Here is a 72,089-nt window from a genome sequence, read left to right on the forward strand (position 1 = left end):
CAGTGCCTATATATGGAGCAAATATGAGGTAATCTGCAATGGTTTTATTATATTCTGTTTTAGAGCATATAAACTTTTCAAAACTTATGGTTGGAATGAGAAATGGGCCTTTCCCCAAGTATTCCTAGATGGGAGGTAGGTTTAAGGTAAACTGTACTGATTTCACTATCTTGCCCAAAATCTCAAATAAAAAGCTGCAGCCCTGGCTGGGTGGCTCAGCTGGTTAGAGCATCATTCCATTATGTCAAGGTTGTGGGATTGATCGCTGGTCAGGGCACATACAAGAATCAACCAATGCATGCATAAAGGAGTGGAACAACAAATAGATCTCTCTCTCTCTCTCTCTCTCTCTCTCTCTCTCTCTTTCTCCCCCTAAAATCAACTAAAAATAAAATAAAATGTAAAGCTGCTCAGGACACCTGAAGTGTGATTGAGGATTGCCAGGGCAGCTGCCCAGCCTCCTGTGGTTCTCAAGGCACTGGCTGCCCTCAAGGCACTAGGCTGCCCTGCATCCTTTTCTGGTGAGAAACACAATTTCAGGGCTTCCAATGTTTCATGAATCAGCTCCTTTGGTGGAACTGACTCACTTGGTCCTTATAAGCAGTTATCATGACCATGTACCTTCCATATAGAAATTTGCCCAAGGATAGTGAACCATGTACAGTTCACAACTATTATAACTAAAACTATTATAGCTCTGCTTGAGGATTAGCAAAATCAATGTCACCCAGCCCATTGGGAAGTAGTTCTACCACCTTTCATTTCTTTAGATCTGAATGGTTTGAAAGTGACATTTACTATGCCTTCACTGCTCAGTGCAGTCTGGGTATATGAAGTATTTTTATATTTATTTCAGTATTAACTCTCTTGCAAAATGCCCAAACACATCAATTGATAATGCATGCCCCAACTTAACTGGGTCACACAAAACAGTCTGATATCCAAATAGACTGAAAGCCAAAGGCATGTGCCCACACGTATATGGAGGCACCCCACTCCTCTCGGGTTCTTCCTGGGATCCAGTAGGCCACAAGTGAATGGCTGATGTGTAACAGGACGGACAGCAACAGTGTCAACCAGAATATTAAATATTAACAAAGGTCATTCCTATCATGCTTTTATTTTATTTATTTTTAAAATATAGTTTTTTATTTATAAAATACATATTTTATTTCAGAGAGGAAGGAAGAGGGACAGAAAGATAGAAACATCAATAATGAGAGAGAATCATTGATCAGCTGCTTCCTGCATGCCCGTCAATGGGGATCAAGCCCACAACCCAGGCATGTGCCCTGACCGGGAATTGAACCTCAACATCCTGGTTCATAGGTTGATGCTCAACCACTAAGCCATGATGGTTAGGCCCATCATGCTTCTAGATGAAACAGAAATAGAAGTTCTCCAGTGAATATCCTCATGCACCCCTAGAGTGGTATGTATCTCCAATTTGGACACTAGCACTCCCTTAAAACATAATTAAAGAGTTAGAGTTATAGAATGCTAGCCCAGTTGGTATGGCTCAGTGGTTGAGTGTTGACCTATGAACCAGGAGGTCATGGTTCAATTCCCAGTCAGGGCACATGCCCAGGTTGTAGGCTCGGTCCCCAGTAGGGGGCGTGCAGGAAACAGCCCATCAATGATGTTTTCTCATCGTTGATGTTTCTATCTCTGTCTCCCTCTCCCTTCCTCTCTCTGAAGTCAATTAAAAATATTTTTTTAAATGTTGTAGAATGCTAAAACTAGAGCTCCTTCAACCCCATCATTTAAGGATTGATGAGTATAAAGCAAGTGTCCTTGAACGTTTTTCAGAGTTGTTTTTCTCTGCCTCCCCTCAAGCTCACCCTGGAAGTTACAATTTAATGCAAGATTGCTTTTCAGCTACTGCTCTCCTCCTGCACCGTTTGGTAGCTTTGCTGCGCAAGGTTACAGAGCTGACTTATTCCATCTGAGAGTCTGTGGCATGCCCATGATGGATGGACCAATTCTAGCGTATAATAGGAATACATTTCAGTTTGCCAAATACTGTCACTGAAGTGGACCTCCAGTCCCCAGGGAGCAGTGGGATGTGTGGCCACAAAAACAATGCCATTGTGGGTCAGATCTGTTTTTATACACAAAGACCAGTCATCTCATGTCATATGTAGATATGATCTGATGGCGATATTTAGATATGATGAAGATAATTTAAAATATATTTTGCAATAAGAATAAAAACATTAAAAAATCACTGTCATGTTTATGCAAAAATTATTATTATTATTATTATTATTACTATAAGAGCTTTTCATTGTATGGCTTTAAAAACAGTGGACATTTTCTCTGAAGATGAACTATGAGAGATTTGTTGATCTGAGGACTGCACTAGAGTTATGCCAGAATTGATGAGTGGCGATCGTTCCTAACTGAAGAGAAGACGAGAAAAACGATCCATGAATACATGACATGATCGAATGTTAACTATTTCCTCAGATGTTTCTTGAGACAGATGTATATCAATAAGAATAGAGAATAAAGAGAAATTCAATTTATCCTGTTATATGGATAATGGCAACTCTAAGATGTTAAATCCTATGTGCAGCTGCATGTTGTATTTCTGGTTTCAGACTACCAATCTGATAGTTTTAAAAGTATAATTGTGGACTCATGGGCTATTTATTCATTGGCTTACAATTACAATCATTGTTTTGAGCTTCAGAGAGTCTAAAATTTGGCCATTTGAAGGCCCTTCAAATTGTGCCCTTTTTAACTTGTTTTACTTTTTATTTTGAAATCATTTCAAACTTACAGAAAAGTTGCAACAATAACACAAAGAACGTTCTCATTCTGTGCCCTAGTCATTAACATTTTACAGCATTCTCTCTCTCTCTGTGCTGTTTTTTTCTGGAGCCATTTGAGTGAATCATAGTCATGATGCCCCATTAACTATAAACACTTGAGTGTGCATTTCCCAGAAACAAGGCCTTCTCTTACGTAACCAAAGGACGGCCACCCAATCCAGAAATCAACAACAATATGGTATTGCCATGATCCCTGAAATGTTTGTCAGCTCCTCACTCAGAAAGAAATTTAGTGCCCAGCTCTTGGCGGGGAAAAGGCAGTTTATAATGTTATAATATGCAACCCAAAACTAAAATATCTGTTTGCTATGTAGAGTTTCCAGTAACTATCTCTAGAACTGGAACATTATTTCACTGAATATCCTTGGGTGATGTATGGCCTTGTGGAGAAAGATAATTGAGAGAAATCGGCCATAAATCCAGTTCATTATTTTTGTCTTTCTCTGGCAAAATACATTCTTTTTCTATATAAGGACATCAGTATCTACACATAGGTACTCTCAAGAGCAAGAGTTAAAAAGAAGACCCCTGAGCATATGTAGGGCTTTGCTGACTTTAAAATTGCTTTACCTGTACTTATTGGTCTTTAGAGGGGCAGACTCAGTTAGAACTTACAAGTTCTCAGATATTATAAGGGAGCTCCGGGTCTTGGTCTGTGCATAGCACAGCTGACTTCCCAAGACACTGGAAGTCTGGGGGTTAGAGGTCTTCGAAAAAGTCTGGCGCTCTCAGGGATTTATGAAAATAGAAATGTTGGGAAAATATAAATATTGGGGCTTGCTTTTCTCCTTTTCACGTTAATGGCATTTTAAAAAATATATATTTTATTGATTTTTTACAGAGAGGAAGGGAGAGGGACAGAGATCAGAAACATCGATGAGAGAGAAATATTAATCAGCCGCCTCCTGCACACCTCCTACTGGGGATGCGCCCACAACCAAGGTACATGCCCTTGACGGGAATCGAACCCGAGACCCTTCAGCCTGCAGGCCGACGCTCTATCCATTGAGCCAAACCGGTTAGGTCAATGGCATTTTTATTATTTTGTTTTCTACTTCCCATATGCTACTAAAAAAAAGGGGGGGGTTTATTTTCTGTTATATATGCATGTATATAAATATATATATACATGTATATATATATACACACACACACACACACACACACTTTTATTGATTTCAGCGAGGAAGAGAGAGAGAGAGAGAGAGAGAGACAGAAACATCAATGATCAGAATCATTGAACGGCTGCCTGCTGCACGCCCCCTACTGGGGCTATTTTCTCTTTATCTGAGGTGTAAGACAAGCCAAACTGCTTTTCCTTTTACAAATACTTACAAATATTTTTTGGAACACACATACACACAAAGCAAACAATACCTTTAATATAGAGTACAAATATTTTCTCAACCTATATTTACATACATATTACCTTGCCATATAGTTTATTCACACTCCAGGATTGAGAAAACCAGTTGAAATTTCTGTTTACAAAGCCTTGTTAATCCCCTCCACACCCCCTCCCCCCCACTGGAAATCCTATTCTTCGTAAGAAAAACAGGGTCCCATGCAAACAGTCTATATAAACCCTAACCAATGATCTCGAGTCATTGCTAGAGTGAAGTGACAGCTCACATCTCATGAAATGTATTTGTTTTGATAGGAGACCCTTGGGTCACATCTGTTTACAATCCTTCATTAGACGGAGAAGAGGGTGACACACAAGCAATATGGCCCAGGCAACCCAGAGGAGAATCACTCTTTCCCACATGCATGAACATGTCCCAGCCGTGCGGGCTTGCACGTAGACTAGCTTGCCCTTCTCCACTTCCAGACTAACCAATAATTATTTTTACTTATTTATGGCAGCCTATCTCCAAAAAGAATTTGAGGCAGCTTGCAAAATTGATTAATAGCCATTAGCTAAACAGACTTCAGGGCCAAAGTCGGGTTTCCTCTGGAAGAAAGTTTCACCACACTAAACATAACAGTTGATCAATGCCAGGAGTCAGCTAAAAATTGCATGGGAACACTCATGCATGCTCACTGTGTATTTTCTGTGCTCTGGAAATACAAATGCACTTCAAAAACTGCATAATATAGGTTACAGCAACCCAGACCACTAGCAATGATGGAAATGTTGTTGGCAGCTTCAAAAATAAGGGACATCTATGTAACAAACTATACAGAGCTTGTCTTTCAATAAGAGTGGCTCTTTGTTTACATAGGAAATATTTAAATTTGGTCCAGCTACAAACAAAATTTCCCTATGGAAAAAACAGTGAGATTTGTTAATTTGGTTTTTTTGTGTGTGTTGGGGCGGGGGGAGTTGCCAACCTGAAGAACTACTATGCCAGGAAGAATTTTGTTTTTGAACATGTACACGAAGAGGCAAGGGTTTCCCCAAATATGATCTAGAACTCTGAAATATTTTATTTCCCAATTTGGAATCTTTTATTACAGAAGCCTTGAGCTGTTTTGGATTTTTTCTCTTTTTCTGTTTTGGATTTTTCAAAAGAGCATATTATAAAATATTAGAGGTCCGATGCATGAAATTCGTGCAAGAATAGGCCTTCGAAGTCGCGGCTGCCTTGGCTCTCACACCCCTGGCTTCGTCTGGAAGATCTACCGGAAGTTCGTCCGGATGGTCGTTTCACTGTTTGGCCGTTCGGTCGGTTTGCATATTATGCTTTTATTATTATAGATATCCCAAATCTGGATATCCCAGTCCAGTCCCCATTATTTCTTGCTTAGACTAGTGCAGTAACCTTCCAATTGTTCTCCTCTATTCCATGCCCACTGAACTAAGGTCTATTCTCCACAAGGCAGCCTCTGAAAATGGAAAACAGATGATGAACTCCTCTCCTCAGACCCTTCAAAGGCTTCTCATCTAACTCAGGTATGTGATTTCATTATGTCCCATGACCTCCTGCTCTTACCTGCTGCTCTGATCCCATCTCTTGCTCCTTCCCTTTGCTCACTTTGTCCTATTTTTTAGTCTCTCTACTATGCTTCCAACATACGGAGCCCACTCCTACCTCAGGTCCTTTGGACTTCTTTCTACATGGAACATTTTTACCCCCAGTTATCTTTGCAGTACCTGCTTCAAAACCGCCGGAGTGGCTCAGTGTTGCACGTCAACCTATGATCCAGGAGGTCACTGTTCGATTCTTGGTCAGGGCACATGCCTGAGTTGCAGGCTCAATCCCTAGTGGGGGGCATGCAAGAGGCCGCCAAGCAATGATTTTCTCTCATCATTGATGTTTCTATCTCTCTCTCTCCCTCCCTTCCTCTCTGAAATCAATATATATATATCCTTCAGCACTGTACTCAAATGTTACCTTACCAAAGATAACGTTCTCTAACTGGTCACCTTATATGAACGAGCACACTGTTCTCTCTGACAACCTTCATCCTTGCCTTATTTTTCTCCTAATACCTTATGTGACATTACATATACATATATATTAATTTGTTTACTCTCTCCTCAGCTAGAATGCAATCTCCATACAGGCAGGACTAAGCTTTCATAGTCCCAGCATCTGAACATTGCTGGGAAAAGTGCTCACTGTTGAATGAACAATTTCTACCCACAAGCTGAGACATAACTTTTATTTGCTTTTGACTAAAATGACAACTGAGTGCAATAATACTGATAAGATTATACAGATCAAAAGTTCTGATGGGAAGCCATTTATATGAGTGCATCATTACCTTTTTTTCCCCATCATCATCCCCCAAGGAGTTCTCATAGACATATTTTTTTCCTAATCCCACCCACCATGAAATTTAATACCATAGATATATTGTATGTGTTTTACATACTGTATACATCTCTCTCCGTGTGTGTGTGTGTGTGTGTGTGTGTGTGCGCGCGCGCGCACTTTATAGCCAGCTGGTCAAAAGTTCAGGTGACTAAGCCCTTAACCTGTGGAGTCTAACACCATTTCTGAGTATTTAGTCAGGAGTGAATTGCAGAACATCCAGCTGGTGTTCATGTTAGCACAAAGAAAAGGTCAGATCACTAATGACCCTGCTACATGTTTTCCGCTACTGTTTCCAGGGTTTCCCTCCCTCCCTCCATCCCTCTCTTTCTTGTTTATTTTGCATAGCTTATTATGAAAACACCACTCGGATCATCGTTGCTCAATGTCTTTGAGATGATCACTAAAATCTATTAGGATAGAAAGGCCTTTCTTTTTCTTTGCTGTAGCCTCCCACAATTTATGAGAAGTACCTGGTAATTAAACCCCAAGATTGTTAGCTCCTCTGATTCAAACAGCCCCTCTGTTCTGTGGACAAAAAATAAAAATAAAAAAGGCCAAGGCTAACCCAGCTGTGGGCAAACTACAGCCCTCGGGCCGGATCCGGCCAGTTTGAAATGAATAAAACTAAAAAAAGAAAGACCGTACCCTTTTATGTAATGATGTTTACTTTGAATTTATATTAGTTCACACAAACACTCCATCCATGCTTTTGTTCCGGCCCTCCTGTCCAGTTTAAGAACCCATTGTGGCCCTCGAGTCAAAAAGTTTGCCCACCCCTAGGCTAATCTGACAAGCTCAATGAAGGCCTGTGTGGCAGTCTTGCAAACTTAAAGACCTAAAGTAACCACAAAGGATGGTTTGAAATTAAAACTTTAACTAAAAGCAGTTATGGTGGGTAGTCATGTCCTCGGCTGGTATTTTCCCTGAAAAGGTCAATTTTTACTTTAACTGAGCCTATTCTAATGTCCTCTTGCATCTAAGATAACATACCTATGAAATGTCAGAGTAATTTGTAACTTCCCTTTTTCCCCACCCCCTGGGGCACAACCAAATGCATCTGGGCACCAGGACAGAGACCATAAATCCCTTCGTTGTTAGTGTTACCATGTTAATTGTTGACTGTTAACTATCCTGTACCCACCTAAGTAATGTATCTGCCATTTTACTTTTTATCCAATCCCAGAGGTTCTCCCTTTGCTTTTTCCCGCCTCCCTAATCCATCACCAATGGATTTCATGTAACCCACTTACATCTCCTCCTTTGAGTTAAGGTATAAAACAAGGTGAAAAACCACCATTCTCGGGAGCATTATCCCAATCTGTTGGGATTCTGCTTCCTGGAAATTGTCGACAGTTTGGTTCAAATAAACTCACAAAAGTTCTTTACAGGTTTGAATTTTTTATGTTAACAGTTCAAACTGCAAGACAAGGCAAGTGACTCTCAACACAGTACCCTCAGCGTCCTGGATCTGTCTCTTCCTTCAACAGTGTTTGGAGGAACAGACCCAGGGATGCCCCTTTGGGTCTCCCACCACTCTCCAGGTCTTATCCAGTCACCACCTACAGAACCACCTCAGCCACCCTCAGCCTCTGAGACCAGCCAACACCGTTTTGTGTTTTGTTTTTTAACCTTAACTTCCTGTTGCTGAACAGCCATGAGCTCCCAAATTCGTCAGAATTATTCCATCAAAGCGGAGGCTGCAGTCACCCTCCTGGCCAACCTGCCTCTGCGGGCCTCCACACCTACCTCTCTCTGGGCTTCTATTTCGACCACGACTTGGCTTGTGAGGATGTGGCACTTCTTCCTCGAGTTGGCGGAAAAGAAGCCTGAGGGCGCTGAGCGTCTCTTAAGATGCAAAACCAGCTTGGTGGCCGCATTCTCTTCCAGGACGTGCTGAAGCCTCCCCAGGACAAGTGGGCAAAACTCAGGGCGCCATGGAGGCTGCCTTGGCCTTGGAGAGGGACCTGACCCAGGCCCTTTGGGAGGTGCAGGCCCTGGGTCTACCACAGACCCTCGCCTCTATGACTTCCTGCAGAACCACTTCCGGGGTGAGCAGGTGAACTCATCAAGAAGATGGGTGACACCTGACTCACCTCTGCAGGCTGCCGGCCCAGGCTGAGCTGGGCGAGTATCTCCTCAAAAGGCCCACCTCAGCCCAGCTGTGGCTCCGTGGTTGAGCTTCCACTTATGAACCACGAGGTCACGGTTCGATTCCCGGTTAGGGCACATGCTCGGGTTGTGGACTCGATCCCCAGTATGAGGAGGCAGCCGATCAGTGATTCATTCATTCATTTTCTCTCTCTCTCTCTCTCTCTCTCTCTCTCTCTCATCTCTGAAATCAATAAAAATATATTTTAAAAAAAGAAAGGCTCACCTCGACCACGACTAGCAGCCTTTCGAGCCAGAGGCCTTGGAAAGGAACCCAAGCCTCTCCTTTGGGGGCCCCTCTGCATTGCCCTGGTGTCTGGCTTTTGCCTGAGCTTCTCCCCAAAACTACTAGCCGTTCTTTTAACCACTCCGAAGCCCTCTTTCTTTTTTGTTAATCCTCACTCGAGGGTATTTTTCCATTGATTTTTTTTTTTTCGACAGTGGAAGGGAGGGAGAAAGACAGAGAGAGAAACATTGATGAACACATCAACCCGCACATGGCCCTACCAGGGCCGGGGATCAAGCCTGCAATTGAGGTACGAGGTCTGTGCCCTTGACCACAATCAAACCTGGGACCCTTCAGTCTGCAGGCCAACACTGTGTCCACAGAGCAGGTCCATGTGGGCCTCCCTGCAGTTTTAATTACTCTGGGGAAATCAGCGCCAGAGAGTTTCTAGTTAGTAGCAGGGCTCTACTCCATCCCTTTCCTGCCCAAGCCGCCCCCCTTTCGAACTCTTTGAAACTTTCGCTCTAAGACTGTTTTACAGGCTTGTGAAGTTGCTGATAAAGACACCTCCCTAGGACATCTGCCTGGACTGCCTCCTAAAAAGCAAACAAACTTTTCAAAGACATCACCCCTGATGTCGGCTCAATTTCTGCCCCCAAATCCTCTCTTCCTTGTCACCTAGCAACAGCTGCCAAGGCTTTAAAAGGGGGAGCCGCATTTTGTTTCTTGCCTCCATATTGATTAGCAATGCACTGGCCCTTGCCCTTCAGGGAAGTAAAATAAACTTCCTCTCTGCGTCTTTTCTTTTAGTTGTGAATTCTTTCACAGCCCCAGTCACCGGCCAAAACCCTAACAAGATCTATGAGACTTCACATGAGAAATCTCAAGAAACTATAGCTTTTTGCCCTTAAAGACACCTAATGGGGAAGCCTTCCCTGCTCTGGCACTCTTGCTCAAATATGGCCTGAAGCTTCTAGGGAAAAAGAAAAAGACTTCCCCTCCAACGTAGGACATGACACATCAGAATGAGCCTTCCTGACAATGAAGGACCAGCTATGCTTTTAATAACTGATCAGTGATACATTCTCATAATTGATCAGTGATGTTTTCATCAAAAGATCACAATCAAAGAGGGAAATGTTATATCCACTTTGAAATGGAGTCGGAGTTGCCATCCCAGAGGGACTGCCTGGCACATCTTATGCCTCAGATCTTTGGAATTTTAAAACAAAGTAACCTTTGGACTGGGCTTAACGCAACATTGAGTCCCAAAGAACTGTTTCTAAGGAAAAAGCACAAAGCAGATATTATGAAAATGCAAAGCATAGTTTAGAATTAGCAACACTATGTTAACTTATCTGAACCAATAAAAATGCCTTCCTTCTACTGATGTAATTGTTCCCTTTCCCGTCCTCAAAAATACCTTTTGCCCTTGTCTCCTAATCGGAACACTGGGTTTCCGCCCGAATCAGCACTTTCCAAATAGCTATTCCTTTTTAGCTCCAATAAATGCTTGTTGCCTTGCACTTTGGCTTTTTTATTTTTAGGTTGTCAATTTAACTATCTTTAGCCTCTATGATACAGTAAGATCTTTTATGAATGAATGCTCTTTTAGATGTTGAATTTCCTTCTAACATGGACTCTCAGAGGAATGTGTGACTATATGATTACAAGTAGCTGGAAGTGTTTTACTCTAAGGCAAGAAACTACCCAAGAAATGACTTGTATCTGGGTGGAAACATTTAGACTAGGGGCCCAGGGCACGAAATCGTGCACCTTGAAAGGAACTGTGGGCTGCAAGGCTGCAGTGGGCACAAGGGCAGGTCTCGGCCCATCCTCCGTTGCCCCCACCCGGCCCCTCCCACCATGACCCCCCCAATCCCCTGTCTGACAACCCACTGACAGTGGGAAGTGATTTGGGCCAGTGCCAGCAGAGGATGTGAGCAGAGCCAGCGCTGTCAGTGGGTGTGAGTGGTGGCTGCTGCCCCAATTGCCCCTCAGGAGCAGGGGGAGTGGAGAAGCCTGCAGGGGCGATCGAGCTGGCAGCTGCTGCTCGCACCCGCTGTTAAGAACCTTGACTCTTGGTTTGAATTTAGGCTCCACCTCTAATTAGCTGCACAACTTTGAAAAAGTTAGTGCATTTCCTCATTAGTAAAATGTGGATAGTAGTACCAATCTCAAAAATTCATTAAGTGAATTAAAGGAGATAATGTACTTGTGCATGGCACAAGGTAGCTAATAAATGGCAGCTAGTTTGATAATCGAGCTAATAAATGGCAGCTGGTTTGATAATAGAACACCTAGTTGCACTTGATGATATGCAAACCAGGGCTTATGGCCTTCAGAGCAGCTCTCTGAAGGCACCGCCACACCCACCACCAGAGGCAGCCACTCAACCACAGTGCTGCTTCAGTGGGTCAAAGGCCTCTTCCCTGTGACTTGCTGGCCTCATTTCCCAGGTCTCCCTTTACAGAACATGATTTTACACAGCCTGCCTGCGCCTTTATTGCCTGCCTCCTGGTGCTGGGAGGAGGAAATCATTCCTGGGGAGACGTTGTGTAGGGCCCCTGTGCCCCTGTTTGCCATAGGCAGTTGGGTGAGAACAGTGACTTGATGATACCTGCCCTCTCCTCCCTGCTTTCCCGCTCCCATCTTTCTTCCGGAGCCATAATGTCTGATGTCCTGCATGAACTTTGGGAGTTTAGCTCTTATCTTTGGTCCAGGAAACAGAGATGTTGGTCAGGCTCCTAACCCACATATACATAAATTTGTGGAAGGCCTTGTATCTTATATTTACCTGGTTTGCTTCCTGAGAAATGATGACTCCCCCCTTCTCCCAATATTGACTAATTTAGGGGCTTGCTGTGGCCATGATCAGCTGAGGCCATCTCAGATACTGTGCAACTAGCCAACCACTTGTATTTTTATGGCCAGTCTATCACAAGTGTAACCGGGCAATCAGTGGGTCCGTGCTGCCTGTCACTACTTGAGCCAATTAAGCAGAGACAGGGTTGAATCATATATGAGCGTTTATTCCAATACTGCTGGCGGTATGGGAGAGCAGCAGGTCATCCACAAAAATCTGCTCTGCAACCCCCATAAGCCAACTGCTTATACCCATATGGGGTAGGGCAAAGATTCCATGGGGAAGTAGGATTACAGGCATGGGGAAGTAGGAGGCTGGGGTGGGACTCCATTGTTTGGGCAACAAGGTTGTTATTCTTTCCATGATGGTAGGCAGTTCTTGAATGGAATGGTTCCGAGGTTGATTCCCAGGTCCTGGGGGTGTACAACTCCCAGCCAGGTCAGAATGTCCTTTCTTTAACCAACACAAGACAATCATGGTTAACAGAGCATGATGAAATTTCCCATAACCATAGCTAGTCCCCAATATTCTATTTTTGCCCCTAACACAAGGAGAGGTTATGATAAAAAGAAAATATGCAAGTAGATCGTGTTTTCTGACCATCTTGGTATTGGTGAAAAACTACCTAATTTCTAATGTGTTCTAAAATCATACAAGCTTATTTTATTCAAACACGTAGAAATTTGCTTTATTTTAACAACTATTCTATTTCAGTGGATAAAACATGTTTTAACTACCTCCTATGCATCCCACTGACCAGGGAAGGATTCCTGCCTGAAAGTTATGGGGATTGCACCTGTGACAGATGAGATTTCCAGCAGTTTGTCACAAACACTCACAACCCAGGGGAGGACAGTGCACGCCATGCAGGGCCACACAGGAATAGAGTGAACAAACATAGGCTGTGGGAGGCAGTCTTGGTAGTATCAGGAGAGTGAAGGGACATGTAGTTTCCCCGAAGGATGTGATTGGCTTGTTGGAATAATTCCACGGCTGGCAGGGAACTGAAACTCCCTCCTCCAGGCTAAGCAGGAACTGCCTGTCGTTTCCTTGATAAGGAGGGCTGTTTGGCTACGGACCTTATCCATAGGTGCAGGGTGGGGAGGGGCAATGCCGTTAGGACATTCAGGGCCCTCCACTTATCAAGGCACCAAATAATATTGGACCTTAATTTAAAAAAATACTCCTTTGTGGTGGGGCTGAGGCTGGTGTTTCTGTGGTGGGGCTGAGGCTGGTGTTTCTGTGTCCTAGTCCCCTGGAACTTCCTCCCTTTCTTCTCCCCTAGTGCTGGCAGGCTAAGGAGAAGGATGATGATCTTAGGGTTGACTTGTCCTCCCCGGCCCTATGATATTGGGTATGATTTCTGGTGGGAATTCTGTCCTTTTCCCATCTCTCCTGGACTTCAGCCTTGGGTTGGGACATGCAGTAGCTTCTGTCATGTTCACCGTGTACCTTCACTCTGCAAGGCTGAGCAAGAGGTCCTGCTCTGGTACCTATACCTGTTTCCACAGCAGGCTGGCTGGCTCTGCTCTCACTATCACTACACACATACTGCCCTCTGGGGAGGCACCAGCAGCTCCTGCTGGGAGTATGCACCTGAGGCCAGCACTGGCTCTAACTGTGCGAAGACCTCTGAGGACACCAGAGATGTACCTGCCATGGACATGCTGGCTCTGTTCCTGCTGGCCCCATGAAGGCCACTCCTGCCAGTGCTGTATTTATTATGTGCCAAGTCTGTAGATTCTGTCACCTCTGTGTCCACAGCACCTGCTGTTGTGCTGGTTATTGCCACTGCTGCCCATTTATCAGGCACTGCAGGTGTGTTAGGGGATTGTGTTTCCATGAGCACAGTTCATGCAGGAGGCGTGATCACATCCTCTGGGGAAACTAGATGTCACTTCACTCTCCTGATACTACAAAGACTGCCTCCAACAGCCTGTTTGCTCACTCTGTTCCGGTGTGGCCCTGCATGGCCTCCCCCTCAGCATAATGCCAAGAGGTGCCCCAAACACCCCAGGGACCATGAGGAGATTCTTTAATAAAACAACAACAACAACAACAATATATATACATATACATATATGTGTGTGTGTGTATATCCTATCTAATAAAAAGTAATATGCAAATTGACCATCACTCCATCACTCTGTCACAAAGATAGCAGCTGCCACAGAGCTAGAGCAAGCAGGAGGCTTGGGTTGCCCCTGGCTATGGAGGAAGCCAAGCTTCCCACCTGCCCTGGGCTCTGCTCAAGGCTACAAAGTTCAATTATAGAAGATAAGTGAATCCCAGATACCTGCTGAAAAAAAAGAAAGAGAAAAAAAGAGGGGCTGGGAGCTTGGGTTGCCGAGGGGCATGGCCAGCCTGAAAATGGTCATTAGTCCCTCACCCAGTCTGGCCAGGGACCCCAGCGGGACCCATCCACCCTGAAGGGGCTGTGGCCAGCCTGAAAATGGCCCTCAGCCCCTCACCCAGGCTGGCCAGGCACCCCAGTAGGGACCCCCACTCTGAAAGGGGTGTGGCCAGCCTGAAAACAGCCTGCAGCCCCTTGCCCAGGCTGGCCAGGCACCCCAGTGGGACCCCCACCCTGATCCGGGACACCCTCAGGGCAAAGCAGCTGGCCCCGACCCATGCACCAGGTCTCTATCCTGTATAATAAAAGAGTAATATGCAAATTGACCCTAACAGCAGAACATCTGGGAATGACTGGTCACTATGACACACACTGACCACCAGGGGGCAGATGCTCAATGCAGGACCACAGGGGGAGCTCTGCTCAGCCACAAGCCAGGCTGATGGCTGCCAGCACAGCAGTGGTGGTGGGAGACTCTCCCACCTCCTCAACAGCGCTAAGGATGTCCGACTGCAGCTTAGGCCTGCTCCCGGCTGGCAAGTGGACATCCCCCAAGGGCTCCCGGGCTGCCAGAGGGACATCTGACTGCCAGCTTAGGCCCATGCCCCCGGGGAGTGGGCCTAAGCCAACAGGTGGACATCCCCCGAGGGGTCCCAGACTGCAAGAGGGCATAGGCCCGGCTGAGGGACCCCCCCCCCAGTGCACAAATTTTTGTGCACCGGGCCTCTAGTGTGTATATATATATTGATTTCAGAGAGGGAGAGAGATAGAACATCAATGGTGAGAGAGAATCATTGCTTGGCTGCCTTCTGCACACCCCCTACTAGGGATCAATCCTGCAACTGGGACATGTGCCCTGACTGGGAATCGAACTGTGACCTCCTGGTTCATAGGTCTATGCTCAATCTCTGAGCCACACCAGCTGGGCCATGAGGAGGCTCTATGATGATAACTTGATGGTGATCCCCTTCTCCTTGGAGCTCCATGGCAACGGGGCTGTGCCTCAAACACGGGAATGTCTTTTGAGTGCTCATCTGGGATGGCCTGGGTACAGCTGTAAGCTTCCACCAGTGGTCTGGGAGCAGGGAGAGGAGGAGGAAAGGGGTGTAAACAAGATTTTCCATGAGCAAAATGATCACTTCCATCTGAAGGGGACACAGCTTTTCAGGTGGCAAGTTTTAGGAGGGACTATTGTTTCCCATGACTGTGGATGGCTATCTTTACAAACCAAGAGAAGCTGCCTGGTTAGCTCCAAGGTCTCTGTAGGCCTGCGGTCCTTCCTGGGTATCTTGGCCACAGCTGGTATACTCTCACAGCATGCAGCTGTTGGGGCCAGGAGCATAGTATCAGGTATTGCAAGGCAGGAGCTGGTGGATACAAGGCTCAAGGTCACCATGTGCACACGATGTATATACATCAGCCACTTCCCTTTTGCTGATCTAGATAAAGTCATTCTCAGTTCACTCTTGAATATAGTACACTTCCCTGTGCTGGCAGCGGCAAGAATGGCACCAGGTGTTAGAACAGTGGGGTCAGACTGGACCTGGGTTCACTAACCTTCATACTTGAGTTCTGGCTAGGAAAGAATTCAGAATCGAGACTCAAACCATAAGAACATTTATTTGGAAAATCACAGAGGTAAAATAAGTAATTTGTAGAAGTGGGCTTAGGAAACAAGTTACAGAGGTAAAAAGGAAGGGCCCTTGTAGCTTAGAAGTGAGGAAGGAAAAGGTGATGCCACTGAGGGGACAGGGAGAGGAGGGGGAAGGGAAGAGGGGGGTGCTCCAGGGAAGGAAAGCAGGCATGGCTGGGTCCTCCTCCTAAGGGTTTTAAGGGTGGAGATTTTAGGGGAGGTCCCAGGGAAAGATCTCAATAAAATACTCATCAGTTTTCCAGGAGTGTCCTTTCAGGATGGTGGTCTCCACTGAGTGATTGGCCGGCGCCAGGGCAGGGGGTACTATTCAATGCAATTGGTCCTGAGGTCAGCCTTGGTGTCGCTTACCTGGTTGCTGCTTTTCTGGGCCTGATACTGAAATACCAGGGAAGCCTAGATGTTATCTCTAGGGAGGAAAGGTCAGGGGGTCCAAACTGCAGGACCAGCAACGTGCTAGGGGAGAAAAGGTAACCCTATAGGGGCCAGGTCCCGCCCTGTCATTGTTCGTTGCTAGGTACCTGGGGCTTTCCCCCTGGTGACCTTCAGTACCTGGTGCATGTCCTTGCTCTGTCTACCACACCTGGACAGCTCTTGCTGGGTTCCCCAGGGAGGTCAACATGTTCCCCTCATCCCGCTTGCCACTGGGAATAAGGTAACATAGATTGTGTAATAAGGTAACAGATTCGCAGCTCATGGCTGCCTTTTATGACAGCTCTGGGAGGCTCCTCCACACCTGGCTCATCCACCTCATCTGCCTCCCCAGGCCTCGCTGGCTGGTGGCTGAGCTTCCATCTTCGCAGCCCCCCCCCCCCCACCCCGCCCCCCTTCCAGTTCGCTCTAAAGTACTGGGGCAGGGACAGCTAGGAAGGGATCCGGCACGGATTACCCACCACTCAGCCCGCTGGGGTCGAGCTTGGGGTGTGGATCCCGACCGGGCAAGGCGGTCCATAGGGCCGCCCCTCCCGCCCTCCACCTGGCTGAGATCCTCAGGTGCCTGCCTTCCCCTGAGCCTCCACCTAAGCCACTTTTTACCCTCTACCGCCCATGGTGAGCTAGCGCATCACTCCGCCCTTTGTCCCTGTCACCAACAGCCACCCACTCAGGGTAAGGACACCATTCAACCCCGGCCCTCCCAACACCGTGACCCCGGGGTGTGTGTGTGCGTTGGGGGGGGTGATGCCTAGACACTGAAACCATGGGGAATGGCCCACCCAGGGGGTGGGGGTGGGGGTGGGAAGCAGGGGGGGGGGGGTTAATTACAAAATTAAAGATTTCACTATGGGCCCTAACTGCTTGATTTTCCACTACAAAGTTAGCAAAAGGCAGGAATGTGTTTGTTCAGAAATTACAGCCTCTGTGAGCCGGAAGGGACTGTAGAAATTATATATTACAACCCCTTCATCATACAGAGCTGGCGATACTTGGCCCCGGAGTACAGAGAATCCAGGGGCTACCTCTGGGTATGACAGTTTGGAGCCTCATTGTAAGCAACCTAGTGTCCTTCAACTCACTCCATCCGGGCTGTGGCAACCTTTTCTTATGCATATACTAGTAAGTGGCTCTACTTTTTCAGATAGACACAAAACAAGTCTGATTTGTCCTATTAACAATTCCAAAACATTCTTTGAAGCAAGTTGTTTATGTAAACTGATACAGATAAAAGCTTAGTACACTCAGCGATTGCTGGCTACATCAGAGCTATCTAGTTTTATTTGGAGCCAGATAACTTGGCTGCAGCAAGTTCAGGGGAAACAAAAATGAAGCTGTTAAGTTACTTAAGATGCCTCTTCTGCTCAGAAAGTTTTGATCTGTATTTGGAGAAGCACTTTCTATGGGACAGGACTTCATTTCTTCAGGCCTGAGTTGATGTAATTGAGGAAAACGAGATGGTGGTACCTGGATTAACAAATCCTCCATGGCCAAAGGCACGTGTAGCAAAGTTGCCCTAGCATAAATGATCCTGTGGGAAGCTTCGGTTCCCTCCACACTGCATAAGTACTAGTATTGTCACCTAAGAAAGGAGTCAGAGGCTCAGGTCCTGAATTTTCACAAAGACCAAGGTAGGAATCAGATTAAGTTAGTTTCCAGAATCCCGGAGATTCATATGAGCTAGTGAGCCAGGTGTGAGAAGGGTCATCATAAACTGACACATGTATGTACTCCAGTATATTCCCAGGCTTCACACTTACTGAGAGTTCTTGTTGTCATCTCTGATTATCAGGCATTTCATTCAGTTATTATGTGTTTGCAATTTGGTTTCACAGGAAGTTGGTTACCGGCGAGATGAGGAGACCTCGGGTCTTGTCTTCTTCTTTTTTTAAAATGTGTATTTTTATTGATTTCAGAGAGGAAGGGAGAGGGAGAGAGAGATAGAAACATCAATGATGAGAGAGAATCATTGATTGGCTGTCTCCTGCACGCCCCCTACTGGGGATTGAGCTGAAAACCTGGGCATGTGCCCTTGACCAGAATCGAACCTGGGACCCTACAGTCCGCAGGCCCAAGGCTCTATCCACTGAGGCAAACCGGTTAGGGCTGTTCTTGTCTTCTTGAGGGAAAGAGTTCAATCAAGAGACAAAGTGTAAAAAAGCAAGCAAGAACATACTTAGTTCAGTGAGACAAGGACAGATGAATCCTGTCCCATAGAATGCGCTTTCTCCCCTGGTTACAAGTCTCATGGGGTCCCTTAAACGTAGGGGGTAGCTGCCTGCGTGGGAGGGAGAGGGGGAAGGGAATGGCACATCATGCTTCCTGGGACCTTCATTTTCCAGGGTTTTAAAGGCTGGGAATTTATCTCCCCTAAATAGGGGGAGATGGATAGAATATTCATCAGCTTTATGCTGATGCGCGAAAATGAGATTTTTTCTCTCCGTGTGTCTGTCCTTGGGTGTGGTTGGCAAATGGCACTAACTGGATTTCTGTTATCTGTCTCCCTGAGTTTGGTGATTTAAGCTATTTACCCTCTGGAGGGGAGGAGAAGTGCAAACCATTACTCGTAAGTGTCCTTGGTTTAGGGAAGATAGGATTTACTAGGTGGCTGCAAGCTGTTGTTTAACTATCTCTAGTCTTAGTTTCCCTATTCCGTTTGTCTTGGAATTTCCCTTGCCCCTTACTATGCTATAAGAAGTTGATGACATTAATTAAGTATGGGAACTAGCTTACTGGGTTAGACTCCTGGGCCATCCAACCCCGTGTTCTCTTATTGACAGAAATATCAAAGGCTGGGTCATGGGAAAGCATTGTTTTTCTTGACTAAGTTCACTAGAGTTTGACTTTCCTTAGTAGTATTTTAGTGTCCATCATTTTTACACTTGCTTAAAATGATGGGAAACTCAAAAAGTTAAACATTTTAGCCCTGGCCAGTTTGGTTCAGCGGGTAGAGTGTCAGCCCTCAGACAGAAAGGGCCCCAGGTCTGATTGTGGTCAAGGGCATGTACCTCAGTTGCAGGCTCAATCCCCTGGCCCTGGTGCAGGAGGCAACCAATTGATGTATCTCTCTCACATCGATGTTTCTCTCTCTGTCTCTCCTCCTTCCTTCCATTCTCTCTGAAAATCAATGGGAAAATATCCTCAGGTGAGGATTAACAAACAAACTAACTAACAAAGAAAAAACACAAAAACGAAACAAAAAAATGTTAAAAATTTTACCTTTAGACATATAGTTAATAGGCGTGGTAATTAATGCATATAGAAAGCTATTGTTCCAGGCACTGGAGTGTATCACTGGACTTGCCCCAACTTCAGGAGATCACAAGTAATTTGACCTTTGTGCCCCAGGGACTGCAAGGGACCAAGACAATCTCTGAGCCATTGTGCTCCAGGGAGAGAAGGATCGCATCCCAGGATGCAGATGAACACTCCTGGGTCAGCAGAGGAGGGGATGCTCAGAAAATCACCAGGCTGCAGCTTTCATCTGATTAACCTTTTCCCCTGAATTTCAAACCCCTTACCTACTTTCTTCTGAATTCCAAACCCTTTACCTACACTTTTCTTCTCGTTATAAAAAGGGTCTGGTTGAGATGAGTTGTAAGATGTTCTTTTTAGGGTACATTAAGCTGGTTGATCTGCTGATAACAGAATGAAGGGTGTAATGATAAAAACAGAGGCCCGTTTGAAGGCTATTGTGGTAATCCAGGTGAAAATGCTACTGGTGGCTTGGACCAGGGTGGTGCAGGGAGAAGTGAGATGGGGTGAGATTCTGGATATATTCTGAGGTAGAACCAAAAGCATTTTCTGGCCTCCCATATGTGAAGTGTGAAAGAAAGAGAGGAGTTGAGGATGACTCGATGATTTTTTGACTCATAGAGGCATCCCACCAAATCTCCTCAAATCTTCAAAGACTTTCTGATATTCTCAGGAGTTTAGCAAGCATTTCTATATGACAATAGTAATAATAATGTAGATTCTATCCAATTATCTATACTAATAAAAGGGTAATATGATAACTAGACGGGGTCAACTGGCCATCTTCTGGACCTCCGACTTCCTTCTGGACAAAGCCATGGTGGTGGGGGCTGAGGCAGAGGCAGTTAGGGACGATCAGCTGGCAGGGGAGGGCAGTTGGGGGTGAGATCAGGCCAGCAGGGGAGAGCAGTTAGGGGCAATCAGGCAGGCAGGCAGAGGCAGTTAGGGGTGATCAGGCAGGCAGGCAGGTAGGTGAGCAGTTAGCACCGGGCCACTAGTTGCTTTATAATTTTTTTTTTTAAATCCTCACCCTAGGATACTTTTTCCATTGATTTTTTATTTTTATGTTTTCCTCCATTGATTTTTAGAGAAAGTGGAAGGGAGAGGGATAGCCAGAGAGAAACATCAATGTGAGAGACACACATTGATTTGTTGCCTCCTGCAATGCACCCCTACCAGGCTGGGGATCAATTCTGGAATCGAGGTACATGCCCTTGACCAGAATTGAACCCGAAACACTTCAGTCCACAGGCTGAAGCTCTAGCCACTGAGGAAACTGGCTAGGGCTGCTTTATAATTTTCAAAATATGAAAACTTTATTTGCTATGTTAAACAGTTATATTTCTTTTTTCTTGGTTTATATATACAGATGTACATACATGTATATTTTGCTGAATATAACTTTATATCTATTGCCAATTGCAAAATTACTTCTCTTACCTAAAGAATGTCAAAACTGGTTGTATTATTTTTTGAGGAGAGATGCTGGTGGCTTGGGCGAGGGTGATGATGGGTATGGAGAAAACAATGAGAAGAGGTCAGATTCTAGAGATATTCTGAAGGCAGAAAAACCTGAAAGATTTTCTAGTTGACCAGATGGGCAGTATGAGAGAAAGAGGGGAGAGATTAAGAAGATAAACTGTCCTAGTGTGTTAATGGTGATATATTTTTGTCACTAACAAGAATGAAGAATATCAGGTGATACCATTAATTTGTGACTCATTCAACAATGATTATCTAGTGTCTTCTCAGGGCCCTCGGTGCTAGAGACAGATCAGTGAACAAGATGGGAAGAAATCCCAGCTCTCAAGGAGCTTACATTATAGAGGGCAGAAAATGTACACACACACACACACACACACACACACACACACACACACACAATGTCAGGTGGCAATAAGTGCTAAGGGTCGGGGCACAGGGAGGATAGAGAATACCAGGGGAATGCATATATCATCATTTCTCAGAATCCTTTATTCTGTGGGGTTTATTCCTATGTCCATTTCTTTTTAGCAGCCTGATACCGAGAAATGCACTCATTTTTTCCATTTGACTACTAATACAATACAATAGGGGTTCCATACTTAGTGTTTCTGGATTCTTCAGAGTACTAGAAAAGAAGAACTAAGCATGGTGCCCTTGGTAAGGGTAGTGCCCTTGAGCATTTTGACGGTGTTCCCCACAGGAATCACAGAGAATGTTTTAATAATGAGTAGTAGAGAACCAAGATGGCGGCGTAGGGAGCGGACCTGTGTGTGCTGCTCTCTCACAGCATCATTGAAACTATCAACTATGAAGTAAACAACCGCCACTCAGAGCTATGGGGAAGTTGACCCAGTGGGAGATCTACAACTGGAGGAAAAGAAAGAAGCGCAGTGAGACTGAGTGGGAGCTACGGAGGCACCAAAACCAGAGGTACGCAGTCACACGCCACGCGGGCTGCAAATGGATTCTCGGTTTTTTACGAACCCTCGAATCCTCTGGGCTTGCTCAGGGCGGGTCTCTGAGGCCCCAGATCCCACAGGGAGAGGCGGCCACAGCCTTGCAGTGGTCGGAGAGCGAGGGAAGCTCTGACACGCGGCTGCTCGCCGGCACTGAGGGACAAGAAGTCCTGGTGTCCCGGGGAGGCGAGGGGCGCGGAGACGCCGCCATCGCTATTTCCTCCACGCTGGCGACTCCCTGTGACCCTGCCCTACCCTCAGGGCTGTGCCAGAGGCACAAGAGGGAATGACTGTGCTTTTACAAACTCTCAAATCCACTGAGCTGGTTCAGGCGGGTCTCTGAGGCCCCAGGCCCCAAGGCGAGAGACAGCACGGCCTTCCAGCGGTCAGAAAGCGAGGGAGGCTCTGGCGCTCGGCTGCTCGCTGGCACTGGGGGACACAAAGTCCTGGAGTCCTGGATAGGCAAGGGGCCGCTGAGTCTCCGCCCCGGCGACTCCCTGTGACCCCGCCCTACGCAATTTACATTCCCATCTGGGCTGTGCCAGACTCACAAGTAGAAACGCCTTTGCTTCTGCAAACTTTCAAATCCACTGAGCTGGTTCAGGCGGGATCATGAGGCACCAGACCCTACGGGGAGAGGCAGCACGGCCTTGCAGCCATCAGAAAGCGAGGGAGACTCTGTTGCACAGCTGCTCGCCGGCACTGGGGGACACAAAGCCCTGGCAGAGATTCAAGGGGCCGCGGAGACTCAGCCAGTGCTATTTGCTCCGCCATGGCGACTCCCTGAGACTCAGCCCTAATCAATTTACATCCCCATCCAAGCTGTGCCAGGTGCACAAAAAGACCCACCTGCGCTTTTGCAGCCTATCCCAACAAATTGCAGACTTCAACTGCTCGCAGCCATGGGAGACACACTCAAGAAGCAGACCCAGGAGAACCAGGATGGCGGCATAAGGAAGAGACCTGTGCGTGCTACCTCACACAACAACATCGAAACTACCAAATATCAGACAAACACCTATCATACAGAACCATGGGAAAGTTGGCCCAGTGGAAGCTCTACAACTGGAAGGAGAGAAAGAACATTGAGACTGAGTAGGATGTGACACCAAGTACAGAGCCCAACCCAACAAACTGCAGATTTCAACTCCTCGCATAGAAAGAAGCGCATTGAGACTGAGTAGGATGTGCAGAGGCACCAAGTACAGAGCCCATCCCAGCAGGCTTCAGATTTCAGCTCCTTGCATCTGGGAGGGACGCAATCGGGGGGCAGAGTCGGGTCTGGGGCCGGCCAGGGCTGGGCCTCACTGGGCCGGCACTGTGGAACTGCTGTACCAGCAAGTCCACAAACATGCCCACTGGTCCCAGTCTCTTGTGGGGCGCTGGGGGACAGCAGACAGGCAGTCTGTGCACTTGGTGGAGGGCAGGAGTGCTGGATGTTCAACCACCAGGAACGCCTGGAGATTTTGTCTGGTGGGGAGCCGCCAGCAGGGGACAGAGGGCCAAACTTCCTGTTTCCCCGGTAAGGCTGGGATGGCCCCGGGGAGGTCGGGATGGCCCCGGTGAGGTTGAAAAGGTCCCGGTGTGGTAGGGTCAACCCCGGTCAGGTCGAAACGGCCCCGGTGTGGTAGGGACAACCCCGGTCAGGTTGAAACGGCCCCCGTGAGGTAGGGACGACCCCGGTGAGGTTGGAACGGCCCCCGTGAGGTAGGGACGACCCCGGTGAGGTTGAAACGGCCCCTGTGAGGTAGGGACGACCCCGGTGAGGTTGAAACGGCCCCCGTGAGGTAGGGACGACCCCAGTCAGGTCGTAACGGCCCCGGTGTGGTAGGGACAACCCCGGTCAGGTTGAAACAGCCCCGGTGTGGTAAGGACAACCCCGGTGAGGTTGAAACGGCCCCCGTGAGGTAGGGACGACCCTGGTGAGGTTGAAACGGCCCCGGTGTGGTAGGGACAACCCCGGTGAGGTTGAAACGGCCCCCATGAGGTAGGGACGACCCCGGTGAGGTTGAAACGGCCCCGGTGCGGTAGGGACAACCCCGGTCAGGTTGAAACAGCCCCGGTGTGGTAGGGACAACCCTGGTGAGCTTGAAACGGCCCCCGTGAGGTAGGGATGACCCCGGTGAGGTTGAAACGGCCCCTGTGAGGTAGGGACGACCCCGGTCAGGTCGAAACGGCCCCGGTGTGGTAGGGACCACCCTGGTCAGGTTGAAACGGCCCCGGTGTGGTAGGGACAACCCCGGTGAGGTTGAAACGGCCCCGGTGTGGTAGGGACAACCCCGGTCAGGTTGAAACGGCCCGGGTGTGGTAGGGACGACCCCGGTGAGGTTGAAACAGCCCCGTGAGGTAGGGACAACCCCGGTCAGTTTGAAACGGCCCCGGTGTGGTAGGGACAACCCCGGTGAGGTTGAAACGGCCCCCGTGAGGTAGGGACGACCCCGGTGAGGTTGAAACGGCCCCCGTGAGGTAGGGACGACCCCGGTGAGGTCGAAACGGCCCCCGTGAGGTAGGGACGACCCTGGTCAGGTCGAAACGGCCCCGGTGTGGTAGGGACGACCCTGGTGAGGTTGAAACGGCCCCGGTGTGGTAGGGACGACCCTGGTGAGGTTGAAACAGCCCCCGTGAGGTAGGGACGACCCCAGTCAGGTCGAAACGGCCCCGGTGTGGTAGGGACGACCCCGGTGAGGTTGAAACGGCCCCCGTGAGGTAGGGACGACCCCGGTGAGGTTGAAACGGCCCCCGTGAGGTAAGGACGGCCCCGGTGAGGTTGAAACGGCCCCCGTGAGGTAGGGAAGGCCCCGGTGAGGTTGAAACGGCCCTGGTGAGGCTCAGACGGCCCTGGTGAGGTTGAGACTACTCCAGTGAGGTTGGGACAAATAAAGGGGACCAGTATGGACTGATGAACAGGGGTAGATACAGAAGCAGAGCAACATTGAACAGAATGTTAAACTACAGTGGGAAGCCTGGGGAGGGTTGGGGGGGGGGATTAAGAGACCAACTGAAGGACTTATATGCATGCATATAAGATTAACCAATGGACACAAGACACGGGGCGGGGGGGGGGGGCAGGGGGTAGGGGCCGGGGGAATGTCAAGGGGGGGAAAAAAGGAAACATATGTAATACTCTTTGTAATACTTTAAGAAATAAAAATTATTAAAATAATAAAAAAAATATATATTATCTCTTCCAAAAAAAAAAAAAATAATGAGTAGTAAACTGTACTTGGTTACATACACAGTAGCCATTGCAAGCATTTGGGTTTAGACACCTACTCAGCATCACCTCTGTTTAACCTACTCAGGTTGTCCTCATTAGGGCTTTTCACTTAGAACACCATTATAGCAATCATATACTGTATTTTTAGCATCTTATATAAACTTCCGCACAAATGCCCAAGTTATATAACACTTCCCCCCCCCCCCCCCCCAGGCTTTCCTCCAGCTTCTCACAGACTTACAGTGGGGGTAAGGAGGTGTGTGTGTGTGTGTGTGTGTGTGTGTTGCGGGGAATCCCTGTCCAGTAAATGAACACGTTCATGTCCGAGAGATTGGTGCCCCCTCCTCTGGACAGGGCTGGGTGTGCACCAACACAGTGTGCTTCCTGATACCCTCCTCTTCTCTTCCCAGCCTTCACCTTCTGCTGTTACAGTCTCATCAGGGATCATGTTGCTGTGCTCCCAAGTCTGGGAGACTCTCTGCCTCCTCTCATTGTGTTCATACAAACCCCTAGGGCTTGGCTCCAGAGGCAGAGCACCTGAGAGTTCCAGTTCCCTCATTTTTGCTCAGGTGACTTCCCCGCAGGTATAGAGGCAGACACATCAATCCCCAGTCCCTGGATTCCCTCTCCAGCAGGACTTCTATCATTAACCCAGCAGCCTCTCTGGGCTCCGTGTTCTCAGGTATAATATAGACGAGGGGTGTGAGAGGTGGTCTCTAAAGCCCCTTCCATCTGTGCATGATGTATAGATATGCTACTGGATATGGACTGATTATATCACACTTGGGATCTTACTGTTTTCTATGCAGACTAGAATTTTACCAAATTGAATCAGGAAGAGGACAGTAATTTTGCTTGGCTCTTTAAAGCTTAAATTCAGTCTTTAAATACACGTCTTCAGCTAGTCGGTGCTCAAGGAAAGCACTATGCTACGTTACTCTTTCGTAGGAGTTTAACTCAGGAAAAGTCTCCTTCTGGCGTGGCGGTGGGGAGGGCAGGGCTACACAGGCTGTGATGGTGATAAGCATTTTCCAAATTAGGAAACAGATATGCTTTTCTTCTTACTCTCTTACATAACTGATCTATTTTAGAAGACAACACTAAAATTAAAACTGCAATGAAATACAAATCTCATGATTTTACTACTTTGTGAGAAAAGAACAAGTCAGTCACACTCGGAGGAAAACAGGGGAGAAAGAGCTCCTCACCCCAGTCCTCCTCCTGCCCTGGGGGCTGTTTCACAGGCTTCTCCCTTCTCCATGGCAGCCTGCTGAGTGACTCAGAGACCAAAGTCCGAATTTTAGAAAATGAACCGAGAGATACTCATTTTCCTCTCCTCTGGATTTAAACAGCAGTCGCATCGCCGTGCGTGTCCTCTTTGGTGGCACAGAATGACAGGAGAGTGAACTGCCATGGAACCAGTGATTGTCTTGCCCCAGACTTCCGGATTCAGAGGGAAACAGTGCAGCACACAAAGGCCACAGAGGCAGTACAGCCTCTTACATAAATAAGTTACATAAATGAGAACCAGTTATGTAAATGTATAAACCAGCAAACATGATTTATAACCATTCACAAGCACCAAGGAGAGCCCGGCAAGATTCCTCCTCTCGTCCCATTTCCCCCCTCTCCCAGGATCATGATCTGTATTTGATACAATTTTATTTCACACCAGAATCAGATGTGGTTGTCACATGTACTAGGGAAAGACACTCCAAAGGACACATTATTTTTTTTGAACCGTACCTTGGGAAATTCCTCAATAAAACCTGATGTAAACTATATTTTGATAAGAAAGATATGCATGTTCATCAGTTTATTCTTCTGGTGTAATTTGCCATGAACACGCGGAGTATTTCCTGTTGCACATTTGGCAAGTTGCTGTTAAGGACAGTAATGCATGACAAAAGTCAATGTTTTTGTGCCTATGGAGACTTGTTGTGCCAGTTACGATTTCAAGTCTCAAAGGAGTATGTGGGCGTCTGACTAAAGTCAGTCTTTCCCTTCTTGAAGCAAGGGGGTCATTTAGGGGGTTAGAATTAGACTCAAGCTTATGTTCATGAATTAATCCCACTACTCCCCACCTGAAATGATGAGGAGTTGCTCCCGTGTCTTAGCTGTAATTTGCTTCGTTTGATGTGAGTCACAAACTTGTTTGCCTCTGCACCCTGTGGGAACCAGAGCCTCAGTTGTTCCTAGTTAGCTTTCCCGGTTCCTTTTGGGGAAATACAGCTATATCCTCTCTGAAGTAAACACATATAACTCAGAGCAGTTTTGAGCACCAACAGCCTGTTCTGTATAGAGAGGGATGTGAAGCGTTAGCCAGTTTCAGACATAACATGCTCAGGCTAACATTCCATCTTAGTAGCTTCTTTTGAAAATCTCATGTAAAATATTTCTAAGATCTAACATAGGAACATAATAGTGAAACCAGAGTTAGGTGTTCTTAAGAACTTCCGTATAACATTAGCTGTGTGATTTTAAGCAAATAACTTTTCCTCTCTGGGCCATTATTTCTAACCATTTGAAAAAGAAAAGTTCCAAGTCACTTTCAGCATTAACAATCTAGTACCCTTTAATTAAGTCTATAAATATTTCAACCTAGAGCTTTAAACTCGCTGCCAGCAAGTTAAGAAAAATAACCCATTGCACAAAAATATATATTTATTTATATCTATCTTATCTATCAGCAAAACTGCAGACCCTGCTTGGGTTGCAGTGATATGGTGACAGCCATGTGGAAAGCATTGATCCTGGCGCTCTCTTTTTAAAAACCCCAAATACAGCCTTTAGCCAGCTCAGAGCAGTTAATGAGAAGCGGAGAGTACAGCTGACACCTCGGGAACCTGTGGGCTTCCTCCCTGGCAGCGGGGGTTCATTTTAAAGGGGAAAGGCAGCCATAACTGGCACCAGGGGAAACTGCCTTGGCCTCTGGAAAGAGTCACCCCAGGAACGTGGCTGGGTTGCCTTATTTCTAAGGTTGACTCTGGGCTTCAGGAGTCACGAAGTCATCGGACTGCCTTTGTGCATTCCGAGGCTCTCTGCCTCTACATGTCCATCTGTAACTTGGGCATAAACTAGTGACAGTGCAGCCTTGCACCCGACAACCGGGACACGACACTGGGAGGCCCCGCGGGCCAAAGAGGGAACGGGTCCTTACTCGGGTGGGCGGGTACGTCCGGGTAGGGATGGCGATTTGGGGCGCAGTCCCTCCCACAGGGCCGGCCACCCGGCAGACGGGCGCTCAGGAAGCCTAAGCAGGAATTCGGAGATCGGCCCGGGCGGGCGGGCGGGGGGCGCCCGGCGGGGAGGCGAGGGGGATGGAGACCCGGGCTCCTCGGAGCTTTGTTCAGTGACAAGCCAGCCCCTTCTTTCGGGAAAAGCCAATGAGATCCCGGCTGGGGCATCATCTGACCTCGCGCGCTCCGCCAGGAGGGGCTCCGCCAGGGGCGGGGCCAGCCGGTCGGCCCCGGGGGACCCGGCCCCGGGCGGTGCGGGGGAGTCCCGCGCGCACTGGCAGCGCCGGCCCCGCCCGCGCCGCAGGCCCCGCCCCTGGGGCTTCCCGGGCGCGCGCCGCCCGCCGGGTCCGCGCGCCACGCCCCCCTGCTCGCCGGCCGCGTGCGGAGCCGCGCGCCCCGCAGGCTCCGGGACGGTGGCGGCAGTTGGCGGCGGCGGCGCAGCCCTCCGCGGGCCATGTCTTTCCCGGCCGTGGCGAGGAGCTCCTCGAGAGGGAGCCGGGAGATGGCGCCCCGGCCGCGGAGCCGGGGCCGGTTCTGGGAAGGGGGCGGCGGCAGCGGGGACCGGCTGGAGCGCGCGGCCGCCGAGTCGGAGCGCTGGGAGCTGCTGCTCCGCCGGGGCGAGCTGCTGGCCCTGGGCGGCCACCTGAAGGGAGCGCTGGAGGCGTACGCGGCGGCGCTGCGGCGCGGGGCCCCGGTCCGGCCCGAGTGCCTGGGCACCCTGGTGGACTGCCTGGTGCTCAACTACCGGCTCCGCCACGGGCTGGGCTGGAGCGCCGCGCGGGCGGCGGACGCGGGCGCGGGCGGGCTGCTGAGCTGCCTGGGCTGCCGGGGCTTCCTGAGCGAGCCGGTGACCGTGCCCTGCGGCCACAGTTACTGCCGCCGCTGCCTGCGGAGGGAGCTGCGCGCCCGCTGCCGCCTCTGCCGGGACCGGCTGCCGCCCGCCGCCGCCGCCGCCGCGGATGCTGAGGGCACCCCCCCGCGGCCGCCGCCCCTGGCCGCCGCCATCGCCGCCTCGGGCTTCCGAACCAGCGTCGTCCTCAACCACCTGGCGGAGAAGTGGTTCCCGAGCCAGCAGGAGCGAGCGCGGGCGGCCGGCCGGCTCGGGGAGCTGCTGCACCAGGGGCGCCACCGGGAGGCCCTGGCCGCCGCCGGCGAGGCGCTGCGAGCAGGTGACGGCGCGGGGAGGCACGGGCCCGGCCGACTCCACCCTCCTTCCCCGACGGGCTGGCTCCCGGGAGCTCGTCTGCGCCCCGGGAGGCGCCTCGGCTTCCGCGAGGCCTCCCGGCTCCCCGGTGTCGGGTCTCGGGGTCCCCGAGGGTGTGGGAGGGGGCGGCGCCCGGAGGTGCTTTGGTCACAATGGGGATCGCCCTCGGAGCCGACTGTGACGCGGCGTGGGGAGGGGCGCACGGGCGCGGGGTTCCCTTGGCCGCGGCCCGGCGCTGGGGCGTGCGCGTCTCGGGAGAGGCGGGGGCGGGGGCCGGGGCCAGGCCGTGGGGATCGGGGTGGGGAGTGGGGCGGCCGGGCGGCCCTTCTCTTCCTGCCGCCGCGCTCTTTCCGGGAATTGGCCGCTCGGCCCCGCGGGACCCGTCGCGGGGAGACGGCGGCCGGGGCGGGGAGAGGATCCCCAGCGGAGGCCGGACGGGCAGCGTTTACCTTGGTCTCCCACAAAAGTCACCGGGGCAATGGGAAGCCGCGGGAGGGCAGAATTGCATAAGCTGGGGGGTGGCGTTGTGTAACGGGTGACGTCCGGTGGGCGTGGCGGAGCCCGGCGCCCGCACCGGCTTCGGGGGTCCGCGGGCTCCGCGCGGGTGTCCGAGCGCCCAGGGGTGTTCCGATGTGACCCGAAAATGCCTGCGGGATGGGTTTCTGGTGGCGGTTTCCACCTGCCTATTTCAGATCATCCTCATTCCTCGAACACTTTGGAACACACCTAGTTCAGGGTCAAGACAGAGGTAGTTTCCTGAAGTTCTTTGTCAGGCTCCCGTTCGCTTTTCCGCTCTGGATCGGCTGTGGGGAACGGCCTTCGGGGCTTTTGTCTGTTTCTTCTCCGAGAAGCAGCTCCGGCCTCCCAAGCTAGGTTAGCACTTTTCTTAAGGTGACTTTAGGCTGCGGAAGGGGACATTGCCTGACTGATCCGGGTGCGATATAGAGTTGTTCTGTCAATCGGTGGTTCTCCACCAGGGAGATCTTACTCGCCCCCCCCCCCCCCCCGACATTATCTGGAGACATTTTTAGTTGCCACCCCTTATGGGATTAGTGTTGATGCATCTAGCTGGGGATGCTGCTAAACATCCTACCAATCCTACCATGCACAGGACAGCCGCCCACACAGAAATCGGGCCCCAAATGTCAAGCGTGTCATTGTTAAACCTCGTGTTAAATAAGCCTATTTCAAGCTTAGCATCTGTATTTGCATGAAATAATACGCGGAGGGACAATCCCTAAGAAAATAGATGTCTAAAATAGAAACTGATGTTAGGTAATAGGCAAATTTATGAACTGCCGTTTAAAGTATTTTGTTACGGTTCTTTTACCCAAGTGCTTTGTCATTTTGAACTAGTAGCAATATCTAAAGTTATTTAATACCTTTGGAGTTCAAAGCACAAACCTGGTACATTTTCATATACTAGTACTTTCACTTTTTTAAAATTTTTTTATGGGGAGTAGGCAGTTATAAAATAGAACAGAATGGCAGATCCAGAGCAAAAGAACTGTTTGGTATTCAAAATTCTGAAAGGGACAACTCCACCTCTCTGGATGATTACAGTATGAGAGGGGGGAAGTACAGACCATCCAGGCCACATCCTGATGTTAAAAACAAGCAGACGCTAGGGCAGTGAAATGCCTTGTCCACAGTCCACAAACAGCTGACTGGTTGTAGAGGCAACAACACTATATCCTCCAGTTCTAAACGTGGGACCAGGGCTCATCTTAGATTGTAGCTCATCTAATGAAAATGTTTAATATACATTTCTAAGGAGTTTTTGTCACTAGTATAAAATAGTGGGTGAAACTTATTGTCAGTTCTATCCAGTATCATGATTTCGTGATTTGACCTCTTATATGAGGTGTTTCATAAGAATTTGGGCCCTAATCCATGGAAGAACAGTGAGACCTTTACTAATTAAGGTCTAGCTTAATGTTCTGTGACCAGTAATCTTTTAATTAAGGGTAGTAATCTTTTAATTAACCTTGAATTGAGGGCATTTTAAAAAGTTTTATTGATTTTTAGAGAAAGAGAAAGGGAGAGAGAAACATCGATTTGTTGTTCCGCTTATTTATGCATTCATTGGTTGATTCTTGTATGTGCCTTGACGGGAGATTTGAACCTGCAACTTGGTGCATAGCAGTGGTTCTCAACCTGTGGGTCACGACCCCTTTGGGGTTCGAACGACCCTTTCACAGGGGTCTCCTAAGACCATCGGAAAACACATATATAATTACATATTGTTTTTGTGATTAATCACTATGCTTTAATTATGTTCAATTTGTAACAATGAAATGGGGGGTCACCACAACATGAGGAACTGTATTAAAGGGTCGCGGCATTAGGAAGGTTGAGAACCACTGGTGTATAGGGATGATGCTCTAGTAAACGAAGCGACCCAGCCATGGCCTAGGGTAATTTTTTCTTTAACCGAAATAGACTCTGAAAGATCTACTCTTTCTTTTTTTCCAATTTGCATAGATCGCACATGGGAATTTTGCCTATTCAACTACTTAATCCTACTTTTTTGTGACTAGAACCCAAGTTTCCTGACTTTCACTTTACTAGCCTATTTTTTCCCTCATTTTTAGGTCTTTCAAAGAGCATCAATTCCTTACTTGAAAATATGTCTGAATGAGACTAAGGAGAATAACCTTTTTTAGCCTTTGAATTTTTAGTGGTAAAATATGTGTTTAACAGTTTGTGCGCATAAGTGAAAATATTTAGTAGAGTTATAAATCTATTTGTACAGTTAGGCTTTAACTTTTCTTAGAGTTGGTTAGTTAGCTAGATATGCATTTGGAATGTATTTATATAATTGTACTATAGTTACTAATGATACGGTCATTGTTGACAATGAAAAAGAGCCACTATAATTCCTCAATGTAATTCTTATAATGAAACAAGTAAATACTATTAAATAGAAAAAAATAATCCAGTCTACAGTTAGCCCACACATTGAGATTTATCTGTCAACAAGAAAAGAAAGCTTGAAAACCTTTGCCAAAATCTGAAGTTTCCCATTGAGATTACATAAGTTTCTGTTGAATTGAAATATATTTAGATAACAATCCATTGATCTTTTGATATTAACTCTCAGATGTTTCATAACTTCTGTCTTTTTAGTATTCAAGGCTATTATATAAAAAGTCTTGTCTGCATTGAATCTTTATACTTGAGTCTATTGAAATGATGCCATTTTGATATGCTTGTCTTCCTTTTAATTTTAATGAATTTTTACAGGCTTGCCTCCTCCCTTTGTATGCCCCTCTCCCCCCGCCCCCCCAAAAAAGGGAACAGAACAGTATAATTTACGGTTTGAATTGTTTAATAATAATAGTAAAGGGCAGAACACTTTATTTTAAAATACTTGGAGAAGGAAATTTTTGTCTTTAATATAGTTTCTGTTTATATAGTCCTTGACTATTAAAGTGTTTTTAGATTCTTTACAGTATCTGATCTTCACAAAGAATCTTGTAGAGTACTATTGTCCTCAGAAGGAAATTATGGCACCTCAAGCCAGAGATTCAGTGTGGGCTGGTGGTTAAAGCTGTGCATGCTGGGAGCTGACTGTCTTGGTGTGAATTCCAGGCAGCCCTCCACTTACTCTCTGACCTTGGGCCTGTGGTCTAAACACCTTGTTTTGATTCCCTTATCTGAAAAGTGAGAATAGTATCCACCTCATAGATCAGCGGTTCTCAACCAGTGGGTCGAGACCCCTTTGGGGCTCGAATGACCCTTTCACAGGGGTCGCCTAAGACCATCCTGCATATCAGATATTTACATTACGATTCATAACAGTAGCAAAATTACAGTTATGAAGTAGCAACGAAAATAATTTTATGGTTGGGGGTCAACACAACATGAAGAACTGTATTAAAGGGTCTCGGCATTAGGAAGGTTGAGAACCACTGTCATAGATAGATACCAGTAACAACAACCACCTAGGTCTGTTGTGAGAATTGAGTCAAAACCTGTAAAGCACTTTGAATGATGCTTGACAGAGTAAATACCCAGAAAACAATTAAAATATAGTATTTTCACAAATGTAAAAGTTGTGCTACAGCTACCAGATGATTTAACTAAAATGGAAATCTAAATCTTGTGATGCCAAGTCTTGTTCTTTTCTCTACCACATTAATAGATTACCAGAGTGAGGGTTAAATCCTGATTCTGGCTTGCATATGTTAATTAGTGGTAACATTTTAGCCTACATCAATAAAATATAGATACTGCAAGGCTTTAGGTAACAAAGATTAGACAAATTATCTGAATACATTTAAAGAACATGTAAAAAATTTTAATATCTTAATCAAGGAGATTAATGTGAAGAGATTTGAGTTTTTGTTCTTTGGTGTGTGTTTTTTGTTAATCCTCACCCAAGGATACTTTTTCTTTCTCCAATGCTTTTCTGAGAGAGTAGAAGGGAGGAGGGAAGGTTGGAGGGGAGGGAAAGAAGGGAGAAAAACCTTGATGTGAGAGAGCACACAAATTGTTTGCCTCCTGCACCGGCCAGGCCCGGAGATTGAACCTGCAACCCAGGTACGTGCCCTTGACTGGGAATCAAACCCGAGACCCTTCAGTGCTTGGGCCGATGCTCTAACCACTGAGAAAACCGGACAGTGCAAGATTTGAATTTAATTAGTAAACTTACACATGTTATAACGTTACAAAGGGCTTGAAACATTGTATCAAGAGCTAATCTTATTTTTCTATCAACTTTTGAAATATTTTGTAATATTAACAATCACTATTATTTATTGAGCACTTGTGTGCTAGACTGTGTCTTAACTGTTTGTTTTTTTAATCCTCACCCGAGGATATTTTTCTGTTGATTTTTAGAGAGAGTGGAAGAGAGAGGGAAAGACAGAGAAATATTGATGTGAGAGAAACACATTGATTGGTTGCCTCCTGCAGGAGCGTGACCAGGGCCTGGGCCCTGGAGGAGCCTGCAACCGAGGTATGTGCCCTTGACCAGAATTGAACCCGGGACTCTTCAGTCCGCAGGCCAAACTGGCTAGGGTGACAGTGTCTTAACTGTTTACACGCATTATCTTGTTTAGTCCTCACAGCAGTCTTAAGTTGGAGGTATCACCAGCGTTCTGTAGGTGAGGAGACTGAGGTTCTGAGAGTTAGGTAAACTTTCAGAAAGGATCTGAACACAGACCTTCTGAATCCCCTGGTTATAATCTTAATATGCCAAACTGCTATTCTTGGACTTCATTAATCAGTCACACTAATAACTTGTCAATTGATGTCTTCTGGTTTAACTGTGATAACCAAGTACTCCATACTGAACTTGATAAAGTAAAAGAAGCAAAGAAGTTTGGTATTTTGGTTTGCCATTAAACTTTGTGAAATAGCTCAATAAGTCAAAGAAAAAATGAGACAAAGAATGAGAAAAAGGATATGAACAAAGAATTTTCATACTTACACATGCAGTCTAAGGATGTGTAAATATGTAGTTTTAAAGGTCAAACTCACTGAAGAAAGAAATGCATGTTAAAATAATGCTGTTTTTCATTTGTATTTTTCTAGGAAACAAAAAACACAGTTTGTGGAAGTGTAACCTAAGTAAAGTTTTTATAAAAGGGCTAGAATATATTGAAAATTCTGTATAGCTACATAACTTTTCTACATAGTCATTCAGCTTTATAAAAACAACTAAGGAAATAAGCAGATATATAAAAAGGCATATAGATAGGTGTTTATGCTACTACTTTTTATATTAGCAAAAATTGGAAGTAAAAAATTGAAGAGCAGGGAATTTTTAAGATTGTGTAGACTACTTTGCAATCATTAAAAATCATGTTGACTTAATTACATTGACAAAAAAGCAAGCTTTAAACAGTATATGTGGTATATTTTATAAAACTACATAAAATGTAATCTATAAACACAGGAAAAGTACAGGTTCAATCTATGCCAATACTGGTTATTTCTTTGTGGTGGGATAAGTATTTTTAATTCTTAATTTTCTATATTTTTCAAATTTTATAAGTAAACAATAACATACTTTGGAAAAAAAGTTTGTTTCTTGAAAATGAGCTAAGGAAACGACATATTAGTAACCACACATATTCCTCCGATTGGAAAAAGATAGGGAATCATGACAGGAGAGCTCTGTCCTCGGCCCACGAACGCCTTGAGCAGCCTAAGACTAGTTTCCTCAGGTGTATAGCAGAATTTCAGTTCAATTTTTTTATTTGCCTAACGATTAACAATATTACTGGGTCTAGGTCAGGAGAAGAGAAAATGAGAGCATGAATTGTGGGCCGATTCTAATGAATTTCTCCTATTTTTGTAAGCATTTGGGAAAGCCAGGACTTGAGGATACAGAGTCAGGAAATGATGGAGAAAGCACAAAAATAGATTTTAAAATTAATGCTATGCACATACGGTGAAGGAACGCAGTCATAATAGAACACTTGCTGGTGCTATAGTGTGCCCTGGGCTAAGTATTAGTATGTATTATATGCTTCAGCTGGTCAGGGGCCTCAGTAAGTGCATTTGGCTCTTTTTTTAGAATTAAGAAGAGGTGGCCCTGATCTCAAAAATTACTGAATTTGAACTCAGCTGATACTTTTCTCCCTAATAGATTCACCCAATATAATCATCTAATATTTGAAGTTCTCAATAAAACATTACCTATGTAGAATTGGGGAGCAAGAGCTGTAATATCTGGCCTTCTTGTCATCTCTTAGTCTCATAGTCTGAGTGTTTTGTGTTGAAGGAAGAGGGGACAGTCTTTTTGCTTTGGTCAGAGTGGAGCAATTTGATAGGTTGACTGGATTTTCTCAAAGACGGATCTTCTCAGTCACTTCCTCCAGTGCTGTCCTGGTGACAACTGAGCAGTGGGGGCATTGACGAACGGGTGTGATATTCACTACTTCTGAATGTGCATTAAGTATGAGGCGATGGGGACTCGCTGTACAAGAAAAAAAAAAGGACATTTTAAAAAAATCCCAGTAAGGGATCCAGGAGTGGAACGGGCTGCTTGTTGGCACAGTGAAGTCCCTCTCTGGTGCTGAGCGGAGGCGGGCCTCAGGATGCCGTTGGAAGCACCCCAGCTGTGGGCGGAAAGCGCGCGTCCTGGTGCAGTCTTTCTTCCAGCTCAGGGGTTTGATGCTGGTGTATTTACTCCCCACTCTGGGACTGTTCTGGCGCACGCTGCTCTCCACTTTCTGAACTCCAGCCGGGCTTGTCAAATCAGGATTACATGACGCTGTTTCACAATAAAGTCCATTTTTCTAATTTGATAATAAGCTCCTCAAAGACAGGGATAAAGTACAATCTTTTGAACACTTACAGGGGCTAGCTTTGTGCTAGAACTTTTCATCCTTGATTAATCACAGTGAGCTATCCTTTTGTGTGCTTTTGTTCAGAGAGTGATTTCCAATTACATTGCTGTAAGAAAAAAAAAAAAGACAAGATGCCCTAGATGTCTTTTATTTAGGAAGTAAGAAATATTTTCATGAAATATAAGTTTTGTTCTTTAAAGTTTTTCATTGGTATGTATGTGAGGGAACAGTATCATTCCACTTCTCGAGCACCAGCAATTGCAAAGGCCTAATTGCTCAGTCGAGAGTTTTCTGTAATAAATGAGTAAACCATGGAGCTATGAGGAGTTTTCTGGTAGTTTATTTAAAAAATATGTTTTGCCCTAGCTGGTTTGGCTCAGTGAATAGAGCGTCCGCCTGCAGACTGAAGAGTTCCGGGTTGGATTCCGGTCAAGGCCACATGCCTGGGTTGCAGGTTCCATCCCCAGTAAGGGGCATGTAGGAGGCAGCTGATCAGTGATTCTCTCTCATTATTGATGCTTCTCTTTCTCTCTCCCTTCCTCTCCGAAGTCAATACTGGTAAAAATATATTTTCAAAAATGTTTTTATTGTCTTCAGAGAGGAAGGGAGAGTGAGAGAAACATCAGTGATGAGAGAATCATTGATCGCTGCCTCCTGCATGTCCCACACTGGGGATTGAGCCCGCCGCAACCCTGGCATGTGCCCTGACTGGGAATCAAACCCCTTCCTGGCTCATAGGTTGACACTCAACCACTGAGCCACGCTGGCTGGGCTAGACTTCTGTCATAATCTGTATACCAGTAGTCATTAATTATTGTATTGGGTAAACCAGCTAAGTGTCTGAAATTCTGATTGCCATTGGATACTAATTTGGTTTCTCCTATAGAGGCATAAAGGACAGTGAAATTTAAAAAAAAAAAAGGTTTTTTTTTTCACTCAGGAATATTTTAAATTAAATCTATTTTGGGATGGCTCAATACCATTCTTGCTAAGGCAGGGATTAAAATTTTGATCTCTTAATCATCACCCATTTTCTCCCAAATAGGGACTGTTATATACCTCATGAGATAGAGCCTTGGTCACTCTTTGTTACTATGGAAATTCCATGTGCAATAGTGACACATACAGTTGTTTATAAATAAGGATTTAGAAACTAGGGTATAAAATAATTACAATTTACCATAAAAAGGCAAATCTTCTAAACATCCAAGACGTCTTTTAAATCTGTATAGAATGCCCTATTTAAAAAAACACACAACACATTGCTTTTCTTAGAGGCGATTATTCATATTATGAAAATATTTCCAGTGTTCTTAAGAACCGTAATTTCCTCCACTCAAATAGTCTACTTACAGTGATTTCATCAAACTTCTAGATAAAATTGAACATGTGAGTAGGTTGCACCTGTACTGTGCTGGGCTCACAGCCTTTGGTTTGGTGGCTATCGACTGGCATCACTAGAGCAGTTATTAAATCTAGTATGATGCATTTTGTGGATTGTACAACAATCTTTTAAAAGCAATCAACCTTTATAAAATATTTATTTCAGAGCCCAGCAACTTGACTCTAAAAATCTACCGCGCTGAATCCTATGCTGGTCTCGGAGAGTTCAAAGCAGCCATAGAGGACCTGAATGCAGTGCTCTTTCAGCTGCCAAGTTGGCCCGAGGTAAAATGACTGTTTTACATACATTTTAAAATCTCAACTGTAAGGAACATGCATTCAGTTATGGTTATAAGTTTTAACAGGATGGTGTGGTTGACTCTAAGTAAAAATATAGAAAGTTCTCAAAATCTAAGATCAATACTTGGGATAACTATCATCTGATAGTTTTTTAAATTGTAAGAAATCTGTTTCCTAGCTAAAGAACAACTGAATTCAAGACACAGAAGAAAAGAGACTCGAGTATACAGAATTTCCTCAAAGAGAGACAACTGGCCATATTGTGAAGATGGATACAAACTGGCCATTGGTGCCTGGGGTTTATTAATGGAAAGAGAAGAGGCCCTCGAGGCTGGAGAATGGATTGGGGCATTATGATGGGAACCAGATGATTAGGGGGCCACGGAGCTGGCCTTGCCATTTTTTAAAAAGACTTGTGCATGTATACAATCCGTTTACCGGTTGTCCTTTTTATCAAGTTGCCAAGGCACATCAGTCCATCTCCCACATATGTTCTTTAAGCTAGAAGTTACTCTTGTGACTTTTTCCTCCATTCAAAACTGTGCCTTAGAAGACAGTATAGTAAGGATGCTCCAAAAATTACAAATTAATAACAAAAATTAAGCAGAATCCCCTGCTGGCATGATGGGTTAGTACAAGGCACGTATATATTAAGAATAAGAGGGGCCGAAACCGGTTTGGCTCAGTGGATGGAGCGTCGGCCTGCGGACTGAGGGGTCCCGGGTTCGATTCCGGTCGGGGGCGTGTGCCTGGGTTGCGGGCACATCCCCAGTGGGAGATGTGCGGGAGGCGGCTGATCGATGTTCCTCTCTCATCGATGTTTCTAACTCTCTCTCTCTCCCTTCCTCTCTGTAAAAAAAAATCAATGGAATATATTTAAAAAAAAAAAAAAAAAAGAATAAGAGGGAAAATGATCTGTATGGACAACTTTAAAACTGTTTAAAAAAAAGAAAGAACCCTTGGAGTTAGCACTGGAGTGATACAATTAGAAATGTGATTTGAAGTCATTTTCTCAGCCTCAGTTCCTCTGTAACTGCCTCTCCAGGGCAGTGTGACTGTACCTCTAAATGCTCTGAGCTCCTCAGACTCATTCAGAGTTCAAAATGAGCATTTCCGAGCACACCTTTACTTGATGTTGATTTTTAAAAAACAACACAACTCATCAAATAAAAGTTGTGCGTATGTGCTTTATTGAAGGTCTACTTCAGGAAGGGAAAAGTCCTCCATGATGCTGGCTTTTTAGGTGACGCCTTACAACTATTCCTGCAGTGCTTAGCCCTTGATGAAGACTTTGCACCTGCAAAGCTGGAAGTGGAAAAGGTAATTGGTTCACCAACTTTAATAGTTTAAGGCAGGGCTAAGACACAGTTCTTTTGAAAAACCCTAATTAGAAAACTGGGATAAGAACATAAGGAATCTGTAAGTCAAATTTAGTAGCAGTTGGACAGGTGGTTTTCAGGTTCATATACGTAGTGAATTGGGTTCTTACTGAAATCAGAATATTTCATTCACAGATATTTAAATGCATTCGTTTTACTTAGTTAAATTTAGATGTTCCCTAATAGTCTGTTTAATCCGAGCCAGACGAGTTATCCTTAATTAAACATTGTTGTCATGATGTTTCTGCTCAGGAATTTTTATTGGCCTGCCTTTTGCCTTTCATTTCAGGTCTAAACTTTGCTTACTCTCCACGGGTGCCAGTAGTATTGCCCTAGTCAAATTGTTTTCCTGATTTTTCTCGGCAGTCCATATTCCACTTTGAAAGTTTGTTCTGTACTGTGTTAGTAGGTGTTAATTAAAAGAAAAAGGGAAGGGGTTCTCTGATCACATGATTTTAGGAAACATTGGGTTAAACCAAGTTAAAGAGGCTTCTTCAAAACTCAGAGGTTTCCCTATACTAGCATGACAGTGGCATTCAGCTGTTGTCAGACTTATTCACAGAGCATTTGGAAAGACTAGAGTCATTGAAAATTTGGGGGGGAAATCAACCTTAATACAATTGCAATGCCTAGTCATGATTCTTTTCTCAAAACATGCTACGTTATTTAATCCCTTTGCTGTGTTTCTTAGAGAATGGCTTTTTGTCAGAATCTTGGGTGCATAGTAAACAGAAAGATTCCTGGGCCCCACCACACACCTTTGGAGTTAGAGTCTCTGCTACTGGGACATAGTTTAAGAAGCACCTCGGCAGAGTCTTATGTTTACTGTTGTGTGTTTTCTGACAAATCTATATTTGTTAGCCTTTCCTCCTGGTGAGATTGCAGTAAGGGCTTATAATTTGTATTTTCCACACTATTAGATATCCTTATATATCTGTAAATATTTCTTTGTTGGTTAATAAGGTCAGGTGAATGCAAAATAACAGATGCTTTGAAATATTTGTTTTTCCCCAATAAGCTTCTTGTAAAATTGTGTTATAATTTACATATATTGAAATGCATGGATTTTATAGTTCCATGAGTTTTGAGAAGTTACAAACTCATGTAACCGCACCCCAATCAAAATCTAGATATCTTCATCACCCTTGAAAATCACTTTGTCTTCTTTCCAGTAGATTCCCAGAGGCAATGACTGTTCAGATTTCTATCACCATAAGAGTAGTTTTGCCTGTTCTAGAACTTCATATACACAGAATCATAGTACTCTTTTGTGTCTGACTTTTTTCCCTCCAACATAGTATTTTTGAACTACATCCAGTAATTTAACAGTTTTTATTGTTCACCAGGTATTCCATTGTATGAACATACCACAATTTGTGGTGTTCACAGTTAATAGTGGTTTTCATTTGGGTTATTTCCAGTCACTGCTATGAACATTCTTGTACCAGTCATTTTGTGGACATATTTTACATCTCGTTGGTAACCAACTAGAAGTGGAGTGGCTGGGTTCTAGAGTAGTTGTGTGTTTACTACGTGTTTTTAAATCAAGGGAAATGTGAAATATACAGATTTTTAAATGTTTATTAAATGGAGTATTGCTTGAGCACCTACCAGATATGCACACTTTTATTTACATTGTATATATTTCCTCTTATTTACATTGTAATGATCATAAAAAATTCTGATTTTTGTGTATTTGAGAGCTAATACAGCTAAAAATGATCAAACCTCTAAATTTAGACTTTAAGAAATGCTCTACTGAACATATAGATACAGCTTATTTGACAAACAAAAAAATTTGAATCCCTCTCATTTCCTTGAGCCTGGTTCTTCCCCTGTCTTGACCTCCTCTGCTTCTTTGAGAGTTTTGCATGTATTCCTGATAGAAGTGCCCGGGTATTTTCATCCTGCAGCTGTAACTCCCAGCTGTTACGGGGCAGCTGCTGTTCAGTGCTCCCAGCCAAAAGCTGGCATGGTGACTGCCCAAGCAGGTTAGTTCAGCAAGAAGGTAAATTCAGTGTAAATAGATGGAATTTTAGAGTTCTGTAGTTCACATAAACACTCCAAGCCCAGCCTTAAAATATACATCAGGGTGAACTGTGAACTTTTTGACAGGACAGGATTTGCTGATCTTCAGAGGTAAATACTTTCTATGTAAGAGCTCCTCTTTTTACAGTCCTTACATTAAAAAGTCAGCCTTCAGCTATCCAGTTGAACCACACCCATGTCTTCCTTTTGAGCCATTTCTTTGAGATGATTCTTTCCCCATTGAGGCACACTTTGGTTTTGCAAGACTTTAAAAATATTTGGCAGTTCTGCTTATTACTTAATCTATTCTTCTGCTGCTCATTAAAAAATTATGTCCGCTACAAATTTTCTCAAAATTCTTAAATATTAGGTAACTTTATATTAAATTATCCTTAACCAAATATTTTATATTTTCATTACTTTTTAATATTTCTCTTACAGATTTTATTTGATTTATTATCACCTGAAAACTTAAAAGAAGGCCTGAAGGACTCTTCCTGGAGTTCATTGCCGTGTACTAAGAACAAACCTTTTGGTTTTCCGTCGGTAATGGAAGAGTCTCACTCTGCCAGTGAGCTCAGCCCAGAGCAGGTAAAGAGTGAGAAAAGATCACCATGGGTTTAGTGTATCCGCTTCTTTACAAGTTAAGATCTTCGCTTCCCTCCTTTCAGTACTAGAATCTGTTTAGGTACTTTTAAGCTACTTAATGTTGTCTTAGTACATTTTTTGTCTATAAACGTTTATTTCACACTAAAAACTTTAATGTGAAAAGACTTGTTCATTAATCACAGTTTTGGTCACCCGAATGTTAGAAATGTTTTAGTCTCTTGGAAAATGGGGAACATTGTATTTATTTTAGTTTCCTCAGAGTAGGAACAATTATCTATATATATAAAAGGCTAAGTGCACAACCATACATACATCCGACCAGCCGACCGTCCGGTACATAGGACGTGCACTGGCAACTTAAAAATAAACATTGACTTGTGAATGTCTGATACATATAAAGCTCTTGCTGGCACCAATTGCACGCGTGTGTTTCAATCTGTCATTGTTGATCATGAATTTGGTTGACACTTTTATTATAGAGAAAGGGCGAATAGCAATATTAAAATATTTCTTCTAATTAATTTCCTTTCAATGTACACGAATCCGTGCACCAGACCACTAGTATTAGCATAACTGCTTACGCCTCATTATAATACAGGTTAGCTGGATGTCTAGGGTTATATAAGTAGTGCCAAAAATAATTTGCTTGTCAGGGTTTTAGAATTAAAAGTTGGTGCTATTGGCCTGGCCAGGGTGTGGCTCAGTGGTGGAACATTGACCCATGAACCAGGCAGGAGTCATGGTTTGATTCCCAGTCAGGGCACATGCCTGGGTCATGGGCTCAATTTCCAGTAGGGGGTGTGCAGAAGGCAGCTGACCAATGATTTCTCTCTCGTCATTGATGTTTTCCATCTCTCTCTCTCCCTCTTCCTCTCTCTGAAGTCAGTAAAGAAAAACATATTTTAATAAGTTGGTGCTGTTAAATGAACAGTAAAGTGGACATTATAAATTATTGAAATTTCATTTCGGTTTGATTCTTGGTGACAGCAGTAAGGATAGTGAAGAAATACAGATACTCTTGTTATTGTATTTTTGTAGAATGAAGAAATACCTGAGACCCCGGCAGAACCTGTCAAAGGAAGCTTAAACCGTGCTCAGTCAGCACAGGCTATCAATTCCACAGAAATGCCCACGAGAGAGGATTGCTTAAAACGCGTGTCCTCAGAACCTTTGCTCTCTGTTCAAGAAAAAGGTGCTCTCCTGAAAAGAAAGCTGTCTCTCTTAGAACAGGATGTGATTGTCAATGAAGATGGAAGAAATAAGCTTAAAAAGCAAGGAGGTAAACATTTCACTGCACTCATAAAAAACATTTATTTATTTAGAATAACCTTTAAACTTTCCCACCAAAATAACCCTGTCGTTTCTTTGTTTAATAGAAACGCCCAGTGAGGTCTGTACGTTTTCATTAACTTATGGTGACATCCCAGAGGAATTAATAGACGTCTCAGATTTTGAGTGTTCTCTTTGCATGAGGTATGTAAAATTTTTTTACAAGATGAATATTTTATATTAACATAAATAAAATACAGGGTAGATAAAGATAACCTACTCTGTAATAATAGATAATGTAAGTGAACTAAATGTGCTAATTTTACTCCTAGCTGGACCTTTCATACTTTGGACAAATAACTTTAATATATGAACCTCTGGTTTCCTTATTTAGAAAGTGGGGTCAGTGTTTGCATAGCCTCTCTCACAGTGTTATAAGAATCAAATGACTTAAATATAAAAAGTACCTGGAAAATTGTGAAGTTCTATAAAGGTTGTACGTATTATTGTTAGAACTTAGAAATATCCATGATTTTATATTTGGGTAAGGATTCTAATTCTGTATTGTATGTGTCTGGCTCGTTAAAGAACCATTAGATAAGGATTTTCATTATGTGGAATGCTTAGAATTCTAAAAGACTGGTGGTTTGGAAAGAACATTTTCCACTTACATGAGTTGTGTGGCGTCAAAGGATCAGGGCCCGAAGAGTCAGGAGACCTGGAACTGGCCCCACGAGGCTGGTGGTAACTGGCTGTATTCCCAAGCAAGTCTCTAATCGGAGCCTAGGTTTCTTTCTTTATGAGGTGGGGGGATTAGACCAGACAGTTTCTGAAGTATCTATATATCTAATAATACTTCTAGGAAATTCAGATGTGTTTCAGAAAATAATCATACTGTAAGTAAAATTAGTTTTCCCATATTATCTGAGTATTGCCTTTGGTATTAAGCCTAATATTTCTTTAGGATTTAACTGTAATATTTATTGGATTATTCCTTTTAATGAATTTTATAGAGTATGCCTTTTATAAGCTTATTAAGAAAATAATTTCAAAGAGATAAAATAATCTATAGGAAGGCTGTTTAGTGATTATGAATGACATATTTTACATAAGTCTTGGAAATCTGGTGTGTATTTTACATTTGCTACGCATCTCAGTGTGGCCTGGCCACATTTCAGGTGGTCAGCGCCACGGGCGAGTGGTTGTATTGTCAGTGCAGCTCTGGGTGCTTGGCAGGGCACCTCTGTTGGTAGAGAACGTTTAAACAGTTCTTCAGGAACATTTTGTGTAATTGCATTAATCACTGCCCCCTTCCTCCTCTTCTACCCCATCAGACCTTCCTTCCTCCTCTAAATAGGGATTAGTGTTATGGTTCTATTAATAGTTTGTCCATTGTTTCTAATAAACAGTTTAATGTGAAAACTAATATGTACTTCATGCATTTTGGTTGATTTCAGGTTGTTTTTCGAGCCAGTAACAACCCCTTGTGGACACTCATTCTGTAAGAATTGTCTTGAGCGTTGTTTAGATCATACACCATATTGTCCCCTTTGCAAAGAAAGCTTAAAAGAGGTAAACATTTTATCTGTTTATTGGTCTCAAGTTTGGCAACATGGTTTTATTTCTGATCAGTCATAGAAACAGTGACTATGATGTTCAGAACGAATTACATTATATATGCTGAGTGACTGCAAAGGATGATGCCTCAGGACCACATGTTAGTGTTGGAGAAGGCGAGGTTAGAGAGGGCAGGGAAAGCAGAGAGGTCCTGGAGACCAAGCCCCCGGTACTTAATGTTCTTAGCAGAGAGGGTGTATGGTCAAGTACCAGGTCAGGAATTGGTTCAGTATTACTGATGACAGTATTGAGGAAACCCCCAATACAAGGCTGGATTTCTGGCCTTCTTCAGTCCCATTGACGTCTGGAACAGCTCTGTTCAGTAGACTGTGCATTGATGGAGATGCTCTATTTCTGTGCTATCCAACATGTCGCTACCAGCCACATGTGAATATTAAGCACTTGAAATGCGGTTAATGTGACGGAGGAATTGTATTTTTAACCCATGTGCATTTAAGCAGGCACATGTGACTGGTGGCCACCATGTTGGACAGGACAGCTCTAGAAGGAGGAGGCTGGGAAGGAGGGGAGGCACATCTTCCCCAGCGCTTCTTGTAGAGTCAGTGGTCAGCGCCAATAGCCTGTGTGAGGAAAGCAGCAGATCCCAGGTGGGAGGACAACACCTGCTCAGTCGTGCAAGGCAGCTGGAGACCCCCTCAGTGAGGCCAAAGCCTTGGAATTCTGCACTCCAGCTGTGCTGGTAGCATTGATCAGGGGAGAGCGATCCCGTCTCTGGTGGTCGGCAGGGTTGTTTAAAGAAAAAGTGTCTTCCGGATATGAATAAGAAAGTGATAAAACATTTTGCTATTGAACATACATAGCTATTTCCTATATACAAAATATAGCCCTGTGTAGGTATCATAATATTATATGTGCATTATGTTTGATATGTGTCTTATAGAACAAGCTGATATGTAAAAAACAAAACCACGTACAGAACGTTCACAAAGTCAAGAAACAAGATAAACTTATTCTTAAAGAATTTGTTAATTGCATGTTCAACTAAATACTGTTTTCAGGTGAAGTACTCTAAATATAAGCATATTTATATTTCCCAGAGTTTTTAGTACTCTGTAATATATTTTTATTTTATATTTTTATTGATTTTAGAGCAAGAAAGGGAGAGAGAGAGAGAAAGAGAGAAAGAAACATCGATTGGTTGCCTCCTGCATGTGCCCCGACCTGGGATTGAACCTGCAACCTAAGTATGTGCCCTGACTGGGAATTGAACCTGCCACCTCTCCATGTATGGGACAATGCTCCTACCAACTGAGCCACATTGGCCAGGGCTCTAATATATTTATTATGCTTTATTTTAGATTAATAATTAGGTATGTAGCTTTAAATTTAGATACCTCACCCTAAAAAAATGGCGTTTGAAAGAAAATAAGCATATTTAAAAATATAACTAGCATACTATTTAAAAATAACTTTATTTTGTGTCCTGACTTTGAAAATACCTTGTGTAACATAATTTGCATAAGCTAAATATATATTTTAAAGAATTAAATTGATATGCTCCATAGTTTTGCGTCTTTCCTACTTGTGATTTTATTTTGCTCATTTTTTCATTTGAATACATTTTATAGCAGTATAATAATATAATGCCTTGACATTTCCCTATTGTTGGATTTGTAAATTGCTTTGTTTTCTCTTTTTTTATGTATCATGTGTTATGTCTTTACTCTTTCCTTAGGGTAAATTATTAGCTTAAACATCTTATTTTTAAAAGACTCTTAAAACCAAGTGCCAAATTGTGTAGGTCCCTAGAAATGTACAAATTTAGATTCCTATCAGGCATGTAAGAGAGGCCATATTTTCCCAAATTTAATACATGAGTATTAAATTTTAAAACATCTTTATTAATTTTATAGAAAGATGGTAATAACATTGCCTTTATTAATGCCTATAATTTGATTAATTTTACAGTAAACTCATCAGTTATCTGTACCTACATTATCTGCTCAAGAGTACCACTCTTCAGTGGTTCTCAAAGTGTGTTCCCCTGACCAGCAGCATCCGATCACCTAGACCCCACTCCAGAGCCACTAAATCAGAAACTCTGGTGGGGCGCAGCAGTCTGCATTTTAACAAGCCCTGATTCATGCTAAGATTTGAAAACCACTACTACCCCTCTTCTAAATTCTCATATTTACTACTCTATTAAAATATATATATCTACACTAATAAAAGAGAAAGATGCAAATTGACCATACCTCTGTGATGCCCACCAGCCAATCAGGAGTGAGTATGCAAATTAACCCAACAAAGATGGCAGGTTAATTTGCATACACAGGCACTGAGCGACCGGGGGCAGGGCAGGATGCTTACATCGTCTCCATAGTGACGACACAGGCGTTCCACACTGCCCCAGCCACTCCGGGCCTGAGCGAAGGCAGAAAGGCAGCTCTGGCTGGAGCGAAGGCAGTGTCGGCAGCCAGGGAAAGGAAGGCCCATTCTTGCACGAATCTTCGTGCATAAGGCCTCTAGTGTGTATGTACATATGTATTTATTAATGATTTCAGAGAGAAAGGGAGAGGGAGAGAGAGAAACATCAATGATGAGAGAGAATCATTGATCGGCTGCCTTCTGCACACCCCATACTAGGGATTGAGCCCACAACTGGGCATGTGCCCTGACCGGAAATCGAACTGTGACTTCCTGATTCATAGGTTGACATTCAAGCACTGAGCCACGCCAGCCGGGCACTACTCTATTTTTTATTGGATAACGACAAAACCTTTATTTATGCTGGATCTACAGATTAAAGGATGACCTCTCTTTTTCTTACCTCCTCGTGGTCTCCTAAGAGTTTTTTCTCATTACTTTTATTAAATAAACTAGAGGCCCGGTGCACAAAAATTTGTACACTTGGAGGGGGGGTCCCTCAGCCAGGCCTGTGCCCACTTGCAGCCTGGGAGCCCTCGGGGGATGTCCACTTGCCAGTGGGGAGCAGGCCTAAGCTGCAGTCAGACATCTCAGCGCTGTTGAGGAGGCGGGAGAGGCTCCCACCACCACCACTGTACTGGCAGCCGTCAGCCTGGCTTATGGCTGAGCAGAGCTCCCCCTGTGGGAGCGCACTGACCACCAGGGGGCAGCTCCTGCATTGAGAGTCTGCCCCCTGGTGGTCAGTGTGTGACATAGTTACCAGTCATTCCCAGACGTTCTGCTGTTAGGGTCAGTTTGCATATTACCCTTTTACTATATAGGATAGAGGCCTGGTGCATGGATGGGGGCCGGCTGGTTTGCCCTGAAGGGTGTCCTGGATCAGGGTGGGGGTCCTGCTGGGGTGCCTGGCCAGCCTGGGTGAGGGGCTGATGGCTGTTTTCAGGCTGGTCACACCCCCTTTAGGTTGCCTGGCCAGTCTGGGTGAGGGGCTGAGGGCGTTTTCAGGCTGGCCAAGCCCTCAGGCGACGGAAGCTCCCAGCCTCTCCTTTTTTTCTTTTTCTTTTTATTCTGAGATTTATTTACCTTTAATTGAAACTTTGTTGCCTTCAGTGGAGCTCAGAGCCGGCCTTGCCGGCGAGAAGCTGGCTTCCTCCATCACTGGAGCAACCAAGCCTCCTGCTCGCTCCAGCTCCGTGGCTGCCGGCCGCCATCTTGGTTGGGTTAATTTGCATATAGTTGCTCTGATTGGCTGGGGGTGTGGCTTAAGGTGTAGCAAAGGTACAGTCAATTTGCATGTCTGTCTTTTATTAGATTAGATTTGTACTGGGCATTTGCTTTGCGCAAAGTTCTGTGCGTACACTCTGACCTGGTTCCTTCCCCTGTGCAGTGTTAAGTTCAGTTACAGAGACGTGATGTATTCCTGTCCATGTTATATAGTGTAGGGTGTGGTAACTGCCTTTTATATGGTTCTTGGGAGACAGAAAAATAATTAGAAAGACTTTATAAAAAAGGTAAAATTGGAGCCAGACCGTAAAAGATAGATGGACTTTTCACAGGCAAGAGATAGCTTCTAGCAGTTGGAACAATGACATCAAATGCATGAGGAGCGGTTTCTCAGAGTCTGAAGGCAGTGATAAAATGTCCCCTTTATACATACAGGGGGTCATCTGGGAAAAGCAACCTCTTGACAAGTGTCTGAGTATAGTAAGGTGACAGGGAAAGGAGAATCTGAAAGAAAAAATTTGCTGTCAACTCTGCTACTGAAATAGGGAACAAAGAAGGGTGTATGTGTAGTTTTTGCTTTTTAAAAAATAAGGCAAATGCACCATTTTCTTTATTCCTTACCTTATTTTTGTTTTTCAGTCAAAATGCTAGTTTCAGGTACCCATGAGCTGCCAGATGGAGATTGGCCCTCTGTGTGGGAGATGCAGGGGCAGGGCTGACAGCTGCTAAAGGATCTGTAATCAGAGCAAGACATGGTCCTTACATAGGGTGTGGCTCAAGCTGCCACCATGCAGCTTTATGCTCTTGAGCGAAGCCTCAGACAGGTGGCCTGTTTAGCATCATCCATTGTAAGGTTCCCCTCACTAATTCGGTAAATTCAGATAGACGGTATAAATATGTAATAAGGACTTGACTGTATCAGCTAAATTGTTTTGCCTGTTTTATACTGTAGGAAAAAAGAATTGGAATGTAAAATAATATTGTCTTTTAGTATCTAGCAGATAGGAGGTACTGTGTCACACAGCTGTTGGAAGAATTAATAGTGAAGTATCTGCCTGATGAGCTGTCTGAGAGAAAAAAAATATATGATGAAGAAACTGCTGAACTCTCACAGTAAGTTTCTTCTCATAAAAACACAATCAAATTACAAACTACCACCCTTGAAAATAGGAGAAGCCTTCTCATGGCAAGCTGGATCCCGCCTTTATTTCAACCCATATAGTCAAAGGCATATTTCAAACAAATATTGGTCCGCTTCCCCTGTCCTAAACAGAATTTTTTAAAAGTTCATTTGGTAACTTCCAGATGTTCTACTGGGAATTATTGATTCATTTAAGCAGCATTTTAGGTGGGGGAGGGTTTTCCTACAGTGACATCAGGCAGTGGAATCTGGAGTGGAGAGGTGGAGCTAGTAACAGTGGTTGCTGGAAATAGCAACCCTCAGGTATCAAGGCAGTGTAGGAGGAAGGCAGGAGACAAATGGCCAGCATTGGCAGGGGGTTTAGCCAATTGGAGGTTTGGAAGGTGGGGCGTTGAGTCCTGAAATTGGAAAAGGGTAGGGAGGTGACTTAGGGGCCAGATTCTCAATTAATGAAAATATTGACTTGAGGCAGAATCGAGTCAGTAACAGGAAAGTGAAAGCCCTGGGAGTAGCTTTGGGATCTGGTGGGAGAGACCATTATTCAGGACTTCATGGCCAACTGGGGCTGGGAGGCTGGTCCTAGTCTTGTTGCTCTTAACCTTTATTTCTTGTACTTTTCTTCACCTACATCTTTCCCTCTTTGACCAGTCATTGGAGTCTCTACATTTCTTTCATAGGTTTTTAATTTCTTAACTCTTTTCCTTTCATTTTCTTTTTAAAAAATTCTGTCTCTTTAAAAAAAAAGAAATATATATATATATATATATATATATATATATATATATATATATATATATATATATATATTTCAGAGAGGAGGGGAGCGGAAGAGAGAGATAGAAACATCAATGATGAGAGAGTCATTGATCTGCTGCCTCCTACACATGCCCTAATGGGGATCAAGCCCGCAACCCAGGCTTGTGTCCTTGACTGGAATCAAACCTGGGACCCTTCAGTCCACAGGCCAACATTCTATTCACTGAGCCAAACCAGTTAGGGCATGGACTCTTCTTTTTTAGTATGTGCCCTCCAAATGTCTTCATTGGGCCCGTGGCTGTCAATAAGAGACTTCCGATCTTTTCTTTATGGAAATTGGTATGATTTGTCTTCTCGTGGAACTGATATTTTATTGTGTGGTTCTGTGGTAGAAAATATTCTGAAGTGCAGATTATGAAGCTTTTTGATCAGCACTGCAAGAAGCTGCCTATAAGAAAGCTGCAGATATACTTTAAAATCTTAAAACGGTGCCACACCAGACCCCCCGCAGAGCAGTGCAATGGGTGAATGACCAACAGTTGTAACGGGAGGGGAGCTGAGGTGACGGAGGGAAGCTTGAGGGCACCTGCTGCTCACTGACGAGGCTGTTGTCCTTGAGGAACAGGTCCTCCTCTGGACTTACAAGTTTTGCTAATTAATGGATCTGTTGGGTTCTTTCCAAGTTCTCAGGTTCATACAGAGAGTGTACAGTGATGGTAAAACACAGTTTTAAAAGTAGAGTAACTAGCACTTGTACATTAAACATGTTTTTATTAAATATTAATTTTTGTAACTTATGATCTTTTTGAAGAGAAATTAGAAAATATGAGTAGGGGGGAAAAAGCCATAATGGGCAACCCAAAGGGAGCTTCCTTTGGCATTTTGGCATATATCCTTTTATGTTTTAATATATATAAATACATTTTAAACATAGATGGGGTCATTTTATTCATATAATTCCATAACCTCTTTCTCATTAATATAGGCATTTAAATGTATACCATGTGATGGCTATGTCATGATTTATTTGATTATCTTCTTTTTGCTTCTAAGTTGTGGCTGCTGTACAGAGTGCTACACTGAACATGCTCAGTACTTGTGGGGAAAAGTGAGCCTGTTGGTTCAAAGGATGTGGACATTTAAAAAAGCTTTTGATGTGTATTGATTGCCACATGCTCCTTCAGCGTGGCTGTCCTGTTCCAGTCTGCCCCCCGCACTGCCAGCTTCCCCAGCCCTGTCAGAGCTGGGCGCTGCCTGCATCCTCTCATTTTCTGCAAATCTGGCAATGGAAATGTATCTTTTTAATTACCTGGAAAAATGTTTTTGAATTACCTATTTTGATAGTTTGAAAATATTTTTAATGCCTAAGAATTTTTAATGATTTGCATTTTGTCTTTTCTGGGAATTCTTTTTTTCTTACTGTTATCTAAGAGTGACTAAGAGTGTTTTACGGAGAAAAGATATTAACTCTGTCATGTTACAGATATTTTAGACAGATTTTAAATATAGAATAGAATTCTCGTCCATTACTTTTTGATTCATAAAGAAACTTAGCTCTATATGATAACATGGCAGCTCGAATGCAGGTTGACTTGCTTGACTTGTGTGCATAAGAGGATCACAAACATTGTTTTAGTGCTGACGTATCCACGTGAGTGTACTGATTCTTGTTCTTGCCAAGAATAAAAGTTACCTTATTTGGGTCTGCTTTCTTTTTTTTTTTTTTGATATGAATTTATTACTGTTGCAAGTTTTACTCATTTTGGTTATAAATTCTGACATATAATAATGACACTTTTCTCTTCTTCAGCTTGACCAAGAATGTCCCAATATTTGTTTGCACTATAGCCTACCCCACTGTGCCTTGCCCTCTTCATGTATTTGAGCCAAGATATAGATTGATGATTCGAAGAAGCATACAAACTGGAACGAAACAGTTTGGGATGTGTGTCAGTGACAAGCAGAATGGGTATGCTTTTTGTGTTCTTTTAAATATTTTTATTTACCTTGGAACTTTTCCTTGAATATTGTTGAGCACGTGCGTGCTTGTTGCTTAAACTTTGATGTTAATTAGAATTTTTCTTTTAGTTTTGCAGATTATGGTTGTATGTTACAAATTAGAAATGTACATTTCTTACCTGATGGAAGGTCTGTGGTGGATACTGTTGGAGGAAAGCGGTTTAAGGTTTTAAAAAGAGGAATGAAAGATGGATATTGCACTGCAGACATTGACTATCTGGAAGATGTTAAGGTATGACACAGTGTTGTTTTCCAGCACACCTTGGTGTACTCTGTCTTGGGCATGGTATAGGCATCCGGGCAGATAAAACAGTTCTTCCTCTCAGAGACCCTCACCAATACTTACGCAAATTAGTTTTGACTTACCTTTTTCTTATCTTGTTCTTAATCATTGTGAGTTCCCAGAGAACCTGGGAGACCAGACCTAGATACTGTTTGTTTCTCCAGGCTCAGCAGCCAGCACAACACCCAGAATGTGTGTGTGTGTGTGTGTGTGTGTGTGTGTGTGTGTGTGTATTGGCAAGGCAGGCACTTAACAGGGTTGAATGTTGACCTTTTTTAAGTGTACAGTTTAGTGGCATTAAATGTATTCTCATTGTTGTGCAAAAGTAGATGCCTTTTAAACTTGTTTTGTGTTTCATTTCGGATCTCTAAAAAATAAAAAGCATGTTTGTTTTTTTGTCTCTTTTGTGCTGTAGACTCTCCTTTTATAGCTCAGAATGTTTTTAGATTTCTTTTGTTGTTTTTCTCTTGAGTCATCCTTGAGTGTGAAAGGCTGAGTCAAGCCTGGTATTTGCTGAGATGTGTTCATGTGTATGGTCTAGAGCGCTCCCTGACAGGCAGTGAGTGGGATGGAGAGAAGTGTGCATTAAGGCAGTCAGTGTGAGGTGGGTGAGTTAATGCTCCATCTTCCACCTGCATTCATGAGACCATTCGATCGCAGGCTGCAAGGCTGAGCATTGAATTTGTGCTGCCATGATCCAGCGGTCTGCAGGGTGTCCGGAGGGATGATGGAGGTGGCCACAGCCTTGGGCCTTTACAGCAGGAGACGTTCATCACTGCTTAAATTATTCTCTACCTTTTTATATGCTAAGTGATTTTCTAAAATTTTTTGTTTGTTTTTTGACCCCGTTCTGTGGTGGAAAATCCTGTTCCGCTTTCTATCCTGTCATCTGCACCTTAGTCCCCTTCCCTGTCTTTCCTTTTATTGTAGTAGCTGAACTCCTGCTCTTTTCATTCCACTGTTTTCAAAAACCACTGATCCATAAAGACAAAGAACTCCCTCACAGTCTTACCCCTCCTCCTGATTGGGGGCTGTTAGGAGGGTCCTATAGTACTATATTATGTGAGGCAGAAATATTTGATACGTATTGTATAAGAATAATACTCTTATGATCCAGCACTGAAATAGGTAGTCCCTATTTTTCGATTTTTTTCCCATGTCTGTGGGGTTGGTGATATTAGACACAGAGGTCTTACTAACTGTTGTATTTCTAGGTGGAGAATGAAGATGAGTTAGAGAGTCTCAGGCAGCTTCATAATTTGGTCTACTCTCAAGCCTGCAGCTGGTTTCAGAATTTAAGAGACAGATTTCGAAGCCAAATTCTTCAGCACTTTGGCTCAATGCCCAGGAGGGAGGAAAACCTTCAGGTAAGATGGCTTTGATGTTGTTTACAAAAGTCTCACTTTTAAAATAAACCCAAGTGAGTAGATTTTTAAGGTTTTGCTGCTGTTGTCCTGTTTACATCGCATCTCCTTTGTCCCCGTCTTTGGAACCGTGCCTGTATTCCCTGCACAGTGGTACCCGCTGCATTTGAAGTGGGAGGGGTGTGTAGGTGTCGCTGCAATGCCCGTAGGAGTGAGGGCCAGGAAAGGTCGAACCCTTAACTGAGAAATAAGACATCCAAAATGGGACGTGGTGCCATCGGGTAAATTGTGACAACTGCACCTCGAGCCAGTCAGCCGTTGTTCTGGGGCAGTTAAGAGATGTAGTGTGTCATTTTCTGTACTTTGAAAATTTTTTTCTCACCACCTTTTATTCCCAACTTTCAGCCTGGCAATTAAATTCATTTCTGTCTCTTCATGTTTAATGCTACTCTCCTTGGAAACTGCTGTCCTTATGGTCTAGCTCAGGTACTTAGGGTTTGCTTTTAAGCTTAATCTAATTAATGTGTAGCAGGCATTCTGGGCGAGCGATCTGTGCAGTAGGCACTGTGAGAGGCAAGAAAGGAGGGTCCCCAGCCTGGGAAGTCTGAGCTTAGATGCATCAAAGCACTGACTTTTAGGCACAAGCGTTTTGAATTGCATAGAAGAAAATGTTTGTGGTCAGAAGGTGATAGATTTCATAAAGGAATGACTATAAATAAATACGAAGATGGAGAGAGAACAGATCCTGCTGTGACGCAGACTGCCTCTCAGGTCAGTGCTCAGAGGTCAGTGCAAGTCTGTCTGAATCCCAGCTGAGTCCTTCACCTGAACTCGAAATTTCAGCATTAGACCATCTTGTAATTGAGCACTTACTCTGTGTCTAGCATGTTTGTTTTATCCTGTCCACCTAAATCTGATTAAATTTAATAGAAAAGCTTTTGATAAGCACAAAATTAATAAACTTTAAGTGTTAACAAACCCAACTTGCAGAGAAATTCAGCATTGCTTTCCCGTGGCCTTTACCACCCTCCCCCATTATTATCCTATCCTCCGCCTCTGCCGTCTGTTAGTCTGTACGAGGCAGGATTCAGTGAGGAAAAGAAGAGCCCCTACGTCTGCTCCTGGAATGAAGGGTTTCTTTAGGATGTAGATCTAACGCCCAGCTTGAAGAAGATCGGGGACATCATCAGTGCTCAGAGAATCTGCCGCCACAGACCTGGGCCTGCCCCGGTGTTGCTCAGTGTCAGCTGTAGCCGCAGAGCAGGTGGTTTTCAGGAGTTCTCTGGAAGCTTCTGTAAATCTCACATCTGCCCACACTTGGCAACAATCTCCTGAGGGTAGTGGCTTCCTCTTTTCCAACTTACACATCTCACACAGGAGTGCCTCTCATTGGCCAGTCTAACCTGGAACCATATGGGGAAAGGGGTTCTGGGGAATGTAGTTTTCTGATGTCTCTGATATGCAGAAGGTGGTGGTCATGGTGCTGAGTAGAGCACAGACAATACATAAATATAGAAATCTAGTTTGAGTCTAAGAGTGCATTGATACCAACACTGATATAGCTCCTTTTGTCATTCTGAACTTTTAGGTCCAATAAGAAGCAGTTCAATTGTAGTAAAGGTGGCTTAACAATTCTTTTGTATAAGTTCCTGTTTTTTCAATAGCCAGTAGTCAGCCCTTATAACATCAGGGGGATTCTAGCTTTCCCAGGAGTCCACAATTCTTTGAAGATATTTCAGAATACCAACTAACTTTAAAAAAAGTGTTTTAGCCCTAGCGGTTTGGCTCAGTGGATAGAGTGTTGGCCTGTGGGCTGAAGGGTCCCGGGTTCAATTCTGGTCAAGGGCACAGGCCTGAGTTGCGGGCTCCATCCCCATTAGGGGGCGTGCAAGAGGCGGCCAATCAGTGATTCTCTCCCATCATTGATTTTTCAATCTCTCTCTCTTCCTTCCTCTCCGAAATCAATAAAAACATATTTTTTAAAAAAGTTTTAAATATGCATGTTAAGAAAGCATTTCTCAAGTAGGGACAGTCTTGCCCCCATGGGACATTTGGGAATATCTGGAGACAACTTTATGTCACAACTAGGGAGGTGCTGCTGACAGAGGCAGGGGTGCTGCTCAGCAGGCCATGGTGCCCAGGACGGTTCTCATAACAATCAATCATCTGGCCCCCAATGCCAGTCACCTGAGCTTGAGGAAACCCTGCTCGAAGCAGTTCCTGCAGAGGAAAGAGTGTGGGCTGTGGAATCAGGTCTGGGTTTGGATGTTGGCTCTGCCACGTGTGAGCTGAGAGAGCTTGGACAAGTTATATTGCACTTCTGAGCTCCAGTTTTCCCATTTTTTATGGGTATAGTAATAGCCTTTCTTGCATGATTGTTTAAAGAATTTGAGATGGGACTTGATAGGGAGAAATGCTCAGTCAGACTAGCTTGTTGGTGGTTTGTTACTGTTGTTATCACATGGACACTTGTTTAATTAATCCTATAAATGTTGCTTATTTTTTTAGGCGACTCCTAATGGACCTGCCTGGTGTTGGTGGCTTCTTGCAGTTCTCCCTGTGGATCCCCGATACCAGCTGTCAGTTTTGTCAATGAAGTCTTTGAAGGAACGGTTGACAAAGATACAGCATATCCTGACCTATTTTTCTAGAGACCAATCTAAGTAACTAACTGCTTGGATCTTCCTTTAAAGTTACCCTGACCTGGCTCTGTTGATGGCCAGGTTGTCTGCTGCCTTTGCACCTCCAGTGCTGGTTTGAAAAATGTATGGAAACTCTTGTGTTTGTTTTTTTTATTTCCTCAACCTCCAGAATCATGTGGTTCTGCAAATGAATACCCTCAACTAGGATTTAGACCACTACGAACTTGCACAGGAAAACACACAGCAAATGTGTGTTAAACCTCTACATTGTGATGAAGTTGCACTATGTACCGTATTCTAAAATGAAATGAGAACTTTGTATGTGTGTGGAGTGTGTGTGCGCGAGCGTGTGGGTAGTATGTGTGCATTTTCTCTGGCTTTAAGATTTTAAAAGAAAAAAAAAAAGCCATAGAGAGCAGAGCTTGCCGAGGGTCATTTACTGCCTAAGTTTACAACAGTAGCGATACGAGTTTTTGCGAATTGCATTTGCCTCCGATTTTTCTGTCTGAATGCTTCTGTTTGCACAGGTGTGTAAACTGTGGTATCGCGTATCGCTCTGCTGGAAATCCTGCTCTTGCTGAACTGTCTTGACCATTGACTATGATACTTTCCTATTTATGTAAATACGTGCACCCCGGTGGCCGACAGGGGTGCAGAACCTAGAGCCAGTTTTCAGGAACAATTGCAAACCTGACATGGTACTGTGCATCTATTCACAAAACACTCAAAACTGTGAAAATATGGTTTACATTTAATTGTACATAAAGGCAAATGGAGAACTCAATTCAGTACCAGTTAGTTTGTACCTTTTAGGGGGCTTTTCTCATTAACTGCCCATCTATGTAATTTATAGTTTGACATGATGTGTTTGTGTAAAACAATGACATAGTTCAAACCCATTAAGGACCTGAGGGAAGAGAAGGAGCTTAATGTAGAACTAAGCTTTTACAGTCTGTTTTGTTTTCTAATTCTGGTCTCGGTGCAAATGTTAGTTATGCCTTACTCATCTGACAATTAGAGCACCATGCTGTGACGTGGTTTATACTCATGCTGCCCTAGACACTTTTGTAATTATTTGTTGCAAACTTAGGACTGTCCCTATTAACTTTCTTTTATGTAAGTAATTTGTAAAAATTTCGGAAAAACTTGCTTTTGCTTATTTAATTTTGAATAAAAGCTAAATTCATAACAATTTTTTCTTAATTTTAGGTCATTGTAAAAAACAGTCAGTGGAGGAATCAAACTACGGAGTGAAGGCACCGTTGGGTTTTGCTCACTGTTTGTGCCATGAGACATTAACACGAGCTTTCAAAGTACTTTTCTTGGTCAAATTTTCACCAAACAATGCAGTGACTTAAGGAGGCTTAAGGCCCTAGAACCATCCTCTAAAGCACTATTTTTCAACCTTTTAAAAATCCACGTCCCTTTAGGATGAGGTTAAATACATATTATCCATTTGGGGCTTCTCTTGGTTAAATGGACTTGACCATTTCGGCCCCCACTTTCCCAGCTAAGATTTTCCAAACATCTTTTAATATTGAATGTTGATATAAAAAATATGCTCAGAAATGACTGCCTTGAGGACCACCCGCTGCCCCTCAATTATGCTGATTGAGAATGTTCATTAGTTCTGCAGAAAATATTGTCTAAAGAATGGGCCATTTCCCAAAAGCACCTTCTCAATAGTTTCTGAAGTGTTAGGTTACACTTCCTTGTAATAAACTATTAAATGCCGTTAAATGGTATCTGGATAGAAGTGCAGAGTTTACCTGTATAGTTCTCCAAATATGTATCAGGTGGCAGTACAAGTTAATGGTCTTGAATCTACATTTGTAACGTGTGCCTGAAGTGCACACGTGTGAGCACACACCAACACAAATGGGCATTAAGTGGTCCCTATACACCTGTACTAATAGGAATTCCATGGGTTTTATTTATCATCTGACCTTAATTTTGTGATAGATAAATTCTGATAGTTTCTGTCTAAAGATTTAAACAAAAAATATCCTTACAGCCATGGTTCAGTGGTTGAGCATTGACCAATGAACCAGGAGGTCACAGTTCGATTCCAGTCAGGGTACATGTCCAGGTTGTGGGCTCGATCCCCAGCATGGGGCATACAAGAGGCAGGCAATCAATGATTATCTCTCAATATTAATGTTTCTATCTCTCCTTCTCCCCTCCTCTCTGAAATCAATAAATATATCTTTAAAAGTATCCTTACAGAAAGAGCAAAGGAATCTGACATTTTCCCTCCTTATCACGTTAAGTGACTAAGTTCTATGATGAGTTTGACATTTCAAGCCAAAGTAGCTAGTTGCTGCCCTTGTCTCCTTTACACCTGTCTTTACACCAGTTCTTCCTGCTCTCCAGGGTCCAGCGGGGAGGCCTTCACTCAGCGGGAACTCTGAACTCCATAGCATTTTCCTTCTTCTCTGCTTCTGGCGCTCACAGGATAACTGAATTAAATACAAAACCCCTATCCCAAATGCTAGGGCCAGTGTCCAGCATTTAGACAGATTTGAGCTCTAAGACATGTGCTGTCCACTGAACAGAATTGAAATAAATGCCAGTTAAGAAGGGAAATTGGATGAGGATGATTAGACTGCAAATACCTTTGCCTTCCCTTCCTCCCAAATAGAAAAAAGGGACAGTAATGAAAATGAAGTCTGCTGGCATTGTGAAACCGAAAGTCTGTCAGTTGGCCAGTGCTGTGAGGAACTTCTGAGATACGGAAACAGCTGATACAGGAGACCAAAGGAGAACATAGCTTCACAGAAACTCAATATCCTTAGGTTTGAGAATGTGCAATTCCAAAACGATCTGGGAATTCAATACTTTTCACATAGTCCCTGACACCATAGAAGCATTCAATGAGTGAATCAAAAAGCAAGTAGATGAGCTACGCAGAATGAATTAAAGAATAAATGAGGTGGAGAGTCGAGTCGGGGCGCTTTCCTGAACAGTGCAGAAATCAATGCAGTCAAAATAGGAGGGAAAAACAGACTTGGAAGACAAAGTTTTAATGTCCATGTAATAGAAGTTTAAAAAAGGAAGAGAAGTAACAAGTAATTTTCCCAGAGCTCAAGGACTAAAAACAAGCTTTCTTAGGGGCTAACTTCCTCTATCAAAAGGGAAACAATAAGGCAAACTTACCCAGGTGGACCAGGGACAAACAGCAATAACTCAGTTGACTGGCATTGCTCTGCAATGAGGTTACTGGCTGGATCACATGACTTTTCTTCCTAAGACCTAAGCCAATGTCTAAATGCCAACATTTAAATAGTGTTTAATATATAGGGTGTCACCCCAAAATGTATACACACGTTGAATAATTATAAAGACAGTGTTTATTAAAATACACTTAATTTTCAAATTTGAGCTATCAGCTGTTAAAGTGTGTATACACTTTGGGGTGACACTATATATGTTTTTAAATAGAGAAGACATTTATGACCCGGCTTACTAGTAGTTATATGAGCTCTCTTGCATACCTGTCTCCAAATAGCTTTTGGTTTGTCACCAACATAAATGTATCCTTAAGCTTTTTGTCACAACTTAAGGTAGTGAAAAGAATATAGATTTAGTTTCAAAATGTGGTAAGCACCACATTTAATTCTCAGAAAATCCCATAAAGTACGTATTTTTGTCCAGATGAGGAAACTGAAACACTATGTAGTTAAGTAATTTATGGGTTGAATTGTGTCCCCCTTCCCCCCGCCAAACATGTTGAAGTTTAAACTGTTGGAACCTCAGACTGTGACCTTATTTGGGAATAGGGTCCAGTATGCAGATGTAATTAAGATGAGGACATACTGGAGTAAAGTGAGTCCTTAGTCCAATATGACTGATGTTTTTCTAAGAAGAGGAGGAGAGAGACAGAGAGCAGAAAGCTATGTGAAGCACGAAGACTCCGAAGACAGCCCCTGTGGCCATGGAGGCAGAGATTTGAGTGATATGTCCACACGCCAACGAATGCTTGAGGGTATCAGAAGCTGGAAGAGGCGAGAGAGAACCCTCCCCTAAAGGTTTTGGAGGGGGCATGACCTTGGTGACATCCTGATTTGGGGCTGCTTGTCTCCAGAACTGTGAGAGAATGCATGTAGACTGTTGAAAGCCACCCTGTTTGAAGGGGGGCAGCCTGGGAAAACCAGCATAGCATTCATTTCAGACTGACACAAGGATTGTGATGCAAAGGCCATGTGCAACTGGGACTGGACCTGGTTGAACACTTGTTTTCTGGTTAAAATTGATTCTAGTAACTCGTCTGATAGAATTAATTCTAGAGTTGGAGGATTTGTAAGTAGAAATTAAGTTGCCAGAAATGAGGAAAGGGACAAATCAGCAGATCAGACTCAAAATAGTTACACCTTTTACTTCAGGCACATTCATAAATCCATGTAAACCAGCTGGTAAATGCAAGACACGTAAAGGCCATTCTCTCACCCCAAGTCAAAGCATTGGAATGATTCTAGCACCTCATATGCATTACAGTTACTCAATAAATACCTATAGAATGACCACCTATCAAGACAAATATGAGCAGATAATTTCATGTTACCACCAATTTGTTCACTTTTCAAAACTAAGAGCTCAGTGGGGTCTGCAGGGAAACAAATTTCATGAAGTGAAAGGTATCCAGGTATTTACTGGGACAATGCAGTCTGTCCGTAGGTTATTTTCATTCTTTTTAAAAACTCATTGATTTGAGAGAGAGAGAAAAACCTCGATTTGTTGTTCCACCCATTCATTGGTTGCTACCTGTATGTGCCCGTACCCTGGTACAATGCCCTACCCAACTGAGCTACCTGGCTAGCACGATTTTCATTCTTAATTTTACAGATTCTTATGCTACTTCTGCACCATATTGTTGATAACATATGACAATTAAGAATGCCAAATGGAGAAACTCTAGATCTCTTTACATAAAAGACAGGACTAATTTCACAGATCTTTGGTTCCAAAAGTATTAGCATTTACCTTGTGCCCAACACGGAGAGGTATTTGAAATACAAGTATCAGCCCTTTAGAAACTTAGATTCTGATCTGTTCATAAAAATGTGTCCAGAAACACCTAGACTCCCTTTCTCTATGAGTTCATCTCATGACTTGTCAATTGTCCCAAATTTCTAAAAATTGTTACTTAAATCTTTCCCAGTAGAGGCACACAGGCGTCACCTGGTGGCCAGTAAGATCAACTGCAGGCTGAGATGCCAGCTTTTAGAACCATCGAATTCCGGCCTATTTTCCTGCACAATCCTGGAGAAAGAAAAATGGAGGAAATAGGACTTGCTTGTAAATAGCTGGGCTCAGATTCCCTCCTGCCTCCCAGTGGCCACCAGAAGGACTTGCGATGCAGTGAGGACACCGCCACACACTGCAAAGGGAGGGTTGGGTTGACTGCTCACCGCACGCTGATTTAGATGATTGTTTTGGTGGCTTGTTTTAATATAATCACAACAATACTACACATTTTAAAATAAAATTAAATGATGTGGACATGTAAAAAGCAAAGTTCAAAATTGTCTCACCAATTAGCCACGTAAGCGCTCTGTTTACAGTGTGGACGTGTTTTCAGAAGAGGCTTTGCTGGAGGTGTCTTCGTGCTAAATTAGTAGGAAACTGGAGAAAACAATGCCGCAGGAAGCACCATCTGCCACATTTCCTGAGTTGTAGAAACGTCTCAATAAATCTAGAAATCCCCCCCATGAGCTTTCACAGATCCAAAATTTATAGCAACTGACATATATCAATACATACCACATTTCAAACTCCATGCTATAAAAACCGTACCCTGTAAAGGCGATGTGTAGCACACTGTCACCCTCACTACATCTTTTTTACTAGTTTGTTCCTCATTTGGTTGAGACTTCCTAAGCCCCAAATCAATGTCACGCTATAAATGAGGTTAGTTGTCCGATGAAGCAAGTCACTCAATGGGTCTGTGTCTGAATTTTTCGCCACTAGGTGGTGCTGCTGCTGCATCTGAAGATAAGTTAACTGGGGCTCAGGTATGAAAAGTCAGGAGTTGGTTTTCACGTGGAGCGTTTCATCATTTCTCTGGCCATAACATGTATGCACCTCTGTGGTGAGTCTACACAGTTCTCTCCTTTTACTGCATTGGTACTGCTAGGGGTCCTGGTTTTGGCTGAGGAAGGTCACCAGAGGGTACTCCCTCAGCATTCCATCACCGTGTTCTTTTTCTTTATGCCTCTTACTGATTGTGTGTCACTGACCTTCCTGCGCTCCACTCTGACTCTCTTACATATTTTTTTTTAAAAAAATAATATATTTCTATTGATTTCAGAGAGGAAGGGAGAGGGAGAGAGATAGAAACATCAATGATGAGGGAGAATCATTGATCGGCTGCCTCCTGCACGCCGCACACTGGGGATTGATCCTGCAACCTGGGCATGTGCCCTGATCGGGAATTGAACCATGACCTCCTGGTTCATAGGTGGATGCTCAACCACTGAGCCATACCGGCCGGGCCAACTCTCTTACATCTTAAATTCAGTCCAGGCCTTGGCCCCGCAGCCTGAGAAGTGATCTGGGCCAGGAGAGCTCCAGCTACCGGGGCATCTGTAAGTGTTCTTTCTAGTTCTGCTGTGAAGCCACAGTTACGCCTCTGTGTTCCTTTGTGAAATAAGCATCTACTATGACACCAGATGCTTGGGCACAGAAATAAATAACACCAAGTCCCTGTCCTCAGCGACTCTCATTAGAGTGGGGAAGATGAATGCAGAAAGAGGTGATAAAAACCAGGGCCAGTGCAGTGATTGGCATACGCCTGGGGTGTTAAGCAAACTCTAAGAGGGTCACTTAGCCTATAGGAGGGTTGGGTGGCAACGGAGTGTTATGCTAGGCTCCTGGAGAGGGACTCTAGGCTGTCTTAAAGATGAGCCGTGTTTAATCAGGTGGAGAGGGGAGAGGAAATGAACTAGATGGAGGGAACAGCATGAACTAGAATTCTCTATAAACAACAGTAACTACTAAGGAAGACAACAGGTACGCTTAATCCATTTGGGCACCAAGAGATGGTTCTGCCAACCTCCTGGATAAGAAATGATTCAAGGGGAGAACCAAGATGGCGGCGTAGGGAGCGGACCTGTGTGTGCTGCTCTCTCACAGCATCATTGAAACTATCAACTATGAAGTAAACAACCGCCACTCAGAACCATGGGGAAGTTGGCCCAGTGGGAGATCTACAACTGGAAGAAAAGAAAGAAGCGCAGTGAGACTGAGTGGGAGCTACGGAGGCACCAAAACCAGAGGTACGCAGTCACACGCCACGCAGGCTGCAAATGGATTCTCGGTTTTTTACGAACCCTCGAATCCTCTGGGCTTGCTCAGGGCGGGTCTCTGAGGCCCCAGATCCCACAGGGAGAGGCGGCCACAGCCTTGCAGTGGTCGGAGAGCGAGGGAAGCTCTGACACGCGGCTGCTCGCCGGCACTGAGGGACAAGAAGTCCTGGTGTCCCGGGGAGGCGAGGGGCGCAGAGACGCCGCCATCGCTATTTCCTCCACACTGGCGACTCCCTGTGACCCTGCCCTACCCTCAGGGCTGTGCCAGAGGCACAAGAGGGAATGACTGTGCTTCTACAAACTCTCAAATCCACTGAGCTGGTTCTGGCGGGTCTCTGAGGCCCCAGGCCCCAAGGCGAGAGACAGCACGGCCTTCCAGCGGTCAGAAGGTCAGAAAGCGAGGGAGGCTCTGGCGCTCGGCTGCTCGCTGGCACTGGGGGACACAAAGTCCTGGAGTCCTGGATAGGCAAGGGGCCGCTGAGTCTCCGCCCCGGCGACTCCCTGTGACCCCGCCCTACGCAATTTACATTCCCATCTGGGCTGTGCCAGACTCACAAGTAGAAACGCCTTTGCTTCTGCAAACTTTCAAATCCACTGAGCTGGTTCAGGCGGGATCATGAGGCACCAGACCCTACGGGGAGAGGCAGCACGGCCTTGCAGCCATCAGAAAGCGAGGGAGACTCTGTTGCACAGCTGCTCGCCGGCACTGGGGGACACAAAGCCCTGGCAGAGATTCAAGGGGCCGCGGAGACTCAGCCAGTGCTATTTGCTCCGCCATGGCGACTCCCTGAGACTCAGCCCTAATCAATTTACATCCCCATCCAAGCTGTGCCAGGTGCACAAAAAGACCCACCTGCGCTTTTGCAGCCTATCCCAACAAATTGCAGACTTCAACTGCTCGCAGCCATGGGAGACACACTCAAGAAGCAGACCCAGGAGAACCAGGATGGCGGCATAAGGAAGAGACCTGTGCGTGCTACCTCACACAACAACATCGAAACTACCAAATATCAGACAAACACCTATCATACAGAACCATGGGAAAGTTGGCCCAGTGGAAGCTCTACAACTGGAAGGAGAGAAAGAACATTGAGACTGAGTAGGATGTGACACCAAGTACAGAGCCCAACCCAACAAACTGCAGATTTCAACTCCTCGCATAGAAAGAAGCGCATTGAGACTGAGTAGGATGTGCAGAGGCACCAAGTACAGAGCCCATCCCAGCAGGCTGCAGATTTCAGCTCCTTGCATCTGGGAGGGACGCAATCGGGGGGCAGAGTCGGGTCCGGGGCCGGCCAGGGCTGGGCCTCACTGGGCCGGCACTGTGGAACTGCTGTACCAGCAAGCGCACAAAGATGCCCACTGGTCCCAGTCTCTTGTGGGGCGCTGGGGGACAGCAGACAGGCAGTCTGTGCACTTGGTGGAGGGCAGAAGTGCTGGATGTTCAACCACCAGGAACGCCTGGAGATTTTGTCTGGTGGGGAGCCGCCAGCAGGGGACAGAGGGCCAAACTTCCTGTTTCCCCGGTAAGGCTGGGATGGCCCCGGTGAGGTCGGGATGGCCCCGGTGAGGTTGAAACGGCCCCGGTGTGGTAGGGACGACCCCGGTCAGGTTGAAACGGCCCCCGTGAGGTAGGGACGACCCCGGTGAGGTTGAAACGGCCCCCGTGAGGTAGGGACGACCCCGGTGAGGTCGAAACGGCCCCAGTGTGGTAGGGACAACCCCGGTGAGGTCGAAACGGCCCCGGTGTGGTAGGGACAACCCCGGTCAGGTTGAAACGGCCCCAGTGTGGTAGGGACGACCCTGGTGAGGTTGAAACGGCCCCCGTGAGGTAGGGACGACCCCAGTCAGGACGAAACGGCCCCGGTGTGGTAGGGACAACCCCGGTGAGGTTGAAACGGCCCCCGTGAGGTAGGGATGACCCCGGTGAGGTTGAAACGGCTCCCGTGAGGTAGGGACGGCCCCGGTGAGGTTGAAACAGCCCTGGTGAGGCTCAGACGGCCCTGGTGAGGTCGAGACTACTCCAGTGAGGTTGGGACAAATAAAGGGGACCAGTATGGACTGATGAACAGGGGTAGATACAGAAGCAGAGCAATGTTGAACAGAATGTTAAACTACAGTGGGAAGCCTGGGGAGGGTTGGAGGGGGGGGATTAAGAGACCAACTGAAGGACTTATATGCATGCATATAAGATTAACCAATGGACACTAGACACGGGGCTGGGGGGGGGGGGGCAGGGGGTAGGGGCCGGGGGAATGTCAAGGGGGGGAAAAAGGAGACATATGTAATACTCTTTGTAATACTTTAAGAAATAAAAATTATTAAAATATAAAAAAAAAAAAAAAAAGAAATGATTCAAGCCCTAACCGGTTTTGCTCAGTGGATAGAGCGTCGGCCTGGGGACTGATGGTTCCCAGGTTCGATTCTGGTCAAGGGCATGTACCTTGATTGTGGGCACATCCCCAGTAGAGGGTGTGCAGGAGGCAGCTGATCGATGTTTCTCTCTCATTGATGTTTCTTGCTCTCTATCCTTCTCCCTTCCTCTCTGTAAAAAATCAATAAAAATATATTTTTTAAAAAAGAAATGAACTAACCGGTTTGGCTCAGTGGATAGAGCGTCGGCCTGCAGACTGAAGGGTCCCAGGTTTGATTCCAGTCAAGGGCATGTACCTTGGTTGCAGGCACATCCCCAGTAGGAGGTGTGCAGGAGGCAGCTGATAGATGTTTCTCTCTTATCCATGTTTCTAACTCTCTATCCCTCTCCCTTCCTCTCTGTGAAAAATCAATAAAGTATATATTTTTTAAAAGAAATAATTCAAATACCGTGAAATTTCATCAAATTCGCTGCATCTTTAAATGCACGATGCTTGATTTATCTCATAATGACAAAGAAATATGTAAGTCCGTCTCTGCTTCAAACTTAACTGTTGGGGGGTACATATTAGGCAGCTTACTGATAAAGGAATTGTTAGGAGATGAATTTTTTTCTTTTTCCTTTTGTTTGTTAGGAGTTGAATTTGATGAGAACAAAAAACATGAACTTCCTGTGTTGTAGGTCACCACCTTCTATCCTCTTTCTGTCTTCGAAGTATTTGTACGAGTCTTTTGTCCCCTATGCCTTTGTCTCCAATTTTCTGCCTCTGTGAATTAATAACTTTTTTCCTTTCATTGGCTCCGTTTTAATGAAATTTTTCCATGTAAAGAAAATAAACATATTTTCTCATTTTATTTTTAATTGGAAGCCCCAAATTGATCTGTCACCCTTAAAAATGGGGTTAGATGTCCAATGAAGAAAATCACTCAATGGGGCTATGTCTTTTTTCACCACTAGATGGTGCTGCCACACCTGAAGATAAAACAGGGCCAGTTAGCTTCAGAGGAACAAAAAACCCCACACATGCTCTTAGATAAGGCCATAGTGTTTTTTTAACCAGTTTTAAAAAATATATATTTTAGGAAAACATCTTCCATATTAGAAGAGGAACACTTTTTTAAAACCATAGTCTTGAGAGAGACTGAGAGAGAAATTAACATTTTTACTAATATTTCCTAGACGTGAAATCTTAGATGAGCTATTTAACTTTTCCGAGCCTCAGTTCTCTATAAGATAATGAAAATAAAAACTATATCTCATATTTATAGAAGTTAAATATTTACTACATATCTCACAGGGGTATATAATGGATGCATAAAAATGCTAAGAATGACAACGTTAGAATATAATATAGGCTTTTAAGATGATCACTTCAAAGGTTAATATAATTTCTGGTATGAGTAGTTTGTGTTTTTATTTTTTGTTAACTCTCACCTGAGGATATTTTTCCATTGATTTTTAGAGAGAGTGGAAGGGAGGGGGAGTAACACAGAGAGAGGAACATCAATGTGAGAGAGACACATTGATTGGCTGCCTCCCACATGCACCCCGACAAGGGCTGTGGATAGAAGCTGCAACCAAGGTACGTGCCCTTGACCAGAATCTAACCCTGGACTCTTCAGCCTGCCAACGCTCTGTCCACTGAGCCAAACCCGCTAGGTCTGGCAGGAGTAGTTTAAAAATGAATGTTAATGACTTCTTACTCCTTCCCATCCACATCTGACTTGGGTGGTAATGGAGTAGGAGTGTGTGTGTGTGTGTGTGTGTGTGTGTGTGTGTGTTTAAGTGAAGCAATGACTGTGGGTTCACATATGTGAAAGTGCTCTGCATACTGCGAAGTGTCTAGAGTCCATGACCCATCTGAACCACCATCTCTGAGGAGAGGGGCCCTGATCACGTGCACTCAGCGGGTCACATCACAGACACTTGTGGGCGCGTCTGGCCGGCTCCCACGGACTACCCTCCTGTGGAAATTGTCTGGGGCCCTGAGAGGCTGTGTGTTTTCACTGAGACGCTGCCCCGAGGCCCGATTATTCAGTTCTCCCGCAAGTTCCAGTAGGAACCACAGCATTCCTATGCTAAATCCCTTAACCTGCTCATCTCAGCTTCACTTGGAGTCTTCACTCATGACCAAATGAACCTTAACGAATGCAGCAAAGTGAAACGATGCATTATGTTCATAGCACCAGACTATCTCTTAGGGATGGAACTGTTTGGTTTTTTTTTTGCCTAAGAAGAATACCTTGAAAAGTAGCTTAGAATTTCTGGTAAAATTCCTAAGCCATAACTCACAGGAGAGAGCTGAGCGTCACGGAAGTAATGGGCAGGTTTGGGAGAGCAGGTATTGAGTGATTGTTGCCACTGGGGGGACAGGATGCACATGCAGTACAGACACCCACAAGCTAGACAATTCAGAGCTATGGGGGCACACGGAGAAGATTTAAACCCGTTTTATTTCAAAGGCTACTTCTGACCTTGGAATGACACAAATGTTCACAAATGAATTTTCGGGTTTAAAACCATCAGTCATTATTTTATTGTCACAGCTTAATGTCACCTCCTAGATTTTTTTCCTCCTAAACTTTCCACTTCAGTTGAACTCCTTAGTCATGGCCTCAGTCATCCCCTCGCTGACAGGTCGAGCCTGTTGGGCCAGCACAGGTGCACAAGTGCTCAGCACCTGGAGCGTCTTCTAGGCACTGACGTTGAGAGTTGAACGTTGCCCAGCTTCCTGGGTCTTAAAGTCTAGTGGGAGGGGTAGAGTATTTACAGCAGCAGCAAATAAGTCGTGTGAAAGTGTGACCAGCGCCATCAGAGAATCGCACAGGACGTGGCTGTAAGAAACAGGCCGAGTGGCCTCTTTTAGATATGGCGCTGGAGGAAAACATTTTTGAGAGTGTGAGAGGCAGCCAGGTATGGACGGAGAGTCACAGGTGACAAGAGGAATGTGCGAGGGCTCTGAGGTGGCAGAGACCTGTCCTATTGGAGAGCCAGGAGCTGCCTTTCAGAAATGCAGTCAAGAGGAGAGGCGGTATGGTGTGGAGCTGGTACGGGAAGCCCTTGGCAGAAATGTTCCTATTTTTTAAAAAATATATTTTTATTGATTTCTGAGAGGAAGGGAAAGAGAGAGAGATAGAAACATCAATGATGAGAGAGAATATTGATTAGCTGCCTCCTGCACGCCCCACACTGGGGATCAAGCCTGCAACCCAGGCATGTGCCCTGACCAGGAATCGAACAGGCGGCCTATTGGTTCACTCAGCCGCTGAGCCACAGCAGCCGGGCGAAATGTTCCTATTCTGATGAGCAATGCAATCGCCCGCTCGAGTATGGGATGGACAGACACATTTCCTATCTCAAGTCTCTTCCTCCCTGCGTTTTCCATAACTAGGCCAGGCTTGGAGAGCTGACCACACAAAACGTGGTGCCTGTTCTTTGTGCGAAGCTGGCTCTTGCTGGGCCGTGTTGTGAAGTGCATGAGAGTCACCGCCACCTCACCGCACACGTCACTGCGCCGGGGCTGCCAGAGGAACTGGAGTCCGACTCGTCCTTGCTCCTCTGTTTCCAGAAGCCACCTGTGAGAGTCGACCTGTGTTCTAGCCACACCTCATGGCTCATGGCAGCGCTGAACAGGAGAATAATCGGGGGGGGGGGGGGGGGGGGGGGAGGGCAGCTGCAAGGGGCTCCCCTTTCCCACAGAAGGGACACATTACCAGCAGCCGAAACCAAAGTCGTACCAAGCGGAAGTTAAAGGGACCCTCTGGCTATGACAATAACTCATTGATGGAGAGGATGTTGGTTAACTTTTACTGCAATGCCACAATAGTTGGCTTGCAGGAAAGCAATGGTATTAAAATTCTCACGTTACCAAAAAGAAGCCCTGTTTTTCATGCTGGGAATGAATGCTCTGACCACTTCCTCAGGGCTGTCCTGGATGCCTAGGATCTGATGACTGGGGGCGGCAAAGGGTTTCAGATGCTAATCAAGAAAGATGGCCCTTCTCCAAAGCACGACGTGATCTGGGCAACGCTTCATCTTTTGGGGGGGGGGGGCTCATTTTCCCATCCACGTAAGGAGGGGCTCAGGCTAGATGTTTTCTGAGACCTCCTCCAGTCCTAACTCTGACGCTGGAAGGACAGTGGAGTGAAATAGGAAAGGAATGGGGCAGATGGGATTTGGCAGAGCTGGATGTGAGTTCTGGCTTCCTCACATCGTAGTTGTGAGATTTGGAGAACAATGCTCAGCCTTTCTAATCTCAGGTTTCTCATCTCTAAATGGAATAGTGAAAATAATACACGACTTTCTTACGTCCAGTGAAGGTCGATGAGATGACCTATGTTTAAACTTTGTAAAGCTCTGAGGCTCAGTATAAATGTGAGTTTTGTCACTATAGTTACGATGACGAAAATAAAAATAAATAGTACCAACCAATACCTGTTTATTATTTTAGAGCATGTGAATATGTGGGCTCTTCATCTTCACAACATCCCTATAGGATAGAATCATGACAATCCCCACTTCCCAGAGGGGAAAACTGAGGCAGAGGACACGAAATGGCATGACCAGCAAAGAGGCCGGGTTCGTGGCAGGAGGCAGAAGGCCCCAGGGAAAAGCTTGGCTTCTGCATCAGCTCTAGTCCTTAAAACTTGATGTGAAGGGACCTCAGAGATTTAACGTGATCACAGATGACAGGTAGTCCTACTCTTCAAGCTCCTTCAGTCATTTTCTGAAAAACTTCGCCCGGCCAGCATGGCTCAGTGGTTGAGCATAGACCCATGAACCAGAAGGTCACGGTTCAATTCCTGGTCAAGGCATATGCCCAGGCTGTGGGCTCAATCCCCAGTGTGGGGCGTGCAGGAGGCAGCCGATCAATGATTCTCTCTCATCATTGATGTTTCTATCTTTCTCTCCTCCTTTCCTCTCTGAAATAAAAACAAACAAACACATAAATAAAATAAAAACCTATTCGGGGAGGTAAAATGATCCCAAATGATTCATGTAGTCACAATCATGCATCAAAACATGAATGTTCCCTAAAAGCAATTTGGTAAAAGAAATCAGTATGACCACCA

At 44.8% G+C, this 72,089-nt stretch overlaps 1 protein-coding gene and 1 pseudogene across 1 annotated transcript; both read left to right on the forward strand.

Moving 5' to 3' along the window:
* Window positions 1–5,379: 5,379 nt before the first annotated feature.
* Window positions 5,380–8,778, forward strand: LOC139005850 (ferritin light chain pseudogene; annotated as a pseudogene).
* A 20,074-nt stretch (window positions 8,779–28,852) lies between these two features.
* On the forward strand, window positions 28,853–58,531 carry LONRF1 (LON peptidase N-terminal domain and ring finger 1). Its single transcript, XM_070408315.1, has 12 exons — window positions 28,853–29,598; window positions 38,487–38,605; window positions 39,818–39,940; window positions 42,469–42,618; window positions 43,675–43,915; window positions 44,013–44,109; window positions 45,363–45,477; window positions 50,126–50,247; window positions 52,842–53,000; window positions 53,120–53,282; window positions 54,548–54,700; window positions 57,206–58,531. Exons 1-12 carry the CDS (start codon window positions 28,884–28,886, stop codon window positions 57,362–57,364), a joined length of 2,316 nt encoding a protein of 771 aa, XP_070264416.1. The 5' UTR covers window positions 28,853–28,883; the 3' UTR covers window positions 57,365–58,531.
* The last annotated feature ends 13,558 nt before the right edge of the window (window positions 58,532–72,089 follow it).

This window comes from Myotis yumanensis, unplaced genomic scaffold (genome assembly GCF_028538775.1).
Source record: "Myotis yumanensis isolate MYYU_CA2020_CCGP unplaced genomic scaffold, mMyoYum1.0.hap1 SCAF_3, whole genome shotgun sequence".
In the NCBI taxonomy this organism is placed as follows: Eukaryota; Metazoa; Chordata; class Mammalia; order Chiroptera; family Vespertilionidae; genus Myotis; species Myotis yumanensis.

Bases quoted from the DNA above. Each gene is read 5' to 3' on its own strand.
- LONRF1 (XM_070408315.1), top strand. From the start codon at position 28,884: ATGTCTTTCCCGGCCGTGGCGAGGAGCTCCTCGAGAGGGAGCCGGGAG. The intron at 43,916-44,012 runs GTAAACATTTCA...TTTGTTTAATAG, and splicing joins TAAGCTTAAAAAGCAAGGAG to AAACGCCCAGTGAGGTCTGT. The intron at 44,110-45,362 runs GTATGTAAAATT...GGTTGATTTCAG, and splicing joins GAGTGTTCTCTTTGCATGAG to GTTGTTTTTCGAGCCAGTAA.